At 43.3% G+C, this 72089-nt stretch overlaps 1 protein-coding gene across 5 annotated transcripts; it reads left to right on the top strand.

The window, feature by feature from the left end:
• The first annotated feature begins 14244 nt into the window (after positions 1 to 14244).
• On the top strand, positions 14245 to 67767 carry LOC147905687 (B3 domain-containing protein Os07g0679700-like). Of its 5 annotated transcripts, XM_087374046.1 has the most exons (13): positions 14773 to 15415; positions 15647 to 15868; positions 42695 to 43619; positions 43908 to 44004; positions 44267 to 44441; positions 45103 to 45179; positions 45284 to 45712; positions 49446 to 49495; positions 59536 to 59652; positions 60078 to 60145; positions 60326 to 61191; positions 67045 to 67231; positions 67642 to 67767. In XM_087374046.1, exons 3-12 carry the CDS (start codon positions 42895 to 42897, stop codon positions 67099 to 67101), a joined length of 2661 nt encoding a protein of 886 aa, XP_087230172.1. In that variant the 5' UTR covers positions 14773 to 15415; positions 15647 to 15868; positions 42695 to 42894; the 3' UTR covers positions 67102 to 67231; positions 67642 to 67767. The 5 variants fall into 5 exon arrangements, with proteins under 5 accessions (XP_087230163.1, XP_087230172.1, XP_087230189.1 ...); XM_087374037.1 differs by lacking the exons at positions 14773 to 15415; positions 15647 to 15868 and adding an exon at positions 14245 to 14712; XM_087374063.1 differs by lacking the exon at positions 15647 to 15868.
• Positions 67768 to 72089: the final 4322 nt, after the last annotated feature.

Genomic DNA, 72089 nt, shown 5'->3' with positions numbered 1-72089 from the left:
TCAGATCCACACATGAATGTGATGGTTGTACATCACAAAAAGAATCAGACTGTGTTAATGTCAATGGGAGTGCCTCATGCTAAGGGCTTACCATCAAATGTGCCTCGTGCTATTGAGGGCTTATTGTCAAATGTGCATGATCAAAAATTATAATCCTATCCATGCTAATGTGTGGTACATCTATATCTGATCTCTCAAGACTAATGATGCTCAGTTAGTGTCATAAATCAATACATACCATGTGGTAATGAATGGTCGAAGCAGGTTCTATTTCCACTCATAGATCTCATCCAAAGTCATGACTAGTGTATCCTCCATTGTGTGATGTGAATAACTCCATGCTAGAGACAAGTCTACTGCTCTATGCTAGAGGCTTACCCATGTATCAAGACAAGAGTGTCTACCTAGTAGAACACTATGAGAGCTACCACTAGGATCTTATGCTCGAGAGGCCACTAGGGTCTTAGGCTAAATGGTCATTTGAAACCAATTCATGTGAAAACATGTGTATGCTAAAGATCAAGCTTGTAAGACAAACATGACAACTATGTGTCAAGAGTAGCCAAGAGGCTATACAAGGTTGATGTGTATGCATGTAGGAACCAATGTTTAAAAATAGTTAATAAATATGACTGACTGTACACGGGTGGCATAGTGTATGAATAACAATCCTAAATCCAAGGAGGAGAACTCTACTAAATGTCACACTGAGTGTTGAACTGCCAAATGCCAAGAGACTGAGCTAGAGTTAAATGTGTGAATGTGTATATCAATGATAGATCGAAAGGAATTGATGTTGGTGGGAAAAAATCAAGTGATATGGTAATGTATTACTTGGCTTGGGTGGAGAAATTCAAGCATCCCCTCTATGGCTATGCTAGTCTAAATCTAGACTACACGTCAAAGTGCAAAATGCAACAAATGAATTTTATTCATTTTATGTCCTAGGTATGCTATAATGAAGGTTTCAATGAAGAGGATTCAATGCTCCTAACATGTGGATAAGTTAAAGTACAAATGTAAGATGCTCAATGCATAGAGCATGATCTACCGATCATTTTTTCTTTTGGATGACTGCGAAATTCCCTCTGGATCAAAAGTTATGGGCATTTTACATTTGTGCCAAACTTTGTCCAAGGGAGTGATCAAAATGATGAGGTGGCATGCAATGATGTGGCAATGTCAGGTCATATGCCAACTACAAAATTGTGCCTATGTGCATTGTGTGTTGACATGGCACTGAGGTTCACATGCTACTATAAAAAGATGCATGTGTGGCACTATGTGCTTAGGTGGCATTGATGATGTAGACTGCCACATGTACTACTTACATGGCAATATGTTGATTGTGTAGATGATGTGGCACTACCATAGGGTTAGATGATAGGGCACTTGATATGTGGCCAATGACATGGCATGCTAACGTGGTGGATGACTTGGACCTGATGACAGTTTGCTGATGTAACAAATAAGAAGAGATGGGGTGATGTGTGGTGCCACTTGGTAGCATGTGAACCCTCCTATGTGGTCACCTTGAAGATAAGATGAGTCGTTGGAATCTTTAAAAGATTTGTTGGAATCATCAAAGATAATGTCGTGGGTTCTCTCTCTGGTGTAGGCATTGCATTGTCTATATTGTTTATCAGCTTGAGGAGTCGCTGAAGCCATGAAGGAGTCAATGCTACTAGTGAGCATTGGAACTTACTGTAGACACCATTATTAGAGCATGACATCCCTGCCATTTGGAGCTACGTTGTTGGTGGTGTCGAGTGCGATGGTGATGGCTTACTGGGTCAATCGAGTCACGGGCTAAGCAGCTGTGCAAACTGGTGGAGGCTGCTAGTCAAGCTACTCGTGAGGTCATCTTGTTGGTGCGCTATTTTGCAAGGCGCTTTGGCCATTGGCGCTCGGCTGAAAGTTTGTTTCCCACTTTAGTCATTGATTTCCATTCGCCTTGGAGTAGCTGTTGCGTTGTCGATAGGAGCCATAAGCATGCTTGAAGCATAAGCTTGTGTACCATCACCGTGTTTGTGAGCTTATGTTGAAGCTTCATTATGATGTGCATGGTCGGTTGGAGGCTCGAGGCTCGGTTGTTTCAGTGGTTGGTTGCCTCAAAAGCCCTATTGCTTGTACACTTGAGATCATTTGAGTTGATGTAGTAGTCATCGTCTCCTACTTTGTTTGCATGAGTTCTATTGCATAGGTCGTGTCAACTATTCTAGTGGCTAGCTGAGTAGGGGAAGTCATTGGCTAGGCTCTAGCTATGGCAAGACTGAGATTCATCTGGCATCTTGTCTAGAGTCTTGGCTCATTTGGCATTGTTGTGCACAGTCATTTGCATGGAGCTATAGAGGTATATTGCTCGCTGTTGTGAATTGCTTGTTGTTGGCCAAGGCTATTGATGGCATGTGAGTTGCTAGAGCCGCCTGTTGCATGTGCCTGATTGGCTATTGTTGGGCCGCTTGTGAGAGTCATTGTTGTTGTAGTTAGAATGATTTGTCTAAGTCGCAACTCTCTATGTTGAAGGTTTTGCCGAAGCTATGTAGGTCATTGGCACATAATCGTGACAAGAGCAAAGGAAGAGAATCAAGAAAGCTATCTCAAAAAAACCATACACCATTCACACTGAACCTTATAGGATGAAATCTTGAACTTTAAACTCATGAAATCTCTCAAAGAAACCCATGGACGTTCATAATTCTATAACTTGAGCTCTTGATATCAGATCTGGGAGATTTCTAAAGCAAAACGTAGACAAAAATGAGCTCTACAAGGAGAACAAGTGAAGTGAAGAAGATGCATCAACCAGAGGGCTTATGCCTTGACAGAACAAGGGCTTATACTCTCTCATGGAAACTCACACAAAGAGATAAACCTCACAAATCTCTCATTCGGAGATGGAGGATGCCCCGCAAGGAGGACTTATCACTCACGATGGAGTGTGAGCACCATTGGCTCAGATACCATGATAAAGTGGGGAGTGAGAGAGGGAGAGAGAGGAGTGGACACGATATAGTTACCTGTACATTATGTTGTATTGAATATAATCATGAATATATATATATATATATATATATATTAGAATTAGGGTTAGGGCTAGGGTTAGTAGTCCCTAATGCCCTCTCTAGATGATGCAATTTACACCATCCTTAACAATCATGTGTACTAATGCATGGTGTAAGCTTAGTGTACAGTGGATGTAAATAAGTTTCATGTGGGTTATGTTACATGAGTGCTTCTACCTCTTTTACATGCCCCTCTAGGCTTGTTATTTAAAATATTTTTCTTTGATGTACTTTGTCTTTTCTTTCTATTAGAGATCCTTATATGCTACTCTCTAAATTATAAGGGACAAATGCATTGATTTACAAGTATGTAAATTATTCTAGTCTCTAAATTATATGGGGAAAAATGCATTCATTTACATGTATGTAATCATCCAATTTTATTTTTTTGCATATTCCATTCTATACTTCACCGCCACAACTACACGTCCATACACCATTTTTTTACATGTGCAAAACACAAGATAAATGGTGATAAGTAATTATGTAACATAATATAGTGACACGTGATCCAAGCATCCTTTTAACCCATGCATTCTTTAAATTGGGCTCTCTAACGTGCAAAATTTTTAAACTTTCATAATCCTCTCAAAGAAGGACATCATCTAGTAGTCTCTACCCCTACAAGGGGGCACATCTTGTCCACAAGCTATTTAAGAATATGTTCTTATGCATTAAAGAATCTTATAAAGTAGTCTACCATTTTGCATCATCCCCAAGCTGCACTTTCTATCCTCATCTTGTACACAATGTGTATAAGCACACATTCTTGTATATTGAAGAATATTAGAAGGCAATCCTTTTTATATGATCTACAGAGAAGAAAATGGGTAGATTGCTTCATGGACTCCTTTAGTCAAGTATCCTTGAATGGCTAAGATTAAGATATTGTGTGCTCCCTTATTGAGGTAGCCTTGAATGGCTAAGCGTAAGATATCAAACAAATTTTTAGTCACTATTGAAATGCATGGCCTATATGCATACATATATACAGACACGTATATGTGTGTGTGATAGATATCCTATGCATTATTCCAATCATAACTATTAAGCTCAAATACAAGTTCGACTATATATATGAGACTTTGAACAAAGATTAGTATCTTTAATCATCCATTATATCATTTGAACTCACTTTTTCATATTTGAGAGCTCATTTTTGTGAGAACCCATGGGCCATTATTGCATATGTAATTTTCCACTCATCATTCATCTTCTTGTGGCTAGAAATTTGGTTTTAAATTTGATATCTCAAGGTGTCATCTTGATGCTTCATGTCAACATTATCCAATATGTGGCTCTAGGATGATTTTCCCATGTGCCTTAAAACATGGATAGAATATAGTAGACGATTAATCTTCAAGCCTTTCCAATACCAATCTATAGAAAGTACATTTTATAGGTTTCATTCTTGTTTGAAGATCTAGGCATGGTTCCTACCTCCAATGTAGTCCACTTTCCTCACCATCTATCAAGAATCATTTGCAATACACATTATCTTGCTTAATCCCCCTTGAAAAAGTCACCTATTTTTTGAAAATTTGATAGTTCATCAAATAGGAACAAGTATTTTGGAGACAGTATTATGGCTATACCAAGAATCCAAGATTCACTCCACAAATCAAGCATACCAAATGCCTTTTTATTGTTAGAATAAATTCAACCATCAATAAAATTTAAAATTTATAACAATCTATAAGACAAAGAATAAAAAATTTGGCCAAATGAACATCAATAAATACTTGATCACAACGAGAGACCAAAGTGGTGATGAACCGTTTTAATGTTTCCATAACTTTGCAATATGAAGCCCTACCCATGCAAAATATGAGAAATCTCATACATTTCTAAAATCTTATAATTTCTCTATAAATGTCTCAAAATAAGCATGCATATTTTTCATTGGGTGCTTCCCTAATTCATATTATTAAAATATCAATAGGGAAAGATTATTTTCTTAGTGTACTTAGAACATGGAAAAAGGATTAAGGTCATCATGAGACTCTCATTTTGTATGTACTTTAATGGGAGAATATTTTAATTCACAATCACAATGTTCACATGGACCATTCTAATGATGGTGTGCTAAATAAAGTGTTCCCATCCATACCCCTATCTTCCCATTGTAAGTTTCAGCCTTATGTATTGTCACATTCCTTTAAATATGCTGCAATGCTACTTCATTCAACATTATTCATGCACTTGTAGGATTCCTCTCTACTTAGCAAGTAGCTTTTATCTTCCTTAAAGCACATTCAAATAAGATTTGAGAATTCATGCATGATATCGAGCGTTTTATACTTTATTCCCATGTTCAAGCAACATGTACCTTGATTTTGTCCTTGATGTTACCAAAATCTTTCCAATGGCAACATTGTATTATGTAAATACCAACCATCATGACATGTAATTAAAAGAATGAACTTTGTTAAGTATAAGTGTTGTTGCTCCAACCATAATACACTGGTATGGTCAAAATGAGCAAACTTCAAAATTGCGTAGTGATTCCCTTGTGTTTGAATTGAACTCTTTGCTTTTTATTTGACTTAAATGATAAAATCATTCCTCTTGGTCATTTTCTTCACATCTAGTAAGTGGACATGGTGGTCCAAGGTCATCAAGCTAACCAAAACCATTCTGATAACTCCATCTTCATGTGTATCATCCACCATCATATCAATTTGAGAGGATTGGCATGATACATATTGTAGTCTATTATAAATATGGGTTGAATCATAATATAATACCATGAAATAAAGGTGTAACAAGGATTTTGGATGAGGTGAAGAGAACATGCACAAAGTATTGGATTTGCTCATTGTATTATTCCCATGCATGAAATGTTTTTGGCTCAAAAACTTAATGAACTATAAATTATCTTAAGTGAAATTGTAGAAATAGATTTCCCATATTTTTCCTCAAACTTAGAAAATCCAACACCATATTTAGTCTATAGTCCATGATTTTTTCTTCATGCCACAAAGATGTGCGAGTATACATAACGGGATACTCTCTCTCTCTCTCTCTCTCTCTCTCTCTCTCTCTCTCTCTCCCTTGAATAGTGACCTAGCTAAGCCGAGCTCCATGGCTCAGCCAAGGTGTTAGTTTGCCATGGAGCTCCTTAGTAGTCGAGTCATCTATATCCTATCCTAGAACCCTAACCATCAACAAAAGACACATAGTCCAACTCAAACACAATAGCTTCCAAACCTAATGCTGATGCATAGTACATAATATGCACAAACATGCCACCAAAGATGCATGTGTAAGCTACCATCAAGCTATAGAACACTAACTACAATGGACAAGTTGTCATTGGACAAGCTTATTTCAACTCGTCTTGGTTGAAATGAGTTGTGTGGGTGGATTGCATTATAAATCCCTAAAGGTGGTTGCATTTGAGGTGTTACAGGCTTCTTTTCCTTTGATTTTCCATTTTTACTCCAACAACTGCTACCATTGCTGGCCATTCATGCTCCAACAACTTGTTTGTTTATGATCTAGCCCTTGAGGACCTACTCTAACATACATAGTCCTTCTAGGTGGGGAAAAAAGTCAAGCTTGAGTGAAACAAATACTATGTTTTTTTAAAACCTATAGCATTGAATTCGTCTTTGTGTTTTAAAAAAAAAACTCAATATGACCAAAACAAAGGTGAAGTCTTTCACACAAGTTGTAAGTTCTTCTATAAAGGCGTTTTTTGTCGTACCTCATAAAAGGTAAGATGAACTCAAGCATACTTTTAGTCCACAAGAACAACTCAAGAACCTCCAAAGGGAGGACAGTGAGCTAAGAATGTAGATGGATAGTGTACTCAAGTGCCTAGCCACATTAGAGACCTAGTTAGAGAAGCAATCTAGCTGAGAATGCATTCAAGAAATTGTACATCAATGTGTGAGTGATCCCCCTTTGTATGTTATCTCCAAGAGTGATAATTAGATTTCACATGAGGTCAAATCAAATCTCAATTAACATGTGGGTTTAGCATTTAAGGATGATAAAGATAAGGAGAACTTGCACTTAACGTGGAGATTACAGATTTGTTAAAGCATAAGCAAAGCAAGGATTTATACTATTAAGCACTAGCTTGGTAATATATTGTTAGCCATGCCTATGATCATTTGGGAAATTGTAGTGGTTGAGGCATTCCAATGCAAACCACAATATCATGCGATCATCATACAAAAAGATAGGTTGGCAATCCTTCGCCAAACCAATACCTTGAAGGTACTAAGACATGGGTCATAGAAGATCTTAGCCCTCAACAGCTTAAGAAGAAGGTTAATGAGCTTTAGAGAGTACAAGAAGCCCAAAATAATGGCAAGTGGTTAGTATATAATGAAGGCATTACCCAATTTCAAATTTGCTAGGACACCAACATAGATTTGGAGACACTCGATCCATAATTGAGGTAGTACATCATACATGACGTCCTTGAAACTAACACCTTTCCTACCCTCTCAAATCTGCTTTCCAAGTGTAAATAATTTTCTCAAAATCTTATTGAAGCTAAAGTTTTATGGTACCAATAGTTTCCTTAGTTGTAAAAGTTTACTATTTAAGAGAAGGAACTAAAAGTTTACATTTGGATGAAGAAGTGTTTCAGATGGTATGGGAGTACTTGTTTATTTTTCTTGGAATAACAAAGGTGCATTTTGATCTTTTGAGTAAAATATGATTGCAGATATTAGTAAATTCAATGTTGAATGGATATATGCAACTTCATTACTTTAACTCTAGTAGTCTATGGATATTCTTTGAGCTGCATTGTTTAGAATCTTATGATTGACTCAAGCACACTTGGTTTGTGCTTTGGAATCATGTATCAGCTAATGCTTCGAGGGGTGCTCTACCTGAGCTAACAACCTTAAATAAATGGAATAAAAGCGTGCATGTGAGAGAGAGAGAGAGAGAGTGCAAGCATGTGCATGTGTGCGCGCGTGCGTGTGTGTCTATGTGGTGTGGAGGTACTCTACCTTTTTTACAAGCCTAAAATGAATGTTATAATGAATGTAGGATAGTCAAGATCTCGATGGCACAATCTACTCATACCCACGAGTGTGGAGTTTGAATCTAGGATTTGAGAGTCTTGAGGTCTAAGAGTACATTCCCTAATTTAGAACCAAACGTTGGTAAAATCCTCGTTTAAGTCTAACATATTGATGCCCATGAGTGTCTTCTAGGATGCTAGGATGGATGCTCAATCCTTAACTAATATATTTTTTGGATTGAAACTCATTTTGGTTTCTTTAGTCTTTAGACCTTTCAGTATTTCATTAACTATAATACTCTCTCTCTCTCTCTCATATGACTTATGGCCAAAGATAGTAGATGCGATGGATAGTTATGCTCTAGACATGATTTAGTTATGCTTAAGATACAATGATTGCATGGTTGTAGGTTTATGCCAAATCTCTATCATGCTTGGGTCATACATGATCACTTAACTTCCATAATAGAAAATAAAACTTATGCCCTATTTGTGGGATCTTAGCCAATTGAGTTGAAACTAAGAGTAAATCTTAAGCTTGCTCGATTTTTCCCTAGTTGTTGCAACTTTTTGAACGAGGCTAAGCAACTCTATGTTGAGTCCAACCTTGTCTTTTATTCCAAACTATCAAATATAGTATTTACGCACTCTTTTGTGACTCGCAAAGAGGTTAATCCATCTTGCACACTTAAGGGTGTCTCAGAAACCTAAATACAAGATATAGCTAACAACTTCAAATATATTGAGATAACTGACAACTTCAAATATATTGAGCATATTGAAAAAGAAGTCAAGCTATCAACCCAACCAGGGTTGTTGAGAATTATCAAAGATTGTTTCTAGAGAAAAAGCTTTGTTGGCGGATCAATCTAAGCTAATAATCATGTGTAACCATGATCTATGTATCTAAATGCACCACCCACCAACAATGTTGGTGGTCTCATACCTTGTGCATGCGTGACCTAGAGAAGCTTAATGGGCATGGGCTTATATATGGACTTGGATGAAATTAGATTGTCCCAAATGATATGGCAAGTACAAGAAGGAATCAGATCTCTCTTTGTCATTAGCCTTCAAAAAAGGTCCTTTATTTGCAAGTGAGACTAACAAATTCTTTTTCTAGTATATTAGATTACATTGTCTGCAAAAAACATCACTTCTTACGATGACAATCGTTTTCAAAGTCACATTTGGAAGGAATAATTTGTGACCTTATGTATTAAAAAAAAAGTTTCCACAACTTAGCATCAACAAAATTTGGTCTTAGACTAAGAGAAATTGCAAATGAAGCCAATTTTGAAAGCTTAGAGAGTAATTCCATGCCAACCTAGTCAATGGGATAAATATTTGCATATTCGTTGCCCATAATCTTTTTATTGATTTTTTAACTCGTAAATCTCTGGTTGAAATTATATTTAGAAGAAATTTTGCTAATCCTATCACAGACTTAGGCTAGAGTTTTGATGCTCATAAGTTTGGTTTAAAGATTTGCAATAGGACCTCATACATTTTAAAAATGTATACAAAGAACCCAAACCTCTTAACAAACGAAGTGAAACAAAAGGAACTTGAACAATACAAAGTTTAGATCTAGTACCCTTAAAGATAGCCAATAGGAGGATAGAAAATATCCAATGTATTTCTATTATGTCAATCTAGTTGTCTAGTATTATGAACTTTTCTAAGTAACCAAGGTAATTTATCAAAATGAACATCCTTCATCATATTAGTTATGATTTCCATCTACTCCAAAAAGTTGCAAAACTTATGATGTTAGAAAACTTAAAGACTTTTAATTAAGGGATTCTCCCCACAAAGCATATGGAGGATGATGAATTAAAATTTGAAGGTGGAGTTGAATCAAAATACTTGAATGAATTCCACCTTTTGAATTTTAAAGTATAAATAACATTTAATGAACAATTTACTTGGCAAACATCATTGATTTAATACCATGCATATGGGTATGTTTGATCCCTATCTACACTCATTTCTATTCTTGCAATTGCCAAAATCATAATTCATTGATGGATAAATTTAAAGTACTTTGATATTATATTTAGAGTGCACTAAATGTTAGACTTGTAGATCTTCAAGTGTGAAGGTTGGCTGAAATGGGAAGTTGCAAGTTGGAGGCTAGATCTCTAGGGGCCAAAATGAGGGGACATCTCCCCTTATACATCATGATGCATTTTCCCATTTTCCTCCTTGCATGCATTCATCTTGCCCCCCCCTTCCCCTCTGTCTCTCATTCTTTCATAGTCGCTAATAGCAAAAGATATCTCATGAGCATGCACTCCTTCCTTTGTAAGAGGTCGAGGATCTTGTCACTTTATGCATGCATCTTATTGCCCTTCCCCTATTTTTGTAAATCTTTTACATAATGGCCAATGCCTAAAAGAATTTCATAAGGGTGCACTCTTTCCCCCATTAGAGGGCCAATCATGTATTAATACATTACATATCATGGTTCAAATAGGTATACTCTCTATCACCATATCATGGTTGCATATATCTTGCTATCTCGCTTGACCTTTTAGCGTTTAATATGGTAAGAGATGAATATAAGTTCCTTTTTTCTTTGTGATTAAACCGTTAATGGTGTTTGTAACTTTTACTTTTTTGCTAAAAGGAATGGTAGAGCCTCATGGCATTTTTTAATTTTGTAAAATTCACATGCTTTGTGTATGCTCCATTCCAACATCATCACTTTACTCATCCATCAAAAGTTGTATGAAACCAAGTGTGGTTCCAATCTACTATGGACTTCATACCAAAAAGCTAGGATATCATCATGTGTTGATTAGAACTTCGTATACATCATGTCCTAGAATAGAGTGAGACATATTACGATTGTGTCATAGACGTGTAATTTTCTATGCTAGTCAACTCACCTTAAAGAAAAATTCAAACTTTGGTCTCCATTGCATGTGAGGGAAAGATGTACATGTAATGGCCTATGGAAAAACCTTCACAAATCATATGTTTATTTTCCATGCTTATATTTTGAAATTGTGTACACACATTCAACTATAGTATAATGTAACTATATTCATTATTTTGTACTAGCATATTCAACATTTCAATTTTTAACAAGGCTTGTGGCCTTTCTCGTTATTATCTTTAGCACTAGAAGGAGATATGGACTCAACCATATGATTTTACAATGTTGTTCGTGACCAAATTACCCATGTGTAAAGCATCAGTCACAAAACATCTATAATATTCTAGCTATTAGATTCATGTGAGAGCAAAGTCCACAATAATTGCAAAATTAAACTTGACCAAACATACAAATGATCTATTGTTGTGAGGGGTCTAACATGTCATTAAGGACCAAAAGTAAACTAGACCTCTCTCTCTCTCTCTCTCTCTCTCTCTCTCTCTCTCGTGTGCGTGCATGCGAGTACACACAATATTGTATGCGCTACACAATATCTTACTACAATGGAAGTTGGACTTCCTCAAAAGGCTATCCCATTCTAATGTTCATATACAAATTTCGTGAAGTTTGAATAATTAGAGGGATTCAACTCGATATGGGAGCTTGCTTTTAATGAAGATATAGGAGAAACTCTCCATAACGCAAAAAATGATGCCTCACACATAATAATTTTACATGTCAAGCAAAGCTTAATAGGAGATAGAGAAGCCAATAATAGAAATGTATATTGTTGAATGGATTACAACCATATCATTTGGCATTACGTCTCAAGAAACGTGGAGAGCAATAAATGGGTTGACTCCTACAAACAAGGTAGAATTGCGAAAAGAAGTGGTGAAAGTAGCTCAATTGTCATGTGTGTATTCCACCCATTTCTTAAAATATTATTATAAAGCAATACATCTATGATAATCGTCCAAATAACACATATTATTATAAGATGATTCAGGCACATCATATATGTCATGAGTGCCTAAGCATGTGAATGGATCTTAAAGTAAAAGTCATTTGTTGCCTTTTGTGTGAGAACACGTGAAGAAGATAGGGGTGCTATGAAGGGGGGTGGGGGCAAAGAAAGTTTTGTAGAGATGATGGATATGACAAAGGGGAGGAAAAACATAAAATGAGAAGGAAGAAGTATTTACATGAGTAGGTAGGGAGGAAGATAGATTGGTTAAAGGTGTGGATGGTGAGGAAGGCAAGAAGAAAGGTTGTAGTGCCATCATGCCCTACATAGTGCCTTTAGCAAAATGTTGGGGAAAGCTTTGAGAGGGTGGAAAAATAATATAAGAGAAGATGGGAACCACACAGAATTTCAAAGATGTAGCGATGAATATTTGAATGTTTTATATTACTGTGACAATTGGCTTTGAAGATGTTTTCAAACAAAGGTTGTGACAAAAGTCTACGAACTTGAGCTTGTTGACCCTTAGGTTGATATGGGAACTGTCCATAAGGAGCTATTAAGTCATAGTTCCTTGAGGCTAATAGCAAATGCCAAGACCATGTGAGTGATGCAAAAATTGACAATCTATAGTAACGTATTGTCATTTTATAAGAATTAAAAGGGGTAAAATGATGATACAACTTGATGCTACACATTGAGAACTAGATTCTCAAGAAGAGGCATACATAGTAAGTGCTTTAAAAGGTAAAAAACATTATAAGAATAATAGGGATCCTAAATAAGAGCGATATAATAATAGCTCCCTTAAGCCATTTAAAAAAGTACGAATTAGTAGAGATAGAGGGGAAGTAAGGAGTAAGAGTAAGAGGGATCCTATTTTGCCGGGGCTCACCACACCCTTTAATATAATTAGGTAGTTTATCTAATTTTTTTAAAGGAGTAAGAGGGACCCCAAATAATAATGAAGTAGAGGATTTAGAGTGCACACATTGAGGGGGCACTAAGATACACGTATAGATATTTATTATTCCAAAAAAAGGCAACATACCCTACATAGGCACCTGAAAGAGTAGGTCAAACCAACCATAGGGATAAAAGGAAAGGAAGAGCCACCAAAGAATATAATCGAAATCTCTATCACTTTCTTTCTTTCTTTTTGTTGGGGGGGGGTACTCACTTAAAGCGGGGTAGAGATTGGGTGTGTTTCTGGTACCTATCATCCTCCATGCACCTACTTTACGTGAGTCTAGACTCTTAGAGAGGGCAAACCAACAACTTCAAGTTCATACGGCCCTAAAGGTAGGTTTAAATTTTTTTAAATCATAGACCTTGTCCCTTGGTCCCAATGGGTTATGCACGATGTGGGACATGAGTGCAATGTCCATCAAAGCACGAGTCCCAAGGTCCACTTGTGACATTAGCTTGGTTGGGAGTCTGTTGGCAACCTTCAAAGAGCTTGGTGCATTCTCAATAAAATATCTTATTAAATTGGTGAAGTAGTTAGTCTTTGGATGTTGGAAAACTTTAACAACCTTTGTGGGTGCTTGAGAAAATACCCTGTTAAAATTTTTTGGGATTGCATGTCTGACTGGCATGGCTTATGGGCCACGATCATTATGATGGTTGGTTCGATTGGCGAACCAAGAAGGGTGCTTTCCAAGCGATATAACCTAAAGGACGGGGGGAGATTGCTTCATGGGCATACATGTGATGCATGCATGCGCGACCGGGGGGAGAGAAATGAGGATGTGGTCAGGAGCTCATGTAATGATGATGGTGGCGAGGGAATGAGGGGATTGGGATGCACGTGGAGAATGAGATGCATACATGAATGCATGCATGGAAAATTGAATAGCGTTGGATTTGGGGGAAAAAAAGGGGAACAATTATTATATAATAATAAAAATTAAAGGAATATGTATAAAGAGGGAGTGACCGGGGGGGGCGGTAGGGGGACCGGATGACAGGCACGTCAGAATGGCAGAGGGTAGTCATATGCAGGGGGGGAAGGGGGCCACGGGAGGGGGTGTTGCCGCCTACCGGGCGGTACGCCGCTCGATACGGAGAGCAAGTGAGAGTAAGATTTGCGTGGATATTCTACCACAGTTTGCCTTCTTTTTGCTCGCAGTCCACATCCCGTTGTGGGAATCGCGGACCGTTTTGTGTCATTCCCTGAACAATTCGGTGTTACTCTTCGTAATCTAGCTTGTAGAATCGGCTTAGCAGAAGCCCTTTCTCCCTCGGGAATCGCGATCCCGCTGGCTTTCGCTGTAGAATTCGGTGGTAAAGTTTGTAATCTAGCTGGGAGAATCTGCTTCTCAGCGGGGGGCTTTTCTTCGTGTGGTTTGAAGCTTTTGCGCTTGATTGACCAGAGTGGCGAGGGCAGATCGTGCAGGAGACGACTTGGGTCTTTGAATTAAGTGTACGTCGGGGTCGCGATGCTCAACCGGGACTGGTGAGCGCGAGGCTGTCGGAAGAAGACAAAATTGAGCAGTTTTGGGGAGAGAGAGAGAGAGCGCGCGCGCGCGCGCGCATTTAACCCTGGCACGACAGGAAGCAAAGCAAGAGGTTTTTACTGAGGGATTCCGCAACGAGAGAAGGTAAGAAAGGTGCGAGGGAGGAGAGAGAGGGGAGTTGCAGAGAGAGAGAGAGAGAGAGAGAAACGTAACGACGTTCGCGGTGATGCTGAGCATGCACACGCCGATTGCGTGCGTGCGCGGCTGGCCATGAGACGCATGCATGCATCGACATCGACAACAGCTCTGGAGACGCTGGTTTAGTAGTGCGCCTCCAGCTGAATCAAATCGTAAGTTCTCATTTTGTTCTGCGAGAGAAGGAGAAAGTATGCGAAAAGTGTGTTCGCGCGCGAGAGAGAGACAGAGAGAGAGAGAGTTTTGCCGAGATCGATCGGTTAGCTAGGAGCTGAACTGGCGATTGAGTAGGGAAATAGCCCATGAGCTCCTGATAGACGGCTTGGAGTGCGTGTGTGTGTGTGAGAGAGAGAGAGAGAGAGAGAGAGAGAGAGAGAGGCGGGAGGGGGGGAGCGAAGGAGGCAGGGGTGGTGTGATCGCCAGAGAGGGTACACGCCAGAATGGGCACTCTCCCTGCTCGCAACGTGCATACTCTCACAGCAGTGCGCTGACATCGCACGGCGTCCTTCCCAGTGGCGATCGGCGTAGCAAAGCTGCTCGCCATTCCTGCCCCTACCCACCATCATTTCCGCCATCTTCCCCTGTCAATCTCCCCCCCCCGCCCCTCCAATTTGCTGCCTTGATTTTCGTTGCCCACATGCTCGAATCCCGCTCTGTTGCTCGTACCCCATGCACGGTTCTGCAGCTCGTTGTCGAAAGCAGCAGACAATAGAGCAAACTTAAGAGTGTTTAAGAGTTCACTCGAAGCAGTCTTCGGGGGGGTGGTACCCATGATCAGACGCAGCAGTCGCTCGTCAAATTGGAGCCCACATGAATTTTGCGTTTCGGTTGAATTGCGGATCTGCGTAAATCCCATAGGTGCGTTCAACAGACTGTCGCAAGGAAGAATGAGGCCTTTGATTATGTTACTTGCTCAATTGATCTCCTCAAATTTCAACTCTCAAGGCTTGGAATTCATGATCGCGGGGAAGTTTAGTAGAGCATAGTAGCCTGTTTGAAGATGCGTCTTTGTTTATGATGCCGGATACGGCAAGGCTGAGTGTCACCTCCAGCATTCGTTATACTGTCCAGACCGTCTTATTTCTGTAGTTCCACTATTGCTTCTATGAACCGACGAATTCGGGCTTCTGGCTCACATATCACATCCGCAAGTCAGTCTGTGGCAGCCCAAAAATGTGTCGAGCTTCCACCATATGGCGGAATCCATTCATCAAAGTTTCTCAGCAATGTCAGAAAAACTGAGCATCCGAATTTGAATTTTCTTCATCGTGGCTTTGAAGGTTTTTTGCTAAGTCGACAACGAGTGATATGGTAAATCCATGTTTTCAATTCCTTGCTTTATTGAAGCAGCCTTGCTAATCGAACCTGTGACCATCTTTATCTAATTTGCATCTCTGAAATTGTTCCATAGAATTGAGTTCATCTTGTTCTTGGAATGGTTAGCTGTTATAGGACTCATAAAGGACGACCACCCAACTAGGATCACACGTAGCACCGATGCATATGACAGCGGGTCCTAAATGTCAACGCTGTGGGCAATGCCTAGGTTATTGAGCTTGCAAGCGCTGGCTAGCTGCAAGAAGGCAGCTTCGGGGGCAGCTTTGCTCAACCATGAACCCATAAAAAAAGGATGACTGGAAGGGGCGTCTGCACATTCCCGTCGCTTTCTCGTCTAAGCTTAATGACAAAAGTGCCTATCCTAACAGGAACTGAGAATAATGCATCTTGCCACTTAGGCAGTGCCACTGGCCAAATTACCACCGAGAAGCAGTACTTCTGAATCCACTGCTGCAGTCTGGGGTCCACCTCAATCCAAGTAGCCTTTTCTTTCTCCTCGCTGTTTCTTAGACTTCCAGTCAGAAGCATATTCAGCGTAACTTTTTAGTCCAATGGAAACAGTTGATTAGCGGCAAATAATTGAGAAAGTAGCTGCCCCCCAGCCTAAAGTGAGACCCTCAACTGGGCCACGAGCAAATAACCATGCCAAAGCACTCCAGCAGCGAACAGAAGAGGTGCAATGATGAACAGATTGTCATAAGGTTGAAGAACCAACAATATCAATATTGATTGAGACAGCTCCATTACTATCATCATCTGCAAAAATCTAGGGCCAAGCCTGATCTTCCAAAACATCTCAAGAACGAAGTCCCAACTAAGGAGGTCATAAGCCTTGTCAAGATTAAGGCTGAGCAAACCTATAGCTTTTTGAAATTTCTGCAGCAAATTTAGTCCCACAAAATGAATCCCCATATGCAGGACGAAACAGAGACGGCAGAACAAACTTCATATGGACTGCTTAGTGCTTTTGCCAAAAAAGAAAGAAAGTGAGAGGTCACCATTCACCAAGCTTCAGTTGACTACCTTCCATGGGTATAATTCTCATGAATCCATGTCGGCAGAAGCCCCCATGCCATCAATCATTTCATTGAGTAATTAGATTGAAGGCAGTGTTAGGAACTGTATGGTCTCATCAGGAGATATGTAAGCCAGTACGAGGAGTTTGACAAAAAACTTGTTCCGATAACCTTGTCTTCATGGAAGTTTTAAGGAGATTCCAGCTACCTGAACTGTATTAAAAACGTCCCAAGATTGGTTTTGAGCGTTCGCATTCTTGAAGGTGGCAGGCATTGAAGACAATAAATCCTGTCAGATTAATCTTTATGTCAGGGAACCCCCTCATGGCCTTTCAAATTTTATCCACTTTATAAAATGGAGATTCTTAAAAGATTTCTATATGTTCTTAGATCGTTGCTTATAGGCTATCAGAAGTCCATCAATCTGTTTCTGCATTGCAGCACTTTTCTTCTGTATGACTATAATGTAGTTGAAAATGGGAACTACCTATACAACCAATGAACTGTTTGATTCTCACATGTAAGTCATGTCAAGTAGGATGATCAACAGTTGTCTTGCACTTTCTGAGGACAGGATGGCCAGTCAATGTATGGTAGGTCTTGCACAATGTCATATGAAAACTCTATTATACAATATGTTCTTTCTTGATTTTTAATTTGATCCATTTCTCTACTACCAGTCTTCTCATATATATAACTGGAGGGATTTTACAAGTCTACGTAGACATTGAAAAGAGAGGGATCAAAACGTTTATGGTAGGGGGGCTTGCTACACATGAAACATGAAAAATGCTAAAATAGAGGAAATCCCTATAATCAATAGTAGTTACTGAAGCGAATCCAATTTGAAGATTCAGGTGTTGGAGCCAACCAATCTTGAGGAATGTGTATATAATGCCCTCACGGTACGAGGAGGGGCCAATGCCTAGTCTAGTTGTCAGAGCCTCTATTAAGGCTTTATGGTCTTCTTGTATAGCTGTGTGCAGCACGTATGAAGGTCGTAACATATAACCACGAGCAAGACATTGTTTCACATGATAGCAGGGTATTGAAGATGACACAATTTTTTCTTTCAGTTCCTAGCTAGGGTTGTTTGTTATGTGATTTTTTTCATCATCTCTATCAGTGATTCTTGAGAGTGGTGGAGCTGGGCATACAGGGGATTTGTGCACTGGGAAATCCAAGTCCTTTAGATGGACTTGTCACCTGAATGCATTAAATTATGTAGACATGGAAGAGGTATCATGGGTGTGTCAACTGAAGGCTTATTTTGCACGGAGGCCCACTGGATGTTCCTTTGTTTACCTAATGAAGGGTAAGTTCATACAACTGCTGCTCCTGTTCATGTTGCTGCTACATGTTTTTGCTTTCTGTTTCTAGCCAGGATTCCGACTTTGTTCTTTATGCATGTTTTTTAGATGGTTGAAGGTGGCCATATAGGGCATTTGTGCACAGGGAAATCCCAGTCCTTTAGCTGGACTCGTCACCTGGAAAATCCAATGCCGTAAAAAAATGTAGACATGGGCATGGCATTATGACTGTGTTGTAAAAGGTGTTTGTCAGCTCAAGGCTTTTTTGTGTACACGACATCATTTCCTGCCTTGTTAGGCGAGTTGAATAGAGGTAGACAGGGTGAGCCAAATAAATCAACAGGTAAAAGAGAACCCAGAGGTCGACTGGAAATTTTGCCTAAACCCTTTTGGTATTACAACGAATGGTGTGAGACGACCTTTTTTTTTGGGTGTTCATGAAAGCAGGGGTGAAGGAGAGCATAGGTGATCGAAAACCAGAAAGCCAACGCCATTCTTTTTTATTTCACTCCACGGAAGAGCTTCCTTGCTTTTTGAAAAACAGATCCTCACCCTTTAGGCATAGCTCATCAAATTCCGAGTATAGAAACTCCTTATCTCCAACTCTCTGGATTTCTCAAAGTTGACCAGAAGTCAACACTGACACATCGCCCCTATATTTGTGCTAATCACTCTACCCCCCCATACATGGGTGTTTGGCCCAACATAGTTCCTTTTAATTGCATATCTCCACGACCCTTTACCTGATTTGCATGGGAACAGTTGCATTTGAAAGCTCTTTCTACACCCCACCTCCTCTGGACTCCGTAGTGGAGGGGGTTACATGAGCTACCTATTTTCAGACTTTTGCAAAAGACAAAGTTTTCATATAACATTTCTCCCTCTTGGCTGCCAAGAATATACACAGATTTGGCAGCCAAGAACAAAACCAGCAACTCACAAGACTGCATAAGTCCTCCAAAGTTAGCTGAAGACTCACATTTCAGCATTGTCAGATATCTTGCCTCACCTTAAATCACTCTTGCAAATCATAAGTACCATTGGCATTACACTTTTGTGACGAAAAAAGGTCATTCCCATCTTACCAAAAACTTTTTTTCTAACCGATGATCCAACCGGTTATCATATTTAAGACTAAACTCCCTTCTGTAAAAACTTCAGATTTTAACTGATCATCCAACCTGGCCTTCATGGCTCTTTGCTGAGCCTCATCAGAAGCATTGCTTCCTGCCTTTGCTCATCCAACTTCTCCAAAGCAAATAATCTGGCTACATTTGCCCTTGTTTCATCCAAATCATGTCCTGCTACTATGTTCAGAGTAGTCAGTTCCAATTCAATTGGAAGGATTGCTTCTGTCCTGTACACTAAATGAAAAGGAGTAAAACCTGCAGCTACTTTGTGTGTAGTATGGTAAGCCCATAAGGCAAAGGGCAGCCACTTTTCCCTCTCCAATTGAGAGTATTTTGATTAATTTTAGCTATGATATTACACAAAATACCATTGGTCTTTTCCACTCTACCACTGGATTGAGGATAATAAGTAGAAGAGAATCTGTGCTTCACAGATAGCTTAGATAATAAAATTTGCAGTACATTCTTCCTAAAGGCTGGTCCATGATCTGTAAGAATTTCTAGAGGGCATCCAAAGCGAGCACAAATATTATCTATGAGGAAAACAGCTACAGACTTGGCATCACACTTTATGACAGCCTTTGCCTCTGCCCATCTTGTGACATAAGCAGTTGCAACTAAGATATAGTACTTTCCATGGCGAGAATGAGGAAGAGGCCCCAAAAAATCCAGCCCCCATTTTTCAGAAGGCCCCAAAGCTTGGATGGGTGATGTCCTTATGCAAAGTAGGCCAAAAATACCCGGCAGCCAATACTTTCCATGCTGTACTCTCATGAGCAAAGTGACCCCCACAAACATCCTCATGACAATTTCCATTACACGCTGAGATTCTGTGGTTCCAACCACTCTATGCAAGACTCTATCCTTTCCCATTTTATATAAAACATCCCCCAACAAAGTGTATGGTTCAACCTTCCTCAGTAGCTTCTTTTTAGAATCCTTTGACAAGTCTTCGGGAATCGTTCCCTCCTGCAAATAATTCTAAACATCCCGTAGATCTTCTAATCCTGGATCAAGAAGTAAGACACATGCTGATGGCTCCAATGCTTCCTGGGCTAAAGCATCAGCCTGAGCTTTTTGTTGCCTTGTTATGTGCACAAATGACTTCACTTCCAAATCTTTACATAAACCCTTAGCTTCTTTTTGCAGGGGTTTGAGAGCCTCATTATGCACTCGCTCTTGCATTTGAGATATAACCACCATACAATTAACCCTTTGATTGCTCTTTCTTGCCTGCATTTCAAACCGTAAATCAAGGCTGCATATCCAGCCTGATTATTCAATCAAGGCTGCATATCCAGCCTGATTATTCGACTTCCCAATATCTTTGCCATCAGCAACAATTTCTTTTCCTGCAGGATCACACAAACATATCCCAATACTTCCTCTTCCGGTCTTCCTTTGGAAGGCTCCATTAAAATGCAAGGTATACATTGACTCTATTTCTTCTTGGATTGGCTGTGAAAGTTGATCATTTGTTTGTTTGTTGCTATTCTTTTTAAACTTGATCTTCTATTTCCTCTGCTACTTCCCTCCCAGCAGCCAAAGTAGCCCGAGTAGAATGCTCTGTCAAAAAGGTGACGTGAAACTCCTGCAGTTCAGCCAGCCATTTAACAAATCTTCTAGTGGGATTTGACTTCTTCACCAAATAAGCCATGATCACTGAATCCACAAGGAAAACAAAGGGCTTAGGAAGCAAGTATGATCTGAATTTCTGGACTGCATACATCATTGATAACCCTTTTTTCTACTTCTGAATACCTTAAATGCATCCATCAATCGTCGACTGGCATAGAAATTTGGCTGCATAAATCCTTCCTCTCCTTTCTGCAGCAAAATTGTAGCCAATGCATTTTCGGTACAGCTTAGACTAACAAAGAAAATTTTATCCCAATCAGGGGGCACAAGCACCGGCCCTTCCCTGAGCATCATCTTCACTTCATCAAAGGCTTTTTGAGCCTGATCTGTCCATTCAAAAGCAGTCTGCTTCCTTGCCAACTGATGTAAAGGATGGAGCTTTTGTGCTAACTGTAGGAACAAAGTGGAGACAGGTTGTGAACACAAGTGAGCAAGAGTGCACAGACAAGAAAGCTCCAATAGAAATGTTCAAATGAAACAATACAAGTACTTGGTATATATAGTACCCAAGTAGTATTGGTCAGCCATAGGGTTGACTTTATGCCTACAACACCATATCTTTGTAATCTCTTATAAATCCCCCCTCAAAGACATGGCTAAAAGTACCCTGGAAACATCTCAGGTGTACCCTGTAGTACCTCAAGTACCATGGTTGCACAAATTCATCTAGATGGATATGCAACCTATGGGAGTACATGAAAACATTGTCATTGTGAATCACTTCACAACCCCCCTTGACATTGTGAGAATGTCTCTGATCCCCAAGTCATGTCGATGTCGTAAGAAAAGATCTATTGACAAGGCTTTGGTGAAGATATCCGCCACATTGTCCTTAGGTGGACAATAGATGAGATCAATGAAGCCATCAGAAATACAATCCCGTACATAATGATAATGGTTTTCAATGTGTTTCATGCGAGCATGAAAGACAGGATTGTTGGCTATGGCAATGCAACTCTGGCTGTCATAGAAGATAGAGTTTGCTTCGCCATCCTGTGCATGATGCAAGTCATGCAAAAGCTTTCTTAACCGCATTAACTTCGTAGTGGCTGAATTTGCAGCTTTGTACTCTGCTTCACTGGAGGAAAGAGAGACTCGCTCTTGCTTCTTACTGAGCCATGAGATACAGGCTGAACCCAATGAGAAGCAATAGCGAGTAGTGCACCGTCTGTCATCAATGTCCCTTGACGAATATGAGTCGGTAAAACCACTCAGCTTTAGATCACAATCTGAAGCATAATGCAAGCCAACAGAGAGAGTGCCATGGACATATCTGAGAACCCTCTTTGCTGCATTCCAATGTGTGATCATGGGACAATGCATGAACTGTCTCAAAAGCCCTGTGGCGTAGGCAATATCAGGCCGTGTGGAGCATAGATATATCAAACTACCAACCAACTGCCTGTACAAAGTGCCATCAAATTTTTCAGCAGTATCATGCTTACTCAGCTTGAGTCCCTTTTCCAATGGAGTAGCCACAGGCTTACACTTCTCCATTTTAAATTTCTGCAACAACCCCTTCGAATACTTTGTCTGTGACATTGAAATCCCATCATGGGTTTGCCAAAATTCAATGCCAATACAATAGTGCAATAGGCCCAAATCTGTCATGTCAAAGTTGTGACATAAAGCGCACTGCACTGCTGTAATTTGCTGCAAATCACTGCCAATGAGTATGATGTCATCCACATATAGTACCAACATGACCAATTCTGATTTTTGCTGCAAAACATACAGATTTGGCTCTGTATGAGTGTTGACGAAGCCTTGGGACAGCAAAAACTGATGTATCTTCTGATACCACGCACGAGGTGCTTGCTTCAGCCCGTATAGAGCCTTCCTGAGCTTGCATATCTTGTGCTCTTGTCCCTTCACCTCAAAACCTTGGGGTTGATGTACATAGACCTCCTCTTTAAGATCTCCATTGAGGAAAGCGGTCTTGACATCCATTGGTACACTGACTAACCATAAAACGCAGCAAGAGAGATGACAGAACGAATGGTAGTCATCTTGGCCATTGGAGCAAAAGTCTCCTCATAATCTATCCCCTCCTCTTGTGCATACCCCTTGGCAACCAAACGGGCTTTGTATTTCTCAACTGTGCCATCTGAATGGTATTTCACCTTATAAATCGATTTCGTGCCAACCACATTTTTCCCAATGGGCACATTAACCGAGTCCCATGTGGCATTCTTCTCAATGGATTTAATCTCAGCATCCACAGCTTTCTGCCATGCCGGATTATGCTGAGCATCCTTGAAGCTATGAGGCTCATTTTTATATTCCGTCACTGAGGTCATCAAAGCAAAATTGACCTTTTTCTGATTTTTATGAGTGCTGGCTCTGGTTTTCCCCAAAGTAGGCTGATCCTTAGCATCTTGAATGGTCAACCTTGCCAGGGTATCTGTTCTGAATATAAGTGGCTGTCACAACTGCTTCTCCCCAAAAAGCTAATTTCAGCATGCATCTCATCATTTCCATGAGAGTATGTTCTTCCTCTCAGGGAGTGGATTCTGCTGTGGTGTGTAAGGGCATGTCAAGTGATGTTTAATCCCATGCTACTTCGAAAATCCCTGAAATGCATGTGATATGTACTCTCCTCCTCTATCTGAGTTGAGTATTCCAATTCTAGAAGTGGTTTGGTTCTCAGCCATAGCTTTAAACTCCTGAAACCAATAGAACACCTCAGGTTTTTCCTTCGTGACAAAAAGCCATGTGAACCTGGAGAAGTCATCTATAAAGGTCACAAAGTACCTTGCTCCTCTATGCGTGGGAATAGTCATGGAGCCAGATACATCACTGTGCACTATCTGCAACACTCTGGTTTCCTTGACCCAATTCTCGCCTTGTTTACTGAATGGCAAGCGATGCAATTTACCAAGTGCACACCCCTCACACAGTTCATTGGCTAGTTGCTGTAGTTTTGGCATTCCTTGAGTCATATTATTGTTGTACAATGCCCTGTGATGGACATGTCCAAACCTAGCATGCCATAAATCAGCCTGGGAAGTGTTTGCTACAGCGAATACCTTCTGATCAGAAGGCTGAGCATCAAGCTTGTATAAGCTTCTGTCATATGTGCCTGTTGCTACAACCTCATACCCTTTCTTTGGATCCTTGATCCTGCAATGGTTATCTTGAAATTCGACCAACATATGTTGATGATGGGCAATGTTTGAAACTGAAATCAAATTTTGCCTCAAATCTAGAACATACCAAACATCTCGGATATACGTAACTTTCCCATTATCAAGCTGAATGGAAATGTGCTCAACTCCGATGATGTCTTGAGAAGCATCATTGGCACATGTAACCTGTCTGCCATGAACAGGTGTGATGCTCTCAAACCACTCATAGCGAGGAGTCATGTGCTTAGTAGCACCACTGTCGATATACCATGTATCACTTGCAACAAGGGAAGCATCCCCTGATTGATTCTCAGCATTCAAGTCCCCCTAGCATCCATCTTCTCATTAAATGCAGCAAACAAAAAATCTCTATCACCTTGGGCAAGATGAGCTTCACCACGTGCATTTGAAGCACGAGTTTTAGTGGAGGCAACAAAATTACTGCTAGAGCTGTCCGTTTGCCTCTTCTTTTCATTGGCAATTCTTTTCTGACACTTTGCGATGTAATGCCCTAGCTTCTTGCAATAATTGCATTTGCCCTTTTTTTTATTTTTGCTTGAATTGCTTGCATTCCCCTCCTTGGGCTGAGTTGTATGGCTGTGTTTGGGCTCAAACTTTTTCTGAAATTTGCCCTTTCTACCCATGGCAAGCACTTGCTCACCCTGACGAGAGGATTTGGCAAAATTTGAGCATCTCTCCTCTTCCTGCAACAAAAGCCCAACTAACTCATCGAACGAGAGTGGGGTGCCCTGAGAACAATGGTCAATGAAGTGACGAATGTGCCATATGAGGGCGCTAGGCTATTGAGAGGAATAGAGACGAGCTTCTTGTCTTCTATTTCCTCATCAATACTTGCGAGCTGATCATGTAGATCAGTGATCTTGGCATGATCAGTGATGGCCTGGCCTTCCTACATCTTGTGATCCTTGAGCTGATTTGTCAAGGCAATGGCTCTTGCCTCTTTCTTAACCCGATACATGTTTGCCAATCTTTCCCATGCTGCCTTTGCATCCTTGCACGACTTGATAGTCGTCATAATGTGCCTCTTCACATTTGTGGCAATCAAAAACATCGCTTGGGCACTACGACGGTCAAACTTCTTCTGCTCCTCCGTCGATGCTATGGGACTAGCAGGAGGGACTGTAGCAGTCTGCTATCTGCCTGTAGTTTGACCCGAAGAAGCTGTGCTGGATGTAGATGAGCCTGCTGGCCTCACCGCATCCCCATTAACAATATCCCACAAACCCTTACCAACCAAGATGTCCTTAAGCATGAATGACCACAAGGCATAGTTTGGTCCATCTAGCTTGTCACCCTCGGACAAATTGCCAAAACTGTCTGAAAGAGTCGACATGATGCACAATGGGATACCCACAAGCTGCAAATGTACCTGCAAAAAGAACTGCAAGTCCCAAAAGTGCAACTGGTTGCAAATGCAAAGTACGACTGGCTGCTCTGAAATGCCACTGACTACACAATGCAATCACTGCAAAAATGGCATCAACCAATCACTGCACTTTGCTGCAATCCCAAACTGAAAATGCACAACCCAAATCTGAAAGAGTGCACCCACGAGTGCTCAAATGCATCCAATGGAGCTCAAAAGCATCCACAACTGTAAAGTAACTGCAAATGCACCCAACAATGCAAAGTATCTACAAATGCACCTGAGAGTGCAAGAGTATGGGCTGCCAAACAGTCTCGAAGCAAAATACACAGCTCAAAACACTTCCTGGAAGTGCAACTTGGCCCGAACCACTTGCAAAACAGTCCACTGACTGTGTGGGCAAGCCAGAGATGACAAAGGAGCTGAAGTGAGCTGTTTGGAGCTAAATGAAGTTGTCGGGAGTACTTCTGAACACACAACACGTGTAGAGAAGAGCCTGGAGCTGCTGGAACACACCCAAGAGGCTAGAGCTGAAGATTTGAGCAAAAATGCTTAAAAAACAGTCGAAAACTGCTCGAATCGCCTTCTAACAAGTCGTACGGGCTCGAAATCAGGTTCTGACAAGTCGTATGGACTCGCGGCATTGTCACACAATCATACGGACAAATCCGTATGCACTGTACAGACGAAAAAAACCAATTTTTTTTTCGCCTGAAATGGTGCGGGATAGATTGGTTTATATGCATGTTGCTCCAAAATTTCGAAAAACGTCAAAATCGGACCTCAAAAGGTCAAAAAACAGCCGCTGGACTATTGGAGCTACCTCAAGCGAAAGCTGGAGAGCTGAATGTGAGAACCAGGAATGCGCACTGGAGCACCAAGCTTGCAGGAGTCTAGAAGCAAGCACGGGAATGGGCTCTAGAGATGGAAGGGCTCTGATACCAAATGTAGGAACAAAGTGGAGAAAGGTTGTAAACACAAGTGAGCAAGAGTGCACACATGAGAAAGCTCCAATAGAAATGTTCAAATGAAACAATACAAGTACTTGGTATATATAACCCAAGTACTACTAGTTAACCATAGGGTTGACTTTATGCCTACAATACCATATCTTTGTAATCTCTTACACTAACTCCCATAAAAATCTCCCATAATAAGTAGCTTTTTCCACAAATGTTTTCAATTGATGGGCTGTCTTTGGTACAGGCATATCATCAATGGCAGTCACTTTTTCAGAATCCATCTCAAGTCCATTTTGGGAGACCACATATCCCAATAACTTTACTCTATCCTCTGCAATGTGACATTTAGCTGGGTTGAGGTTTCCTTGTGCATCATCTATCCGTTGTAATGCCAGACGCGTCTTTTCCAAATGATCTCTCTTTGAGCTGAAATTCAAAAGTCATCTATATACACCTGTATGAACTCGCCCAAGTATGGTTCAAACACTTCATTATAAACTGCTGGAAAGTAGCAAGAGCATTCACCAATCCAAATATCAAAACTCTATATGCATGAGTACCCCAAAGTGTTATAAAAGTAGTTTTCAATTGGTCCTCCTCCACAATCTCAATCTGAAAATACCCGAAATACCCATCACATATTGTATATCTCTCATGCTCTGCCACTTGGTCTAATATCTCATCTTGAAATGGAAGTGGATAGTAGTTCCTCTTTGTACATGCATTCAGGGGACAAATATTCTCCATTTCTTCCCTTTCTTCGGGGTAACAACCATTGTTGAGGCCCACTTTGACTCCTTCACAGGGTAAATAAAGCCAGCCCTTAGTTACCTTTCAATTTCTGTCTTCAAAGCATCAGCTTGAATGACTCCCAACCTCCTGATCTTTTGTACTACTGGCTTAGCATTTGGCTTCAGCTCAATCTTATGCTGCACCGTAGTAACTCTTCGCATCTGCCAGTAATCTGTAACAAAAAGTTGAAGGAATCCATCTAACATGTCCAAGTATGCCTCTTTTTCTTGGCAGTCCAATTGAGGATTCAGCATCTGTACATTTGCTGCCCTTTTTCCTGATCTGATTACTTCTTTCTCTTCCTCTTGGCAGGCCCTTGGTGCACCCAATGTGATACCAAGTAGTTCCACAGTTCGAGTCTTGGAACCACCTGAAGTTGTCTCCTATGTTCTAGTATCATATTCATCATAGCTTGTATAAGAGGATTCTTTTGACTCCTTACTTCCCATCGCCTCTTTTCTTCCATCTTTCAAGCTCTATCTCACTCTCTTGGCGTCATCTCTGAAAATCAATTCCCTCGTGGCCCACTTTTGCACTGCTCCAACTTGACGCAGCCAAGGCCTTCCCAATATAATCGGATATTCATTTTTATCTGGCTTGGTTGGAAGAACATGAAAGGTGCACAAAGTTGCCACATCATATACATCCACCCTTACATTTGTGATAGCCCCAGAAGCCCTTGCTCGGGAATTGTCTGCTATCTGTACCCTGTATGGAGAAGGAGCATTACTCTTCAGGCCAACTTCATGCGTAGTACGCTTGCTGATCACATTAATGGCAGCACCACCGTCCACATAAACATTTTTGACAGGCATACCATTAACCGTGGCTGCCACTACTGGAATCTGATCTTTCACATCAATACTCACTTCCTTGGGTTCTGCTCCCCCCCTCTTCTTCCTTGGCTTCCGTGTGCTAGCTGCCTTCATGAATTGCTGTCTCAAAGCAGGGCCAACAGCAAGTAACTGGGGAATAGTAATGTTTGCCTTCACTTCTCGTAAATCTGAAATGATATCATAGTCCAGCACCCCCTGGGCCCAATGAGAAGTCTGCTAAACCCATCTTTTTCCTGGAGGGTTTCCTTTCTCCTTCTCCTCTCATATACTTTCTCTCTATGGCCTTCATCAGTGCCACTATTCATCTCATCCTCATGACTACGCTTCTCTGCAAACACTTCTACTTCTTTCCCTTCACTCTCCTGGATTTCCTGTTCTGCATCCAACAAAGTAACCTGCCTATCATTCTTTATTTGCAATCTGGGACAGTCATACTTTACATGTCCTTTTTCATGGCATTCAAAGCAAATGATGCTACTACGATCTCGTGGGATCCTTGGTTCCATCCTATGGATACTCTATGGTGGGACCTGCACAAGATGTAGTTTCAAGTCATTAAACTCAGCCAGCATTCTCTCCATGTTCTTTTCCGACTGGCTGCCACTTGTAGAAGGTATATCAGCTGCTTGATTCACCGCACACTTGATGCTGATGGGTTGATGCAGAACCCCATTGATGGGCTAACGAACTGATGCTGACGGGTCTCTCTCTGACGAATAGGCTGACAAAGCTTCACTGACGGCTGACAGCTTCATGCTTCCCCTTTGTGACCACAGTTGCCTCCATGCTCACCACACCATATGTGAGATGATCTATTTTGTTTGGGTGTTCATGAAAGCAGGGGTGAAGGAGGGGATAGGTGATCGAAAACTTGAAAGCCAATGCCATTCTTTTTTATTTCACTCCACGGAAGAGCTTGCTTGCTTTTTTAAAAACAGATCCTCACCCTTTAGGCATAGCCCACAAAATTCCAAGTATAGAATTCCCTTATCTCCAATTCTCTGGAACTCTCAAAGTTGACCAAAAGTCAACACTGACACATCACCCCTATATTTGTGCTAATCACTCTAACCCCCCCCATACATGGGTGTTTGGCCCAACATATTTCCATTTAATTGCATATCTCCACGACCCTTTATCCGATTTGCATGGGACCAGTTGCATTTAAAAGCTCTTTCTACACCCCACCTCCCTCTGGGCTCCATAGCGGAGGGGGTTACATGAGCTACCTATTTTCAAACTTTTGCAAGAGACAGTTTTCATATAACAATGGTAAGTCTTTGCAAATTTTGCAAGTCTTCATCTTGCCGCTACTGAAGGTTTAGTTGTCTACCTCCTGAGTGTTTCCATGCCTTTGCTGCCCCTTAGAAATCTTCCCTTACCTTGCAGGGTACTATATCTTTGCTGCCCTTTCTTTCTTTAGCCCCCACTTGTGAATACTCTTACACTTACAATCTTCTCAATGGTTACCCTTCAACGTCATGCATCTTCCTTAACTTTGTTTAGACTATTTAATGTGTTTCCCCCTCCCCCCCTCACATATGTGCACAACGAAGGTTGGATATAGGTTGGGGAAAATACTATCAATTTGAAAATGACTGTAGGCACAGTGACACCCGGAACTGAAAGATGTGGAATATGTTGTTTGATGCATATGTGGTTCAAACAGTGCTATACGGAGTAGAAGTATGGGGAGGCAGCATCTTTCTATCCACATGGAATGAGATTGAAAAATTGCAAAAAGCATTCCTACGACAACATCTAGGAGTCAAGGCTACTACTCCTTACTCAATGCTCTTATTGGAAAGGGGCAGGAGGACAATTGCATTTCATGCACTGATCAGAGTGATGCAGTATCTAGTGGACATGCAACAAATGCCAACAGATAGATTACCACACAGAGCATGGACAGCAAGTATGAAACTTCAAAAAAACCATAAAAGCAAGATCATCTGTATAGGATGGGGGACAGACATAAGGAAATGGTTCAGCAGATGGAAAGTGGAATCATACTTAACTATGCCACTTGAAAAAGTCAATCTACAAGAATTCCAGTTGTCCTTACGATGCACCCGACAGGCTCAATGGTTGACAGCAGAAAAGAAGACAAAGTTAGAATACTACCAAGATTAAATAAACCCCCTATGCTGGTCATCATTCATGACATCAGATGCCTCTGCTCAGCCATACATCAGCACTCCCACCCTCTTCTCTATCGCAGTCATCCGTCTTTTTTCGTATTGTCGAAAATTCTTGACCCTTCCACATTGAAGGAGATTTTTGTACTGATGATTAGGTAGGTCCCTGGGTCATTTTTGGCCCCCTGAGGACGATAGTAAATTCTACTTCTACTTCTACATACACCCACCCCTCCCCTCCGCCATGCAACCCCTGTGGTGTAGCAAACCTTTTTCCAGCATGATGCAGTCTTCTCTTTGCAAACATGCAAACCCCCCACCCCCCATTGTGCCACCCCTGTGATGTAGCAATCCATTTTCCAGCAACATAGCCCCCTCCCCCCCAAACCCCACTCACCCCTCTTCCCCTCCTTTCATGTCCGTGAATTCCTTGGTGTATGGCAATTCCCTTTCTAGCATGATGGAGTTTTCTGTCTCGCAAATAGGTTGAGCCCCCCCGCCACACCTTCTCCCTCCCCTTCTCCTTTCCCAAGCCTCCTCAACAATTTGTCTGATATGCCTATTCAATCTTGTCTAAGAATGCCATTGCTGTTGGAGACCACATCTCAGAGATCAGCTAGCGGCTGCTGCTCCCCAACTACCTTGCTGCCCCCTCTCAGCCTCCTCCTGCCTCCCTCCCTGTCCCCCTCTCTCCTCCCTCCTCTCAGCCCCTTCCCCGCCTCACCTCTCCCTCATCCCTCAGCCCCTCTCCCCCGTCCCCTACCTCGCTGCTCAGCCCTCTCTCCCCCGCCCTCTACGCCCGCCCCCTACCCCCGCCTATCAGCCCCTCTCCCCCCATCCCCCTCCCCCGCTTCTCAGCCCCTCTCCCCCGTCCTCTACCCCCTCCCTTGCCCTCTACACCCGTCTTCTACCCTTGCTCCTTAGCCCCCCCTGCCCCGCTCTCTACCCCCGTTCCCCTCCCCTACCCCCTCAGCCCCCTACCCCCGCCTCCCCCCCTTGCCCCTGCAGTCCTCCTTCCCCCACCCCCTCCCCCCGCCTCCCTCACTTCTTCTCCCACCCCTCTCCCCTCCCCTCCTTCATCCTCTCTCCCTTCATCCTCATCCTCACCCTTCTTCCTCCCTCCATCCCTCTTCCTCCCTTCATCCTTACCCTCCCCCTTCATCCCCTCCCTCTACCTTCACCCTCATCTCGGACCCTCCTCTGCCTTCACCCTCTTCCTAAGCAGCTTGTTAGTCGGACAATGCTCAACAATGTTCAAATCAGCCTTTCCGCCCTGATTGATGATGGCTTTTCCTTCAGCCAATCCTCGCCCGCTTCCACCGACCCCACGAAAACCGTCACATTCTCAAAAGATGAGTTGCAATAAAAAAAGATACAAAGCAGGAGAGCTCGACATTGCTCTTTGCTCGCATCCATGGGTCCCACCCTTCCAGATTACAAGCCATTACGGGGGATGACTTGTGTGCTGAACCAAAAAGTCATCACCTAATGAAGGTCTCATGTGCGCTGTAAACAAAGGTCCAAAACGAGAGGCTTTAGCTGATGGTCCTGGGCGAGAGATGGAAGGTCTAAAGCCTCTCGTCCTGGGCGAGAGATGGAAGGTCTAGCAACACGAGAAGTGGTAGGATGTGAGGTAGAACGTGAAGTAGGTCCAGTCGAGGTGGTGTTAGGAGGTGCAACACCCGTGGACTTTTTAGGTCTTTTCCTTTTTTTATTCCTTGGGCAATCTTTGGCAAAGTGCCTAGGGGTCCTGCAAATCCTACACTGATCCTGTCTCCCAGCGATCTTGACTCTATGCTTGAAGGAGGAGCCATCTGAACGCTGGAGCATGATGTGGTCATCCGTAAGGTTAGGGTCAGTGACAATGACCCTAACATGTGGTACCCCGTCCGATCTGACTACCTCTACTGTGGAAGAAGGCATCCTAGGAAAGGGGGGGAGCTCGATGACCATCTCGAGTGGCTCCAATGGAAGATAAGAGTCGATGGTACACATGAGGAAGATCGGGGAATCTGAGGACGTGTTGATGAGGTTGCTCCTATCTCTTCAGATGCTCATGTGAAGGAGCTTTCTCCTAGGGAGCAAGCCTTTGCTAAAGCTCGTGCTATACTTAAGGATAATGCTGCTATTTTGGCCGAGATCCATCAGCAGCAGCAACCCTCCTTTCCTCTTGTTTCTACTTTTTCACCTCTTGACAAAGGCAAGGGGATTATTGATTCTACTTCTTCATCCGCAAGGATTCTCCGCACACCTATGCCAGGAGCATCATTCAGTAATTCTTTTGCAGTTCTGACAGACATGGCAGAGTTTGATTTAGAGGAGTTTGTACCCTCTACCCTTGGGAAGCACTTCATTCAGAGCACCATGGATAGAGATTCCCCCTCTGCAGGTGTGGGAGTACTTTCCCCAGTTGACTTCCCTCCTCTTGATAGGAAGAACTTTTCTCAGGAGAAGGTCGGGTAGAGATTTTCACCCGGCCTCTTCCTCTCGTCGATGAGGATTGTCAGTTGGAACGTTCAGGGCCTTGGAGGTGTACCTGTAGGTAGTTGATTCGTAACCAACTTCATCTAGGTGTTACTGGGGGTCCCATTGATGTCCTCATGATTCAGGAACATAAATTGGATGTCAGGGATTGTGCCAAGTCCGATAAGCTTCTTTCAGGGCATACTTTTTGGTCACCTGTCTTGGGCACCAGGAGAGGCACTTGTATTTCTGTTTCTTCTTCCATGCTACCCTGGGTGATTGGATCATAGTTTCCTCTAGAGCTCAGTGGGTTATTCTTTTGATTGGTAGGCATAAGGTTGGTTTCTTAAACCTTTATGTTCAAGAGGGGACCGTGTTCTTTTCTAGAAGGAGCTGCTTTCTTGGTCTTGCATTGCAGAGTCTTGGATCATTGGGGGTGATTTCAACATGGTTGAAATGCCCACAGACAAAAGAGATGGTAGGGAAGGTGGCCTACATTCCCTGGAGAGAGCAGCCTAGGATGCCTTCCTTTTTCAGTACAGTGGCGGAGATGCTTGGCATGATGATGCTTTTCACACTTAGCCGCATTCGCTCATATTTTCTTGGTCAAAGAGAAGGTTGCAGATGCCTATCCATGCACAGATTGACAAATTTTACGTGGATGACTGGGCTCTAGGCAGGGGTGGGATAGTATGCATTACACCTGGGGTGTCCACTGCAGATCATTTTTCACTTATTCTGTATGTTTCAGATCCTTTGGTGAGGAGTGGCTCTGTCAGTATCAGGATTTCAGATGCATTCTACGTAGAAAAGGACCTCACAAAGGCAGTTCTGCAGAGTTGGATTTCTCACATGCACGATGGGCTGCTTTCCTCGTCAGATATAGCACCAGCCCTCTCAGATATTAGCGACTTTTATCACTCAGTTGCTCGGTTTAGGAGAGGTGAGATCCTCAGGCGAGAGATAGGTATCTGCCAGCAGTTGGCTACTCTTCATAGGGAAGAGCAGAAGAGGCCTATAGATGCTTGGATTTAGGAGCGCCTTGCTGTAGCAAGGGCTCAGTAGCAGTCATTGTTGGATCAGAGAGCGGAGTACGCCTTTCATGCCAGGGAGTCATTTTGGACCCAAACGGGAGGTAGGATCAACAAGCAGTTCTTCTCTACTCTTGGCCCCATACATAGTAGGGAAAGCATTTCACAGCTTGTTGACTCAGAAGGAGTTTTACAGATACATCAAGATACCGTCTTGCAGGTAGCTACAGATTTCTGTGCCTCCCTTCTTACTGTAGATTTCGACACTCAGGCCAGAGATGATGCTCTACGTATTATTTGACAGCATTTACCTATGTTGGTGAGTGGAGATATGATAGTCTCACTGATGCACCATTCACCAACATAGAGTTCAGGATTGCTCTCTCTGCCCTTCACAAGGGCAAGTGCCTTGGTTCAGATGGCCTTACACCCTCTTTCTTTATTTCATTTTGGGATCAGATTGGGGATCACATTACCGCAGCCTTGTAGGGCGTTTGGGACTCGGGTGAGATGCCAGACTCACTTACTGAGGGCCTCATTCATCTTATTCCTAAAGGGGGTTGCAGGAATTTAGTGTCGCATTGGAGATCGATCACTTTGTTGGGCACTTTGTACAAAATCCTAGCAAAAGGAAGCAGCCTACATCTGCAGCCCTTTCTTCCAGATCTTATACATAATCCGCAGATGGGTTTTGTGCATGGTAGGAGCATCTCCGATAATATTTTCTCATTCTGGGACACTTCTGAATGGGCCATACATAATGGCCATAGGCTTGTCATTCTACTCTTGGACTTAAAGTTTATGAGAGTATACTGGGGTTTTCTAGAGGGTACCCTCTCTCGCTTTGGATTCATAGATGCATGGATCAGAGGGGTGGCAGCTCTCTACAGATCAGCCCATAGCAGGTTCTCATTGGTGGAGTCAAGGGAGACAGATTTCAAATTACCAGATCGGTTCGTCAGGGATGCCATTTAGTCCCCTTTCTCTTTTTATTTGTGGCCGAAGCTATGAGCTACTACCTTAGAGCTCAAGCTGATATTATAGGGCCGAGTCTTCTATTGATGAGGGAGGATGAGCTTTTGGATAGTGAGTTGGCAGATGATACGGCTGTTTTTTTGGATGCCACACCACATACACTCACCTCTTTCAGAATAGGCTTGGATTTATTTTGCACTATAGCAGGGGCCCATATTAATTGAAACAAATCCAATGGCTTTTGGATTAGTGATGAGGACACTCCAGAATGGGGGATTGACATAGGATTCACTTGGATTCAGAGGGGTGTTTCCATCAGGTACTTAGGATGCCAGGTTGGGGTGGGCATCTCTCCAGCACAATAGTTTGCTCCTGTGTTGGAGAGCATCAGGAGGAAACTTATTTTTCAGAGTTTTGCCAGACTTGACCTTGCATCCGGAGTAGTGGTTGTGAACCAGGTATTATTGGCTACTTCCTGGTTCGTTTGCTCTTGTTGGTGCAGATCTAGAGGTTGTATATCTCAGCTCATGAGACCTGTCAGGAACTTTCTTTGGAGTGGGTTAGATGGCATCTCAGATGTTGTAGCCAGGGTGGCTTGGGAGACCCTCATTCTCCCCACTAGGGAAGGAGGTCTCAATATTATTGATCTGAATTTGCAGTGTATGGCCTTGCTCTGCAAATTTGTAGTGAGAGGTTTGATGCCTGGACAGGAGCCTTGGAAGGATTTTTTCCTACGTAGCATTCAATCTTGTACACCTTCTCACGGGGGAGATTGGATGGATAGCTCCAGATGGATTTTTGCTTTAGTCCATCTTAGATCTCCCTCTTCTCTCATGGCTTCCTTTCTGAAAGCTTGGGGCAGCTTCAAAGACACTCTTCAGAGAGTTTTACCCTCCTCTCGCTAAGAAATAGACAGGCAGCCAGTTATATGGAATGAATAAGCATGGCATATCACTGGGTGTGTCACATTTTTTGTAGTGGTCTAGATGGAAGAGGGGACCTGCTTTCACTATAGGTGCCTGGAAGGCTTTTAGACAGCTTTCAGAAGATAAGAGACTCTTATCTGTTGGCCACCTCAGAGGGAGTGCAGTCAGGATGCAGCAGATAGAGGCAGCCATACCAGCAGAGTGGATAGATGCAGATGACTTACCGATCACAGAGTCCACTTGGTTGGTAGCCTTTTTGGGGACGGGTGTTTCTTTAGAGGTCATTGCCTTGCAAGATGCACATGAGGAGACCCTTGTCTTTGATGTTCAATCGGGAGGCAGACTTCTTAGATCTTCAGATGATATTCTTTTGGAGGTTGCTTTCCAGCTTGTTAGGATTGCAGGGTACATGGAGTGGGGTACGGATTCACGGTGGTATCTTGATCCTGACCCCGTTCTCCTGGCACTTGGATCTTGGAGACTCTAGTTATATGGTGGTTCTCCCATTAGGTTCTTGTAGTGGGACCCAGGGGAGTGGGAATGGATTGATGAAGGGCACCGAGAGAAGAGCATCTCCTTCTTTCGCTACACAATTAGAAATGTCATGAAATTTCAGCTTAGTAGTAGAGGTTGGAGGCCCACTAGAGCTCCTCATTGGGATAGTTTTCATATTTCTGCAGAGGTGAAGAAAAACTTTTGGAGGAGTCTCTGGAAATCCCTCAGAAATAGAAAGATCACTCTCTTCTTTTGGCTTTCTATTCATGGAGGGATTGCAGTGAACCTGTGGAGATCTAGGTTCGGGGCTGACCCTACTTGTCCTTGATGCCACGCAGTAGTCGAATCAGTTCAGCATTACCTTTGGGAGTGCAGACAGGCGAGGACGATCTGGAAGGGTGTTGCCAAGATTCTTTGGATATTTCAGAGCACCCTTCTTCATGACTTGGGGATCAGTGGCATGGTTATCTCTTACTGGACCTTAGGTGTTTTTCGAGGGACAGGACTCAGACTCATCCTTCATTATACAACGACACTTCGTGGAGTCATGCTCTCTCCAGGATGTTCCTTTCACTCCTTTCAAAGCTGCTCATGCCTCGGTAGACACATCTTGGGAGATTTTGGCCACCATTGCAGCTTGGCATATTTGGAGGGCCAAATGTACGGAGGCGATGGAGGGTTCACAGGTTCACCCGTCCTAGTCTATGGCCAGTATATGGACGGATACTATACACACACTGATGGCCATTTGGGCGAGCATGCAGGGATCCCCCAAAGCAGCTACAGCCAAGAGAGATACCTTTTTCAGAGTTTGGAGAGGATCTCCGTTCTTCTCTGAGACTCTGTCAGCGTTGGGGTGGCATTTTCAGGCTCCACCTTGGATTTTTGTTAGCTGTTTTTTCTTTCATGCATGTCATGATGTACACCTACATTTGAGCTTGCTCTTGCGGCTTTCATTCATACTTAATGAAGTAATTTTTTCGGGGAAAAAAAAAATCTTGTCTAAGAACTATGTAGTTTTTCCTCTTTGGAACCCATTCCTGCCTCCCCAACATGTTAATGTTCTTACTTCCCTTTGGCTTTTACAGCTTTTATATACATCTTTTCTGGATATACTATGCGTCCCCCTCAAACCTTTTACACATCCTTCGAAGAGCTTTGTACATCCTCCCTCATTCATATCCCTTGATGCAGTCTTTGCTCTTCCTCCATTGCCCAGTCCATCAAATTTGGATCTTATGTTGAAAGAAAGAAGCCGCCTTTTGTCTCTTACCCTCGCTTCTCATCCCTGTTCTCTTTATGGTCCACCTTCTCACTCAGGTTCCCTCCACGAGTTTCCACTTTTGACCCCTATACATTGCCTACCTCCTATATTCATCTTGTTCTGATCCCTTTTTTAATCAATCCTTTTGTTTCTCTTTCCCATCCCTTTCAACACAAATTTTTAACTTTCTATTAGGTACAGAACTGTTATTTTTATACTCAAGGGTCAATGAGCTCCAGGGAAATGTCTCTTGTGCTCCTTCTATCGAGCTGCCTACCAAAGATTCGCTGAAGCTCTTGCCATAGAATCAGCCTATGGTTGAACGATCATGGGAGCTGTGTGGCTAATATTTTCATACTTAAGAACCTATACAAAGTAGATATGATTGGGTGGGGAGAAGAGTATCCTTATTGTTCACAAGGTTTGGAAACAAAGCTAGGGGAGGCTCTATGAAGCAATTGACTCTCTAAAGAGTTAGGGTATATTCACCTAGGCATAGTGACTTCTCAAGTGGTCATGCTAGATGGACTTAGTAATCAGTGTATAGAGGCCTATCTTGAGGTGAAGTTGCTTAAATGGCCAATCGCTCTCCTAGTGACAAGCTCTTCCTGTGGCTTAGTCTTAGTTGTAGTTGTGCGATGTGCTTGTTTGTATTACTACATCTATTTTCCATAATCTTTAGAAGACATCGTGAATGAACGGCACACCATTTTTGACCGATGCCAATGGCTTTCATTCAATGAATGTACCGATGAAGTTTGAAGCTTCCTTAATGGCTCAGGTTACTATAGCCATAGTACGAATATCCATAGTTAGCTCGAAGAAAGAAACTGCTTTAAGGAGCAAAGACTCTATAGTACTTATCATTGGAAAAACACATTTGTAATGCAATGGTTCCATATGGTGTTTGTAGTTCAAATATGTACAATCTAGCAGAAGAGTGCAACAATGTTTTGTAAGTGGAATTTCCAATATGCAATGTAAATTAGTCGGATTTCAATTTTATTAGCACTATGTAATTTCTCACTTTAGAAGTACATTGTGAGAATTTGACTTGGTTAATATATATTTTTTGATGCCTATAACTATGTTAAGACCTATGATTTTAATCTATGCTGTCCCCTATCTCCAGTTGTCCATTCCAAAGGGATTGATGTATCTATCTGAGCAATTCTTTTGCCACTCCCTTTGTGGTGACTAACCATTTGACTTTTTTGTTCTTTAGGGAGGTCCTTAAATGCACAATCTAACAAAGAAGTAGAACCTCTCTCCCATTTAGACCATTGCATATAACTTGAACCATCCAGAGGTCTACTATGGTCATCCACAATAGATTCATACGAGATGACTAGCTATCTATTAATCTCATCATGCATAATTTGGAGACTCCTCCACAAAGAACCCCTAAATTTGCAGCCATCCTAAGTAGTAAGATCTGCAGAAGTAAAGACCTAGTGCTGTCCAAATATTCACCACCTAAGGAATACAAGACCCAATGCATTGTAAGGAAAGATCCTTCAACAACTCCTAACTTGAGTCCCTTGACAATAACCTTGCAAAGCAAACCTCTACGCTGCATATCTGGATCAATGATCTTAAGCCCTCCGTCTTGGAAGAATCAAAGTCTCTCAAGCCACTCTGGCTTTAGTATCTATGGACCCATCAAGTCCAAGAAAGTTTTTGATAGGCCTCTTGAGCTATACGATGTTGGTTGAACTCCAAAATAGGAGTTTTAGAGAAGGAAGGTTTCAGATTTCTAGATCAGTCCACCAAGGATTCCCTCTTGCCCCTTTCTTATATCTTTTAGTGGCTGAAGCCATGAGCATCTTTTTGAGATCTTAAGCAAATATCTTTGACCTGAGACTTCACCTTAGGCAAGATAAGGAGCTTCAGGATAGTGAGCTTTCAGATGGCATTTTCGTTTTCTAGATGCCACTCTATTTTGCATTGTAGTAGCAAGTGCACATATTAATTGGAATAAATCCAATGGCTTTTGGATTTGTTGTGAGAGCACTCCAGATTATGGGTTTGATTTTTGTTTCACTTGGGTTCAAAGTTGTCTCAGTTAGTTGTTTGCCCTATGAGGTTGGTGTGGGCATCTCTCCCTCATAGTAGTTCGCTCTTGCGTGGAGAGCACTGGGATGAAAATCCTCTTTTGGAGTTTGGCTAAAATTGACGTTGCTTCTAGAGTGATAGTTGTCAATTGAGCACAACTGGCCACAACTTGATTTGTTTGTTCTTGTTGGCTCCACTCTAGGGACTGTATCCTCAGCTTAAAAGGTTAATCAGAAGTTGTCCTTACATTAGGCTCAATGGTTCAATAGATGCCAGAACGAGGGTGGCTAGTGAGACCTTGATTCTCTCTACATGCTAGGAAGGAGGCCTTAATATAATTGATCGGAATCTATAGTGTAGGACTTTGCTTTGCAAGTTTGTGATCAGGGACTTTTGCCAAGCTAGGAGCCTTGGAAAGATTTCTTTTTTCGATACATTGGATCGTGTATCCCCTTCTCAGATAGTGATTGGATGGACAATACTAGGTGGATCTTTATGTCTGCACACCTTAGGATGCCTTTCTCCCCCCTTATGGCTGCCATCCCGAAAGCTTGGGACACCCGCTATAGTCATAGGTCTCTAGCAAGATACAGATGGGGATATCTGCCTTGGGATTTGATATTCACTCTGGGGATAGGTTTCCAGGTCCATGTGTTAGGAAATGGAGTCAATATGAGTTAGTTTGGTGTGTTCTAGTGTGAGTTCTAGTCTAGTGTGTCCTATGGATGCCACGTGTCACATTCGGAGTTATCCCATATGCATTGGTGTTCATATGTGTGAGTGTGCTCTATATAAGAGTTGTACTTGTCTAGTGTCAAATCAATCAAGTATCAAGCCTTCAAGTTCTTTGGTCTACATGTGAGTACTTTCATTTTGTTCATTGCTCTTAATTTCATTTCCATTTCATTATGTCTCTCTTTGAGTATTATTGTCTCTCTCCCTAGCCTACCCTCTCTCTCTGCCTCTCCACCATGCACCTTCATGTGGTATCAGAGCTCCTTTCCTACCTTTCCCTTCTCCATGCTCAATCTAGAGGATGAGGGAAGCCCGCAAATGGAAACCATCCTCTCCTTCATGATTGAGCTCCTTTCCACTCCTTTCTCCCCATCTTGTTCTCTTCTCCTACCTTAGCCTCACCTTCGGAAGCTATGGAGCTTGGTTTGTTGTCCACGTGAAAAGGAGCAACTCAGTCACCATTCTTGTGGGCATTTGTGGTCGTCCTTGTAGAGGAAAAAGACAGCCCGTTTTTTGCTCAAAAACAGCTCGTTTTTGCCATTTTGGGGGCATTTTTGTAAAGGCAGATGCCTTCTCCATCCCAAAAAGGGCCGGCTGGGATATAGAGAAGGGGTCCCCTATCTTCATATATTCAAGGTCCACTAGAGTGCTCTTTTGTATATGGGATTTCTATCCCTCACTTCCATGTGTCAGCTGTATGTCAAGGGCTTTTTCACCCTTTCCAATTCCGTTAGTCATGTATATTGCCAAACTGCCACTAGGGGGGTTAGGACCATATCAAGGCTCTAAAGGCCCTATTTCCAACACTCCCCTGGTCCAAACACCACCAGAGAACTGACCAGCCAAGCACCAACAGAGAACTGATCACCCACACATGGCCAGATAGGGTCATTGGAGAAGCTATGGTGTCTGCATCTACTTTTGAAGAACTGAGGCCTGCTGAATCTGGGCTAGGCGCTGCTACTGGTCCATGAGCTATTGCTGCCCCTGCAAACGAAGGCTTCTGCTAGAGCTGTGGAGGCTCTTGATACTGTTGTGGTAGGGGGTATTGGGAATCCTGGTACTGCTGCTGTACCTGGTGATTCTGAAATGAGGCCAAATACTGCTTTTTTATAGGACCGGGCTGATTTTTGACGACTAGCCCTGCTACAGACTGACCCAATCTGTGACAGCCACTGTCACAGGCTGAGGACCTTGTTCCTGACCGTTTTGATTGAACAGACAGCCCCGCTCCAGACTTCTTGACTGTTGCACTGTTGCCCTGACTGTGAAGCTGTTCTGCTGCTATTCTGCTGTCCTGCTGCTGGTAATGGGCTGCAGAGCTGCCAGCAGGGATGCCATGGGCTACAGATGCCCCCATGAATGAAATCTGGAAGGGAGCACAAAAAGGAAGGAGAGAAGAGGCAGAGGTGGAGGCAGCATGCAATAAGGTGAATGAAGAGAAGGGTGACTGCAAGAAGCGATGACAGAGGGCAAGCCAGAGATGAAGCGGGAGAAAAGAAGATGGAGAATGGAAAGGGTGCTGTGGGGAGCTAAAAAGGAAAGGAAAATGAGTGCTGCAAAACATGGAAGCTGAGGCTGCAGGAGCTACAAGAACATGAAGGGCAGGGCGTCAAAAATTCCTTCTCTTCTCTCCTTTTAGCCTTTTCCCTCTTTTCTAAAGTGCTAGTTTTGGAGGAGCTTTCCTAGTTTGAGGTGTATGAGTGAAATTCATGCCAGAATAGCTTTTGTTCTTCGGTGTCACTCCCTTTCTTAATACGGCTTAATTCTACCTGGCATGTGGATTTCCATTATTTCTCTCTCTTCGGTGAATATATTTGATGTTCTTCTTCTACCAAGTTGGGAATTTGGCCTCCTATCAACTTGTGATCAGGGGAGGAGATGATAAAACTCCTGGCTATTGGGAACCTTGTGGTAATTATGACGTTCAAGCCTAACATTCTCTTTAAAAGAATAATTTCCATAAACAATATACCTACGATATGAAGGGAGGGATACCTTTTTTTCAAGTTTCAGTTAGCAGAATTCAACAAGCAACATGTATGACCTTTCATGAGAGGTTTTCCTGAAAACCTATCCCAGCTATGGAGATCTATCCTTTTTAAGAATTTGTTTATTTTTCCCTGGGAGTTACTTGGGTAGATGTTGTCAGTGATCTTATGAGACACTCTCTCATTTTTAATAAGCGGATCATTGTGTCATGGTTTAATATGCATCGCTTCCCTGACAGGATACAGAGAATGCAAGCTGCATTGTCTCCTCCATCTTTCGCTAAAACAATGTGTAAAAGCATGGTTGAATTTGTGATGTGTATATGTGGTGTTGCCTTGATTTTTCTATAGATTTTGCAATGTTATCCTATAAACAGTTTTGTGATGTTTACAATAACAAAATATTTGTGGCCTGCTGACATTCAGTTCCATCTTGAAGTTGAATGCTTCAATGAAATCATGGATCTCCTGCTTATGCTTTTAATAATCTAACTTCATGTGTCTGATACATTTTGTCCTTCTTTCAGGGTTAGCTTTAAATTTTCAGGAAAGCTTCAACTGTAGGCACGAAAGGTTGGCATTTACAAAATCCAGGAGGATGGGAAGTGGATTTGTTTCAAGTACCATGTCTTCTGGTGACAATGTGTCTTGCTGTATTGTCTTCACAACAACTACCTGAAGGTGATAGTTATTTGACAGTGACGCTCTTGCTCAGAAAAGTTAAGAAATGGTTTCTGGGGCTGATTCAAATACAGCTGAGGGTAATTCTATGGACAAATTGAAAATTGAGTGCAATGACTTGGACGTGGCTGTTTCTGCTATGCCCATTTGTCTAGAGCTACCAGAAGCAGCAAGGTCACGGGAAGAACATCTTCAGGCAACAGCCATCGAGCAGAATGTTTCTGACTATGCTGCAACAGAGGCTGGTATCGAAGAAGGATATACTACAAGAGAGATGGATGCAGGTAGTAACAGGCTACTTGGGACATTAAAACCCATGCTTGAAATCGACAAGAGTTTAGATGAGCCATGTAACATACCAGATAGCAAAGGCATTGAGTCAGGCGCTGAGGAAATGGAGCCATCCAGCAGTGCTTGCCTGACTATGTCACTGGGATTGTATACAACAAAGGACACTGACAGCAGAAGCAATGGTCTTGGTGGATCGAATGCTTTTGGGAGCATTGCTAGCAATAGTGGTGCTAATGTGGATGTTCGAGAAAATATGAAGATTTCTGGGTTAAGTTCAATACGTCATAGGCAAAGGCAATTACTTCCCAAACAACCTCAAATTCAGCAATCGAACCGTCTGGAAGCTCCAAAAGAGACCTCTCCACAGGCACCAATACGCGTTGCAAGGCCACCAGGAGAGGGGAGAGGCAGGAACCAACTGTTGCCACGCTATTGGCCACGTATAACGGATCAGGAACTTCAACAAATAACTTCTGGAGAGTATCCTCTTGAGGTGACAATAATGTAGAGTTCTTGTTTCCTTCTGTGCCCTATTTCTTCTTTGTATTTCTGATTGCCTGTAGTTGCCATGTCAAGTTGTATGCATGTAATTAGTACAACAGCTCTTTGAGACTCTGCAACCTCATATTGGTAATGGTCAAGACAGTATATAAGATGTTTAATGCAATTGAATTAGCACTTTCTTAAAGAGAGTCGCAGCAGATGGAGTTGGAAGATCACAATAAGCTGCTGTTAATTTCCACATTTGTAGTCTTTGACAATGCACAGCTCCAACTCTAAAATTACGCCACTATTTGAAAAGATGTTGAGTGCAAGTGATGCAGGTCGAATAGGACGGCTTGTACTTCCAAAAGCATGTGCTGAAGTAAGTATATATGCTCCCAACTGAGGATACATCTCCCAAAATGTATCCATTAAAGCGCTGCAGTTGTTACGATGCTTCCTTTTAGTAGTAGACAATCATTTGTGACCGCAAGCTTATATAAATTAACTAGCATGCAATTTTAATCATGTCTCACATGATCTCTTTTCTAGAAGACTGCACATATGCACTTTGTATCAAATTTTTATGGTCATGCCCTTCCTGGCTGTTTTACATGCCTCCTACTTGCGGCTACTTGCAACAGGCTTATTTCCCTCCCATATCACAGCCTGAAGGTTTGCGTTTGACAATTCAAGATGTTTCTGGCAAAGATTGGGTATTTCAATTTCGTTTCTGGCCCAATAACAACAGCCGGATGTATGTTCTAGAGGGTGTCACACCTTGCATCCAATCAATGCAGCTGCAAGCTGGGGACACAGGTATTGAACATTATGCCTTCCATGTGAATCTCTCATCAAACTTGAGTATCCTTTGATAAGAATAGCAGTTCTGTCTGTCCAGCTATTCCCAGGTGAGTCGCACTCAAATAGAAAGCTTTTGGTTTATTAGAGCCATACAAGTTTGAGTAAAGCTGGCTTGGGAAAACTTCTCATGCTTTGTCATTCCGCTTCTTAACATAAAATTCCTGCCTTTGGTTTGTGATTCTTGTACTCTTCTACAAAAAGCACGGGCGACTGGATCGGAGTTTAGGTCACGTCCCTGCGTAGGCAGCATCACATACCTAATCTGCTCGTTTCATATTAGCGTCATGTTCCTCTATTTCTGACAGTATATCATGGCTCGGGATGCTGCAAACACGGCATTCTTTATGTTGTTTTATAAATTTCCCATGTCCTGGGCCAATGCAACTGTCATTTAATGAGCTTATTAAGTAGGGTCACTCTTTTGGGGTTGACATATAAAGGTCTTGATCCCTGATACTTTGCACACAGATGAATTCTACAGACAATTTGGTTCCTTCAATGGATGAGCAATATGGAAAACTTTGGCAAATGAAATTTGGGCTCTGTGAATTGCAGTGGTTATGATCTGAAGGACTTTTTGATAATTTGACGTTGTATGCATGTATTTGTTGTGCAGTAACTTTTAGTAGGTTGGATCCTGAAGGGAAGCTTGTGATGGGTTATCGCCGAGCACCAAATTCATTATGTGCACAGGTTCGAATAACTAAAATATTATAATTTGCAAGAATTTTAAACACCCTGAGTTTTATTGTTTTAAGCAGCCTTGAAGGCGACTGACTTTTACGATTCTCTGTCAGGACACTCAACCCTCAACAATGGCTTCAACCGCAAGTGCACCTGCATCCTTGACTTCTGGAGGAATTGATAATCTTCCAATGATAACAAGTCTTTCTGGGCTTTTGTCACAATCCGTAAAATGTGCTGCTGAGGCTCAGGCAAATGGCATACCTGGACAATTCAATTTGTCAGACACAGGCTATGGATGGTATAAAACCGAGAAGGAAGGATCCATGGTAAAAGAAGGATCTTTATTTCAATCTTTACTTGTTGGTGACAAAAGAAAAGGGAGACAATTCACCTCAAAGAGCAAGCGAGTGCGGGTGGATGTAGAAGACTCTGTTGATTTCAAACTTAGCTGGGAAGAAGCACAAGATCTGCTGCGAGCTCCACCAAACATTACTCCAAGCATTGTTACAATTGAAGGCCATGAGTTTGAGGAATATGAGGTGCTAAGAAGTAGATTCTTTGTTAAACAGCACAAGTTGGAAGCAAGATTGTGTAGTATTTGTTTAGATGAATATCTTCACTTGTTTCCCTATTGCAAACCAGGTTGTCCCCCTTGTATTTCAAAGATTTTATCAGTGTTGGTAGGAATGGAAGGTCATATGGTCATTTTCTTTTGCTGAAGGTTTCTGTAGAGATGTTACTATGCATTAATAAAAAGGAGCAGTTGGCTTTGACAGCAAAGGATTTATATGAACATACGGCATATGTTTTAGTTGATAATAATTTAGACGTTAAGAAATAATGAAAGAAATATTCAGAGTGAGAAGCCTAATTGACTTTAGCCTTTAAGTAGCCCCTTAAGTTGCTCAAGGGAGGATCTGATGCAGCTTGCTCTCCTCATTGCCTAGCTGCTTCTTGTTCATGCTTATGGGCAGTCTCAAGTAAGGGCAGCTTATGTCTGCTCTCTCTCCTCCCTATATCTCCGTCCTCCTCTCTCCCCCTTCGATGTGTGGTTGTAACACTGTCCTTGTTCGCCCGAGTGGGCAAGCATGGGTGCAGAGGGTCAGGCAGGGTTTAGATGGGATCACGCCACTCTAGACCATATCTTCACCCTCATAGTCCCTATTGAGGAGGCCCTGCACCGAAAGTAGAAGCTCACTCCTGCTTCATGGACTTCTGCAAGGCATCTGAATCTGCCTCATGAGCTTGCCTTATCTCACGTCTTTGGACACTTGGGATTGCTGATGGCATCATTGGGTAGTTATGGCACCATATGAGATATTCACAGGCAAAGCACACACTGCAAATGCATTTCAGAGAGGTTAGTAGCACCGTTTATGTGAAGTAGGGATATCTTTTGTCTCCCACACTCTTTGACTTCTAAATTGATGAGCTGGCTTTTTCTGTGGCAGGCAGGGTTAATACTAGTATAGACACTTATCTTCAGGTTAGCTAACCATGTCGTCCTGATTTCAGACACACAAACAGGCCTACAGAGCCACTGGTAGCTTTACATGCAGCCAGGGCATGAAGGTCAACCTTGGGAAGACTAGGATTATGATCTTTGACATTAGTGATGCCTAACTCTAGCACAATTCATAGGTACACTGTGATATCTTCTGTATACTCGGGATGCATCCTCATGGGACAGTGGTTCGTTCAGCATGAAATTGGCTGCTCAAGCCAGATTGACTACATGACATGCTTCATTGGATGGATTCGAGAGACATGGCTTTCAGTCCATTTACTGTATGTGCAAATAAAGGCTGCTTCTTGGATTCCCTGGTTAGATTGGGGGGTGGATCTTATAGAGACGAAGTGGGTTGGATATGAGGCATGGAAAGATGTGCACTCCAACAGAGGTTACAGCTCAAGCCTTCAGTTTGTTCTCATAACTACACGTTTTGGATTTGAGTATTCACGCTTGACAATAGAACCAAGTGAAATTGAGATGTGAGCTATACGAAGGGCTCCAAGGCCTGACTCTACACAAGACAATATACATGGCTTCTCTGCAGGTAAATGTATCTAGGCAAATTTATCTTTCTTTCCTCAATTTTCACAGGTCTTGGAAAATGCATTAACTGTACCGAGATGCGATGGTAATATGTACTATGATGGAAAGCAAGACCTCTTCATTACATTCACATGCATAGCTTCACGTCAAATCATCTTGATGTCATTGATGAAGCTTTTTAGCTTCATTTGGAAGACATGACTCAACAAGGAAAATCTCCGAGAATAGCTTGTAGATGTGCATCCAAAACTTTCAAAGGAATGTTCTAGAACTATGTGACTAGTACTTGGTTGGCTAGTGTGTGTGCCATATCAAAATTTTTGGTGGCCCAAAACCTCCTTCAAATATAATCAAGCTGTTTGGCTGGTTGACTAAAAAGGCCTTATCGGAAATTGTTGACAAACGACTCAATTTGTGAATCTCCCTTTTTGTCGCTGCTATGATACATCTGAAGTGTGAAAGCCCATTTCAATACTTCCCAACCTCATGCTGAATAGATTTGGTTCAGGAAATGGATCTAATGCAAATCAACTAGACTTGTTTTTTCAACCTATATGAAAATCTATCCCCAAATATTTTGTTTTCCACAAGCGTTATCTAAGCACAGATGTAGAATTGCCATCATGTATAATGGCTTTATTGCTGTGAGACAAGGGACACTTCTGGTATGGAATTGACTGACCCGATCTACCAGAGTAGTCCCCTGCTTGTTTGGCATTGACTTCTCAATTCGAGATAAAATTTTCATTATAACAAAATGTGGTATTCTGTGATAGTCCATCCCCTTACCTCCAAAGGAGAAGTTGGCCTCCCTTTTCAGGAGTATTATGGAGATAAGACTACCCAGGGCTACCTTTGTCCAAGTACTGTAGCGAGTTTTCCTTGAAGGCATTCAAGCATGGCCAGAAGAGATGAATACGTTCTCTCTCACTGGAAGAAATTTAATGGTGGCTTTTCCCTTCTAGATCCAACATTAAGAGATCCACTCATTGCTTGTCTTTCATGCTGCAACAAAGACCATTTCGGTTCCCACCTACACAATTCTTAAGAGATGAGCCCATTGCTTTGCTTTCGTGCTTTCGTGTTGCAACAATATGGGATCAGACTATGCTAATTCCCACTTAAGCACATGTCTAAAACTTTCAGACTCTACAGTTCCAAGGTCACGTGTCCATTGACTGGGTGTAGCTGAGGAAACAAAGATAAAGAGGCTTATGAGAAACCAATGACGGTCCAGAAGATTCAAACTGGAACAAAAATTTTGACGAGAACATTTGGTTCTGTTTAGATGCAGCAAGGTAGCCAGCTTAAGTATATTCTTATCCCATCTCTGTGTTTCCAGGAAGTAGATACTCAATAAAACCATTTGCCGTTGCCATGCATAATTTCTCCTTGCTTCTCTACAGAGATAACTAATCCATCCTAATAATGGAGGGAAAAATAAATAAATTAAACACAGTTTCAAACTGCCACCAACGTCGTAATTAACTACACACTATACCACTGCCGTAGTACTAAAACTTGTAGTTAACCCTTGTAGTCTTATGTTAAAATGTCTCTCCCTTTATGGATCTCTATCCTTCTCCTTTCCTTCTCATCATTTCCTATTGAATAATAATGTCAAGTAATGTGCTTGACGACCCACCTCTTCACTACTTCAGCATTTAATACTTGCACGGATGTTGAAAAACATTTTGCAGAGGAGTTGTTTCAGTATTTTCCTGAAGTATATGCATTCTGCTATGATCATCTAGGTACTTTTGACCAAATAATCTAGCACAAACTCTTGTGAAAACCCCATAGAAAATCATGCAGAAAAGGAATGAGGCTGTGGCAATCAATCCAGAGAGTGGAAGTGCCACGTGTGGCAGTATGTGTGAAAAATGAGGCATGGTCCCGCTCTTATGAATCCTTGCAATTAGACAAACTTATCAAGTTGAGTTAGTTGCAATGTGAAATGTATCTAGTACTCTGTAGACCTTGTATAGAATTTTGGGCATGTCACTAGTTAAGATGTCTTGATCTTTTTATTCTTATATGTTATTTTTTCTTTTATAGTCAGGAATACCATGCACATTGGTGGAGACCATACAAAGTGGTAATAGGGTCTTAAGGGAGATTTACATTGAATCCTCATTTGATAACATATCATCGAGAAACACTGCAGTGTTATGGATATGGATTTTAACGCTAATATCATTGCTGGTGTCTTCCAGGAACCCCCTGTTTTTGGGAAAAGGACCATCTTCACGACAATGAGATACGGGTCAGTCAAGAATACCATTAAAAAATTTGTTCTCATGGTATAATTTGAAACGAAGGCAATTTGAATGTAGCTTTCCTTTCCCTTACCTTGCTTTTGGTCAAATTGGTTACAGGTCTGCAAAATGTATTATTTTGAATGTAGACCGCCAGAGTTCTTAACCAGCATTTGCATGCTTTTTGTTCTGATATTTTGAGCCAGTTTTATTGTTTTGTTTATGAGGCTGCTACAAGGTAAGACCTCAGTCAAATACAAGGTTCATAATCAAGCACGAAAACTGCTATTTTCATTAAACATATTCAGGATAATCCTGAATATTGTAAGTATTGTTATCTACCTAGACGCTAATCCTTGGATTAGTGGACTTAATCCAGCAGAGTTACGGGGCCCCGGGATTAAGGGAAGCAGGCTAACATGGGACTAGAAGTCTTGAACACTAGCAAAGGGCCAATCGGCTATTTAGCCAGGATGCTTTCCATAAAGCAGGACACCCTTCTATATAAGATTGGCCAAGGCTATTCTGTTGGTATTCAGTGTGCACACACCTCTGTTTGATGTGGTATTCGTTGTGCACACACTACTGGATCATCTGGTATAAGTGTGGCCAAGGCTATTGTGTTGGTATTCAGTGTGCACACACCACTGGATGATCTGGTCTCGATCTTGACCCTAGACTCTTGCCTTCTATACGGCGGATCATGGGTTCTAGTGTTATGGGATGCCAGAGCTATGGGCATAGGCTGATTAACCTCCTAGCCCCGATCTTAGCAAAGCTCTTTAATGAAGTTATTTGTTTAGGATTTCCACTCACCTGGACCATTAACACTATTTCACCCATCCGTAAGGCAGGGGATCTTCATGATTCCGAAGAATTACAGGACCATTATGATTGGACATGTCATGTCCAAGATTTATGCATCAGTGCTTGATTCTGAGATTAGTCGATTTGCAGAGTGTCGAGGACTTAGAGCAACAGGACATGCGGGATCATGGAACCATGGATCACATTCTCACGCTCAAGTGTATCATCGAGGAGGCGAGGGCACGGAAGCAGAGGGTTTACTGTTGCTTTGTGGATTTTCGAGAGCTCGCTTCCTCCGACGCCTACTACAGGATTTGGGTTTTGACCAGGAGATCATTTGGCCTGTCATGGTCCTTTACGAGAGAGTCTCAAGAAAAGTCTCGGCAAGGTATGGGTGGACAGACAAGATCATGAGCACTATTGGGGTCAAACAAGGGTGTCCTTTATCTCCTACCTTGTTTGGCCTCTACATTGACGAGCTCGAGACAGTGATACAGACACAAGGGAGGGATGGATGCTCTCTTGTCGGCACTCTGATCTAGATACAACTATATGCAAATGACGTGGCACTTTTGTCTTCCTCAGCAGAGGGGCTCAAGAGACACCTTGATGCACTACAGTTTTTTTGTGAGTCTCATGATTTGAAGCTCAATCTTGGTAAAACCAAGGTTATGATCTTCAATACATCTTGAGTCGTCATGCATCAGGAGCGGTTCACGTTTGATGGGTCACCTGTTGAGATAGTTTCATCATACACATATCTTGGGGTTGTCTTCTCCAGACCCATTTTCACTATGAGACCCGCGATGCAGGTCCGCCTGGGCAGGGGATACACTTCATTGGCCAGACTAGAGAGGTAGTTTTTTCGCTCACACTTTTAGGATTGTTGTACTCAAAGTCTCCGGGACTCCCACCAAGAGTCACACCTGGGTCACATCATGGTCACCTCAGCAACATGCCAAGTTGTTAGACCTTGGTCATACCTAGTCGAACCTAGTCGAATCGTGTTCACATATGTTCACGTCTTGGTCACTCTGGAACTGACTTGGACATGACTTGACATGGACATGACTTGGACATGACTTAACATGACTTGGACATGACTTGACTTGGACATGACTTGGGTATGACGGAAGCAATACATGACTGAAGAGTGCCAAACCTCAACCTCGACGCACCATGGTCAAAGTTGATCAGAGGAAGTACTGGCGCAATGGTGCACGAAATACACCTGTTGGTGCACATGGGAAGCAATCCAGCTGGCGCAATGGTGCACGGGTAGACCTGTTGGTACACATGGGAAGTAGTCCAGCAGAGTGCACAGGTGCACAGGCGGTACGCGTTGATGCACAGGGGAAGCAGTCCAACAGTTAAGAGGTATAGGTGGTGCACCAACCCTCGTAACCAACTAGTGTCAGGAGCGCATGGAATAGACAGGAGAACACATGGAGCACGAGATTCACTGACCCAGAACAGGCTGGAGTGTTGTGGAAGCCATCAAGGGCAGAGCGGCCCACAAACGGTGGAATGGCTAAGGATGGCTAAGGATGCAAGAAGACATCCAATAGGAAGAGGGAAAGGAGATTGGTAGCGGGGGGTTGGAGCAGAGGAGGAGAAGGTGAAGAGGGGGAAAGGGGAAAGGGGGAAGGACATTCTGGCAGGGGCGAGAGGCGTGAGTGAAGGAGTGAGAGGCTAGAGTCCAGAGCTCACCTCGTGTGTATCTTCTCCGGGTGTATCAGTCATCTTGCTTTCTAATGAGTTATGCTACTCCCCATCTCTGCTCGCTATTCTAAAATCTCTTTCCGTCGTGTTCTCCTCCCCTCCTCTCCCTTCACCTAGTACAACGGACCTGTGTCATGTGGTTGAAGTTCTTTGCCGTTCATGTCGAGGGTTGGCTTTCATGATGTTGTTTTGCTTTGGTCTTCTTCTTGCTCACATCACTTCAGCACTTGTACCGCTTGCACATAGTTGACACCATCTACTGCTTGCACATAGTTGACACCATTGACTAGCACTCGCCTACGTACCATCAGTGACACTTATGACATGTCTTACTCGCTTCTCGCATCAGTGGCCCTACGCCTCCGGTAATACTCCCCCTCAGACAAGGATCCACGGACTAAGGGGCTGCTTTTTGACTCCTTGGTTCGCCCAGTGGGGATGTACGGCAGCCCTTGCTAAGCGCTACACTTGTCGGATATAGAGTGGGCTCGTGTGGAGCGGCTACAAGTTCTCATGCTATCGCGGATGATTCGCGATAAGCCGTCCGTCCTCACCAGATCATTCAGGCTGAGTTTGGATCATCATCCCCATTACAGTTGGATGCTACATTTTAGGTCATCAAGTATCTATACCGAGTTAGGCAGTACGGGGATTACACTTTGGGCGCAACAAACTACCTTTGCTAGCATTGTGCTCCTCTATGGCACTTTTGGCAAGGGGGGATCAGAGATGCTGGTATGCACACATAGAGAGATGGTTTGAGAGACTAGGGTTCCACATGGATAGACTCCCTCCCTTCCAGTACAGTATGGACGCTCCATTTTCTCCCCTCGTGTAACACGAGGTCAATCAGGTAATCCGTGAGGATCTCTTACAGCTACACACATTCCGGACCTGGTTAGGACCGAGCGAACTCCCAGTAAAGCTCAGCTTCTACAGAGATCACTGCTTACACATCACAGAGGAGGGTTTCATTAACCCACTAGGATACATGCATATCCACTTATCCCACTCACTGAGGAGTTCTATTCGGCAGTTTCGGGTCTCTTCACATAGACTTCGTATTGAGAGCAGCAGAGCAAAGGGCCCACCTAGGGAGTGGCGCATATGCACATTATGTGACATGTAGGAGGTTGAGACGGAGGAGCATTTCATCTTCAGGTGCCTTGTTTACTATGAGATCCGAGGGCGTTTGTACTGCCTCTTCAGAGATAGCTCTGGGGTTTTGTCTCATTTTCTGTCCTACCCAGACTAGAGATGTTTGACGGGCTTCATCCATGAGGTAATCAAGCACCGCGAGAGGATACTTCGATCACAGAGACAGGAGAAGACTTCTTCCTTGGTAGATCCCTCTCAGAGCTCTATTACGGAGTTCTTCCTGCCAGATCACAATCGTGACCCAAAGCCAATGACCCGACAACTCAGACAGATGATTTACGCGCAGATTACACTTGGGGATATCCCCTCTCTGTTCAGAGTCAGAGCCCGGCCGACAAGGGTTACTGGGGTTACTATGGCCCTTGTTAGGCGCAGAGCTATGACCAAGAGACATCACAAGGCCGCACCCGTGATGAGCAGCTGATAGTACTCTATTGCCGATTGCATGCCTCCATTTCCTCATCCACCCTGATGTCTTGATGATGATGATGAGATTGGTATGTAGTCGACCACTGACATGACTATGTTGTACTTAGCACTATCATTTTGCATTTTTTGCATTCTGCATGGGCGTGGATGCTCGTTTAGTAGCTCCACCCTCAGCTCGTTTTGTACCAAGTTTTTCATAGTCACATAGACCCATCGGTCTTCCAAAGACTTTAATAAACTTTCTTTCTTTCTTTCTCCCTCTCCACCATCGGCCTTCGTGTGGTATCAGAGCCTCGTTTCCAATTTTCCCTTCTTCTCACTCTACCTAGAGGATGAGAGAATCTCGCAAATGGAAGCTCCCCTCTCCTCAACGGTAGAGCTCCCTTCCAATCCTTAGCCTCACCTCGGGAGCTGACGGAGCTACATCAAGCCGCCTCATTAGCCTCGCCATAAGCCTCTCCATTAGCCCGGGATGCACTGAATTCGGTTGCTATTGAGCCTGTCGTACAGTCCGTACTGGCTGTACGGACTGTTTCCCCCGTACCAGCCTGCCATACTTCCACTGCTACTGCTGATTCTCCAGCACCATACCAGCCCTGTGCTACTGCCACGTTTCTGTTGCACCACCATACGGATCTGCCATACAATAGCCCATTAATGTGTCGTACTATACCTTGTACCAACGTACTGCTGTTGCACCACCGTACGGATCTATTGTACGATTGTACGACCGGCTCTCTGATTTGTCCGTACTTTCCTACCTTGAAATTCACGTCTAAACCCTCTTGCATTCTCTGCTATCTTTGATCTCTCTGCCGCATCATTTACAATTGCCCCTGCTCATTGCCTCTCCAAGTGTTGATACCATGGAACCTCGTCCTCTTGGAGAAGTCCCTTCATCTCATGAGAAAGCGCTGCCCTCATTGGTGTGAGGTTGAACAACAAATTGCTCCATCACTTTGACCTCACTACTTCTGCCACAGAGATCAAAGCTAAGTTCGAGAATCTTTACACTACATCTACTAGGCATGACTAACAAGCTTTATCTATTGTTTTACATGATCTATCTGAAGTGATAGATATGTTAGGAATATTTGGGTACTCTGCTTAAGGATGTTTTTAAAAAATGAATGCAATAAATAATGTGTGTTGAGTCAATAAAGGTCCTCTGCCTTGAATTAGTCCTCCTAAAATGATGTATTTCTTTTATATTTATGGTGTGTTGCTCCATGTTCCCAGTTAGTTCCTGGTGTCAAGAGGGGGATGTACTGTGGGAGCCATGTATTGGCATTGATAGGGTCTAGTTATCAGGCTTGGCGTATGAGTTTCAGGATGTTGGTGCATTGGTTTTCTAGACCTCTGAGTTGTTCATGCATCCATGCTAAGACATGAGCCTCTGAGTCATGTTTGGTATGTAAAGCAATGTGAGTGCTCAGTCCGACCTCTAAACCATGCTCAGACTTCAGCCTCTAATTTGGCATGGGAGCCATGTCTAGTTCAGACATTGCACAGTTTAGTAGTCCTGTCATTGTCATGTTCTCTCCTTGGTTCCATTCCAGTAGTCTCTCATCTTGCCTTCATGGGGGGGTGTTAGAATATGAAGCCAAGTTGAGTCAGTTTGGTGTGTTCTAGTGTGAGTTCTAGTCTAGTGTGTCCTATGGATGCCATGTGTCACATTGGGAGTTATCCCATATGCATAGGTGTTCATATGTGTTTGTGTCTGTATGCTCTTATATAAGAGCTATACTTGTCTAATGTCAAATCAATCAAATATCAAGGTACAAGCTCTTTGGTCTACATGTGAGTACTCTCATTTTGTTCATTACTCTAGTCATTTCATTTCCATTTCATTATGTCTCTCTTTGCATATCACTTCTGCTCTCCCTAGCCTATCCTCTTCTCTCTCCCTCTCCACCATGTTGCTTCACTTTTTTGTTGACATTGGTTGCACGTTTGATTACCAAACAGATTAGTAAATTGTTGAAGCTTTTTCCGTTCTTGTGTGAGAAGAGGCGAGGGCCATGAAGAGAGTGGGGTGCAAGGTCTTCCTATTGCCCATGGGTCTTTTTTAACCTTTTCCCAGCTTATCTATCCCTAAATCGTCAAAAACAGGGTGGTGGCTGATAGAGAGGCCACGAACTGCAAATTCGAGCTGTTGAATAGTTGGAAAGCGGCTTTACAATAGTTGCCCAGCCTGTAGGAGCTACTTGGAGCTGATTTCCGGTGATGAAGTGCCTCCAAACTTCCTCGAAATGCAAAAAACAGCCCACGCACTTGCAAAGAAAGGGATCTAGAGCAATCGCCCTAGTTGGAACAACAACTTAGAGTGAAGTTTTTGCGACGAAGAGCTCCAACCTTGAATTTGTTGAAGAAGAGCAGTTCATGGAGAGGCCAAGGGTGAGATGAGGACTGTCTTCCAAGAGGAAAAAGGGAGAGTAGCTCCTCTTTCTTGGCCTCCCTCACCTCAATCCCTTGGAAGAGCAAAGAGCAAGAGGGTAAAGGAAGGAGGGAGCTGATACCACATGAAGGAACATAGTGGAGTAGAGAGAGGAGGTAGGGTAGGAAGGGAAGAGAGCTATGGAGGACGGAAGCAAAAGAAACAACTAGAAAGTATGAAAGACATAATGAAAGAGCTTGAACCAAAAAAAAGTACTCACATGTAGACCAAGTGCTTGTAGGCTTGATTAGATTGAATGATTTGACAAGTGACAAGTACAAGCCTTTATAGGATAGGCACACACACTAGAGTGCACAAATGTATATGGGATGGCTCCCAATATGACAGGTGGCACTCACACATAAGACTCTGGTAGAACTCCTAGTAGAACACACTAAAACACACTCAACTTGACTTCATGTTATAACACTTTTTTGCTCTCATCTAACACCCCCAAAAATCTTCAATATTTTTAAAGCCTCTCAGGCATGTTTCATAAGATGAGACTATAATTATCAGTCTTCTATATGATGTCTCTGAGTGTTGAATTGGAGATTTTGTTTATGTGTTCGATTCACATCTTTTTGAAGGCACCAGTGTCATTTTATAGGGATGCCATATGATAGTTAATTGTGTGGTTGATATGATAGCTTAAAGCTTTTCCTGAAATTCCATCTAGACCTCAAACGTGCCTGCCTTTTCCCCCTCAATGGATGTCAGAGTCTTGCTTACATGGAAGCGTGATTTCCAAACGAACAACTTAAGATACTTGGAATTTTAAAACTTTTATAAATTCCACATAAAAATACCACAACTTTAAATGCATTCACACCACATAACAACATGAAAAATAAAAGACAGAGAGACAAGTACACCGGCACTTGACTGGATGAGAATGAGGCCGCTCCCCAGTTGTATTTTTTAATATTCAATGATGCTTAGCCTCACTACAATGGTAGTATAGATCTTTGGACAAAACCCCCTCTGAGAAATCTAGAGTTCTAGACCAAGACTCAAATATAGGAATATTACAATGATCTTTCTTTTCAAAGTGGGACTTAGATGTACAATGATTGAGAATAATCCGAGAAAGTACCCAGTGGCAGCCCCTGGTCCAGTATCATGTGGAGAAAGCCGCATAATTGGTCTTGGTCCCGCTTATCCCTAAAACATAGGAAGCTTAGATTCTACCCATTAGGGTTATTATAGAAACCTTAGACTCTGGAACACATAGCCCACAACAGAAGCGGTTAGCGTTTTTAACCTGAACGAGGTTAGAACCTTTGGAAATTGAAGGGAACATGTTTAGTATAAATAAAATCAGTGTTAGAAAGACCTATGAGTCAAAAACGAAATCTGACTTGGGGCTCAGTCGCATGGCTATCCCTTACTGGGCCCCAGGTGTTTTATGAGGGTGAGCCTTCTTCTTGGGCACTCTCAATCCGCCGACAAGAGATAGAGCCTTGCTCTCTTCAGGATGTACCACATATTCCTTTCAAAGCTTCACATGCTTCAGTGGACACCTCTTGGGAGATTTTGGCTAGCATTTCCTCTTGGCACATTTGAGGAGCCAGATGCACAGAGGCCTTGGATGACACCCAGATACACCCATCACAGGTGTTCACGGGTATTTGGAGTGACACAGTTCACACTTTGATAGCCATATGGGCTAGCATGCAGGGCCCTTCACGGGCAGCCTCTTCTAGGAGGACTGTATTTCTTCGAGTTTGGAGGGGTTCTCCCTTTTTCTCAGAGGTTGCTACCGGATTGAGATGGCACTATCAGCCCCAATCCTTTCTTTTTGGCTCTTGAGCTTTTCATGCATTGCATGGTGTGTCCCGTATTCCCATATAGAGCTTGCTCTAACAGTTTTCTTTAATACTTAATAGAAGTCTCTTTTTTGCAAAAAAAACAAAAACAAAACCTGAAAATCACTTTCTGGTAGCCTAAAAGACAAAAAATGGAATTGAATGCGAGAAAAACAGCACGTAGAAGAAAGTGTAGTGATTGATAACAGTGAAATACGCAAAGAATACTGACCCCGTGACTCGTCTTGGGCACTGGAAAGGAAGAAAGGTAGGCAGCAAATTTGCCCTCTTCTTAGCCATGCTCTTGCTATCCAATTATTGCTGGAATTTCTGCTTCAAAGAGAGCAGCAGGGATAGGGTGCAAATTTGCAGAGAGAGCAATTAGGACTGCCCAAACTTTATATAGCCCTTGGGTGAAAGCAAAAAGCCACAAAAAGCTGAGAAAGCACCGAAAGCAGGCTGAAAAAGCTGTGAAAAAGCTGAAAAAGCGATCTCTAATATTTTATTTTCTAAATATAGTATTTGATTTGTTGTTCTATGTTAGAATAGTTTTTAGGAGTTATTTGAATACTTTAATTAGGTCTCTTAAAAATTTCGCCCCATGGCCTCTCTACCCATGGACACAATTAATTAATCTATTGCCTAGGACTCAGTTAACCCTAGAACTTAAACTGCTTGTATCCAGTTTTAAACAACTCAGAATTCCACCAAATTGGAACCATCTTTTAGCTCTCAAAAAGCCCTAGGAACTCAATACTCATGGACTGGGTTTTGAGATCACTTCCAACTAACAAGACTATGATCTAGATCTGTCCTCATTGACTAAGCATCATAGCCTAACTGATCAAGGCTCACCCCCAAAGCCATTGGAGATGTTTAGGAGTAGAACAATCGGGTGTGGAGAACCCTTGTGGATGTGCAAAGCATCATCAGTCTCGTACGGCATGTTGGTAATTTAATACCCGGTGAAGGGTGATCCGTAAGATAGTCATTCGACTCGAACTTCACTGGTGTGAAGTCCACCCCATGCACTAGCTTCTGACATCCTGTCACTGGATGTGACTATGATGCACACTAAAGATTCATGGCCATGTTGAAGATAGCAAAGAGAGAGACTGTGCTGAAGACAGTAATAAAAGACCATACTAAAGATGATAAGCATAGGCCATGCTGGAGACGGCAAAACAAGACTGTACTGAAGACGGTAGATCACATTGAGGAAAGAGTCACATTGAAGGTGACAAGTGCTATACTGTAGATAGCAATGCATGGTGATCAGCCATGAAAAGAGAGTACTCTGAATTGCTGATGAAGATGTGCACATGCAGAAGATGCTCGGCCGGGATGTGAAGTCCTATCACAAGAACTCACATAGAAGAATATACATGCGTGATCAGTAAAAATGAGTCTCAAGAAAGTAGAAATAATGAAAAAATATATATGGCAGTGAGAAAGAGTCATTGTTACAATAGAACTGTTTATATGCTTGAAGTTTTGAATCTTCTCAAATATCAAACAATGAAATGCACATACACAGCATTCATGTGCCATACTAATGCCTTCATGGGTGTTCATTTCTGGTAGATAGATAAATCCTTAAAGCACTAACCTGGTTTTTAAAGATATTGGTTCTGTTTTTGTTACTTATGTTATGGGCTGTTTTCGTTCTATTGAACTTTGTTTTCAGGCATGGTGAAGATCAGTGGGCACAATGTGATGATTGTGGCCTATGGCGCAGAGTCCCTGCGGATGTTTTCTTACCCACCAGATGGGCATGTGCTGATAATGTTTGGGATTCAAAAAGGTAGAATGATTGATCTCATTCAATTCCATCAACACTTGAAATCAGTACTGTCTTTTTCTGGATATATTGTTTTACATACTGAAATTGTTTTCTTCATTGTCATGTTTTTCAAGATTTGTGGACTGTAAGTCATGTTGTCACTGTATTCTCCTTCGTGATTTGTAAGGAGTCTGCAAAGTATCTTTATTCATGTTGGCTTGATGCATTGTATTCTGATTCTTGTACAATCATTTAACGTTGTTGAAAGCATTTTACATGTATTTTTATTATGTTCCCTAATGGTAAGGGCTGATGAATGGAATTGTGTAGAGAGAATTTGAAATTCTGGTGACTGGTTTGACTTTTTCTCAACAGTCTAGTCAATGGTATGAACTTATCTCTTAAGTAATACCTTCTAAGTGTAATTTTGAATAATTTTGGGGCAGGGACTCTTGTAATGCACCTCAAGAAGTGGATAGTGACGAGATTGGTTTGTTGATGCAGCAATTAAAAGGTAGAGCATTAAGCCTCACTTTAACCTTTGTCTCCAGTTTTTTGAATGCGATATGCATCTTTTTTGAAGTGGTACAGTCATGATATATTCTGGGCTTCTGATTAAGAATACTACAAACATAGCCAAAAAAGTAGAGATCTGCTTCATGTGTTGTTTGGTTTATTATTTCTCTGTTGCCAGATGCTAAGAAACATGAAGTGGTTGAGTCACTCAAGGTAACAGAGCCTTCGTCTGGATTGGAGGTCCTTGTTAATGCAGCAACTCTTGGAGAAAGCAATACTCCATCATCTCTGTCTCCTGCACCAACAACAAAACATCCTCGCCATAGGCCTGGCTGCTCCTGCATTGTGTGCATCCAGCCCCCTAGTGGCAAGGGGCCAAAACACAAACCCACCTGTAATTGCAATGTTTGCATGACTGTTAAGCGAAGATTTAAGACTTTAATGTTGCGTCGCAAGAAGCGACAGACAGAACGTGAGGCTGAAAATGCTGCTCGGAAGAAAAGAGCTTGGACAAAGGAAGATGGGGAAGTAACCAGTGGAGGAAAATGGCAAACTGATGATAATTACAATCAGTCTGAGAATAATTCTCGGCAGGGGAGCTTGGTTGTTGCCTTCACTGGTGGATTGCCAAGGATGAATAGTTTGCCTTCCAATGGAAATAGATTCTCTTCCAACGTGGCATCTGCAGTGTCCTACCCTGTTAGGGGCAGAAGCTCAGAAGATGAGCATGTGGGAAGTAAGGGACAGATTGATCTCAACAGTCAACCAGAAAGAGAGGAGGAAACAGGCAGAGGTGCAAGCAGAGTCAGCATGGTGAGGCTGCTTCAGAATGCAAGCTATCCATTAGACAGATACTTAAAACAACAAGGATTAGCAAGCCTCATTTGCCCACAGCAAGTGCTGATCCCTTCTATGAACTTTTCTAGAAATGTGGGCAGTAGGACAGTTGATGAACATACTGGAAACCACTTGACAGTGGTTAGAACTTCAGACGGGACTCATGATGGAGTATATACCACAATAGGAGCCACAGCTTCATCACAGGTCTTGCTCTCTCTCTCTCTCTCTCTCTCTCTCTCTCTCTCTCTCTCTCTCCCACACACACACATCTAGTTGTCACTCATGTTCTATCTTGGTTTTCAGCCAGTTCTTTTTTAATTCAGGTCCTGAAGCTTCACTGACTTAGGATGACGTTTCACTACATTTTGATTTGTTTGAGGAGCCATGGTCATAGTACTACTATGACTGCGCTCTATGATGGTTTGTTCCCCTTTCACCTAGATCTCAGCTCCATATTGTGAAACTGTTTGGGTGCTTATAAGCATCATCACATATTTTTAAGACAAGATATTCTCATGTTCTTGATCAGGTGTCTCCCTTAGATGTTCATGTGGGCATCTGGCCACCTTTGATTCACTGACTTTGTGGTACTTGGGATCATTGTAAGAAAACTATTGGGCTGCTCAAGATCGTCATGCAGTTTGTTTTTAAACAATAATAAAATTTAAACGGTTTAAATCACATCTTTTCTGCAGCTTATCTTGTAGTAATTTTTTTGCACTTTTAAGTGGGTCTCCCCATTTCTTATTACTCTCATGCTTTTTCATCTTTCCCTAGATGTAATTGATGGAGTTAAACAAGTGTCTCTTGCTCTAAGTCTCTACTAGTGAAGACGGAATTCTTGATTAGGGAGAACACTTAAACATTATGTATATATTATTCTTGGAATAACGTGTGATGGCCTTTAAGACAAAGTAAACACCAAAAAGAAAAGCTATTACATCTATGAGTATCACAGAGTCCGAGAATGCACATGGCATCTCCTCTAGAGTGCATGAAGCAGCTCCAAATTTATTATAAAGCATAGCTACGCTCTAGTCCTATCATAGCTCCAAATTATTATAAAGCGAATTTATTTTATAGTCCTATCATAGGTTGACCTTCATTACAGCAGTTTAAGATTGAGAGTCTTTAGCTTAGATTTGAATTCCCTAATCAATGCTTGTCCATCCGTGTTGACCACCCATTTGCCTTCTTTCTTCGCTTCCCTCACTTTGGTAAGTTCAGTGGCTCTTTGTTTGAGCTAGGTCGGAGTGAGCTCTTCAAATATCCATATCTTTGTGCCCTCAGCTTGTGGGTTTGTTGAAGAATCTTTATCCTTGCCGCCAAGTCCTCAAGAAATAATTGTATCTATGTTCCCTTCTAATTGATATTCCATATATCATCTTGTTTCCATCCAACTTGTGAGACCATTACTAATGTCACCCCCCCCAACTCCTAAATAGGGTACAAAGGATCTATCTTAAGGGCCTTTTATAGAATGAAGGCTCACACACCAAAGACACCAGTACAATATTTTTAGGGGGACTACCCAGGGTAGAGAACCCTTCTTGACTCAACACACACAAGGAAAACATAAATATGTAGAAAAAATAAATGTCTTTGAGTGATAGGTGTTCCCCGTACAGCCGTTGCACTCATGTGTGCATGTTCATGCTCTTCTAGTGATGTGTTGGAGAAGCTCGCGGCATGAATGCACCTGAAAATGATGTCGATGTAGCCCATGGGAACAGCTGCTTAGGGCATTTAGCCTAGACTTTCAAAACTTTAAGTGTGGAGTCTTCAATATGTCGATTTAGGGCCCAAAATGAAAAAGGACCAAATTTAGAAAGGCTTGAATTGACCGATTTTTCAGCATATTTATGAAAAAGCCGTAAATTTTCATAATTGAAGGAGCCTCAATCTGTCCTCAAATTTCTACAACTATTCCGAGATGTTTGATATGTTTCAGATTTAAGGCAAAATTTCAAACATTGCCCATGATCAACATATGTTGGTCGAATTTCAGGATAACCAATGCAAGATCAAGGATCCAAAGAAAGGGTATGAGGTTGTAGCAACAGGTACATATGACAGAGGCTTATACAAGCTTGATGCTCAGCCTTATGATCAAAACACTTCCCAGGCTGATTTATGCCATGCCAGGTTTGCACATGTCCATCATAGGGCATTGTCCTACTTGTACAACAATAATATGACTCAAGGAATGCCAAAACTACAGCAACCAGCAAATGAAGTGTGTGTGGGGTGTGCACTTGGCAAATTGCATCGCTTGCCATTCAATAAACAAGGTAAGAATTGGGTCAAGGCAACCAGAGTGTTGCACATAGTGCACAGTGATGTATGTGGCCCCATGACTATTCCCACACATAGAGGAGCAAGGTACTTTGTGACCTTTATAGATGACTTCTCCAAGTTCACATGGCTTTTTCTCATATGAAGGAAAAATCTGAGGTGTTCTATTGGTTTCAAGAGTTCAAAGATATGGCTGAGAACCAAACCAATTCTAGAATTAGAACATTCAACTCAGATAGAGGGGGGAGAGTACAAGGGATTTTTGAAGCAACATGGGATTAAACATCACTTGACATGCCCTTACACACCACAGCAGAATCCACTCCCTGAGAGGAAGAATCGTACTCTCATGGAAATCGCGAGATGTATGCTGAAATTCAAGAGAGTCTCAAAGGCTTTTAGGGGAGAAGCAGTTGTGACAGCCACTTATATTCAGAATAGATGCCCTACCAAGGCTTTGGTTAATGTGATTGCATTTGAGGCTTTGTATGGCTTTAAGCCAAAGGTTGGTCATTTCAGAATTTTCGGCTGCGTTTTATGGTTGGTCAGTGTACCAGATGGATGTCAAGACCGCATTCCTCAATGGAGATCTTAAAGAGGAGGTCTATGTACATCAGCCCCAAGGTTTTGAGGTGAAGGGACAAGAGCACAAGGTATGTAAGCTCAGGATGACTCTATATGGGCTGAAGCAAGCACCTCGTGCATGGTATCAGAAGATACATCAGTTTTTGCTGTCCCAGAGCTTCGTAAACACTCATACAGAGCCAAATCTGCATGTTTTGCAGCAAAAATCACAATCGGTCATGTTGGTACTATATGTGGATGACATCATACTCACAGGCAGTGATTTGCAGCAAATTACAGTAGTGCAATCCGCTTTATGTCACCACTTTGACATGACAGTGTATCACTTGCAACAAGGGAAGCATCCCCTGATTGATTTTCAGCATTTAAATCCCCCCTGGCATCCATCTTCTCATTAAATGCAGCAAACAAAAAATCTCTATCACCTTGGGCAAGATGAGCCTCACCATGTGCATCTGAAGCACGAGTTTCAGTGGGGGCAACAAAATTATTGCTAGAGCTGTCCCTTTGCCTTTTCTTTTCATTGACAATCCTTTTCTGACACTGTATGATGTAATGCCCTGGCTTCTTGCAATAATTGCATTTGCCCTTTTTTTTATTTTTGCTTGAACTGCTTGCATTCCCCTCCTTGGGCTGAGTTGTATGGCTGTGTTTTGGCTCAAACTTTTTCTGAAATTTGCCTTTTCCACCCATGGCAAGCGCTTGCTTACCCTAACGAGAGGCTTTGGCAAAATTTGAGCATCTCTCCTCTTCCTGCAACAAAAACCCAACTAACTCATCAAACGAGAGTGGGGCTGCCTTGAGAACAATGGTCAATGAAGTGACGAATGTGCCATATGAGGGCGCTAAGCTATTGAGAGTAATAGAGACGAGCTTCTTGTCTTCTATTTTCTCATCAATACTTGCGAGCTGATCACGTAGATCAGTGTTCTTGGCAATATGATCAGTGATGGCTTGGCCTTCCTGCATCTCGAGATCCTTGAGCTGATTTGTCAAGGCAATGGCCCTTGCCTCATTCTTAACGTGATACATGTTTGCCAATCTTTCCCATGCTGCCTTTGCATCCTTGCACGACTTGATAGTCGTCATAATGTGCCTCTACACATTTGTGGCAATCAAAAACATCGCTTGGGCACTGCGGCGGTCAAACTTCTTTTGCTCCTCCGTCGATGCTATGGGACTAGCAGGAGGGACTGTGGCAATCTGCTGTCTGTCTGTAGTCTGACCCGAAGAAGCTGCGTTGGATGTAGATGAGCTTGCTGGCCTCACCTCATCCCCACTAACAATATCCCACAAGCCCTTGCCAACCAAGATGTTCTTAAGCATGAATGACCACAAGGCATACTTTGGTCCATCCAGCTTGTCATCCTCGAACAAATTGCCAAAACTGTTTGAAAGAGTCGACATGATGCAAAATGGGATACCCACAAGCTGCAAATGTACTTGCAAAAAGAACTGCAAGTCCCAAAGGTGCAATTGGTTGCAAATGTGCCTGCAAATCCCAAACTAATACTAGCTGCAAATGCAAAGTACGACTGGCTGCTCTGAAATGCAAGACTGCACAATGCAATCACTGCAAAAATGGCATCAACCAATCATTGCACTCTGCTGCAATCTGAAGTGCAATCCCAAACTGAAAATGCACAACCCAAATCTGAAAGAGCACACCCACGAGTGCTCAAATGCATCCAACAGAGCTCAAAAGCATCCACAATTGTAAAGTAACTACAAATGCGTCCAACAATGCAGAGTATCTGCAAATGCACCTGAGAGTGCAAGAGTATGGGCTCCAAAAACAGTCCCGAAGTGAAATACACAGCTCAAAACACTTATTGAAAGTGCACCTTGGCCCAAAACACCTGCAAAACAGTCCACTGACTGTGTGGGCAAGCTGGAGATGACAAAGGAGCTGAAGTGAGCTGTTTGGAGCTGAATGAAGCTGTCGGGAGTACTTTTGAACACAATACACATGTAGAGAAGAGCCTGGAGAAGTATGGAGATGCCTGGAGCTGCTGGAACACACCCAGGAGAGGCTGGAGCTGAAAAGAGTCCAGATCTGAGCAAAAACACCGAAAAACAATCGAAAACTGCTTGAATCGCCTTCTAACAAGTCATACGGACTTGAAATCAGGTTCCGGCAAGTCGAACGGACTCGCGGCACTGTCGTGCAACTGTACGGACAGATCAGTATGGACTGTACGGACGAAAAAAAAAACAAAAAAATCCCCCCCCCCGCGTGAAATGGTGCGGGACAGATTTGTTTATATGTGATCAGCTCCAAAATTTCAAAAAACATCGAAATCGGACCTCAAAAGGTCAAAAAGCAGCCACTGGACTGTTGGAGCTACCTTAAACAAAAGCTGGAGAGCTGAATGTGAGAACCAGGAACACGCACTGGAGCACCAAGCTTGCGGGTGTTTGGAAGCAAGCGCGGGAATGGGCTGTAGAGACAGAAGTCCTCTGATACCAAATGTAGGAACAAAGTGGAGACAGGTTGTGAACACAAGTGAGCAAGAGTGCACACACAAGAAAGTTGGGTTGATTTTATGCCTACAACACCATATCTTTGTAATCTCTTACAGCCACCACGTGAGATTCAGTTGCTGACATTGCATGTCGTCTTACCTAGGACAGGTGGTGTTGGTCCTACTCTCCATATCTAAATTACATTTGAGTCTGTAAACCATCCATCACGTGGACGACCACAAGGAAAGGCTAGTGGACCTAGTGGCTACTTAAAGAGTTTGCTGTAGTTTATTAAGACCAATTTGAGTCCTGAGTTTACTGCTTCCACTTTTGTGCATATGTCCATGGTGGCTCTAGCAAAGTCGGCACATGTTTAATTCCATATGCAAAAGACTGCACGGTAAAATGTACGGCTTTGGATGGATTACAATATACAAAACAAGGGGATGTGAATTTGGCAGCACTTTGTTTTACTTATTATACTTTGACATTACAGAATGGAAATCAGCATTTCAGGTTCCAAGCCAGATCTCATGAAGTGCCTACAATGTATATTTTGTTTGTGTTGTCCCTTCGTCTGACACCATTCTATCTATGCTATGCAAAGATTGCATTGTATAATGTACAGATTTTGATGGATAAAAATTATACAACGTAAAGGATATTTATTTGGCAGCACTTTGTTTTGCTTATTATACTTTGTCATTGCAGAACTTCGACATTATGGAATGGAAATCAGCACTTCAGGTTCCCAGCCAGATCTCATGAAGTGCCTACAATATATATTTTGCTTGTGCTGTCCCTTCGTGTGACACCATTCTATCTATGCTATATGCTAGTGCTAGAAGTCTGCTGACGACAAGGCTGTTTCACTGGATCTGTTGAGTTGTATCATATGGTAAGTTCCATAAACCCGTCTTTTGTACAACTAACTACAAACAAAAAAGCACAGACAATTAAACAAACTGTATGTTTTTTGGAAGCAGAGTGATTGTATCATTCTTTGTATGAGTTTCTGACTTCTTTCAGTACTTCAATCATGAATATGATTTATATTGGCCATGGAAACTTTTTTTGCTGATGTTCTCATGTTGGTGCCTAGGGTTATGATGAACTATTTTTCTTGTAGTGTAGATTTAAAGAGCTCCAATGAAAATATATCTTATGCAGAACACGTGTTACAAGGGGAAGGCATGCGAACTAGTCATTCAAATAGGCTTAGCACTTTCGATTTCTGGATTTTCATGACTGGTCCTGGCAACAAAAGAAGAGTTACGATTAGTTACTGACTGATGAAAATGGTTGCAGCTTAGGAAGGAGCACTACTCACACGATGCCAAGATAATTTAAGAACCCACAGTACCTTTTTTGAGATTCTTAGAGTGTACAGTAATCAATGCTTCAACAGGATGCCAATCTTCCATGGTAGGGGATCTGAAAACCTGCAAAATCATAGAGCTGCTCTGTTACTTCTCACTAGTTTGACTTCTCACTAGTTTGGAATGCTAAATCTTTATACAAGAGGCACACATGCCTCTCTACTGCCATAATTGGATTTCAATCTCTTATAGCTTCTTTCATTCGGCATTGTAGAAGAAAATTCCATAGGACTAAATTTGTACTCGTTCATTTCGTATTGCAATGCGAAAAAGATCAGACAATATTTTTGTCATATTTTTGTTTTGAAGATTAGACAATCTTCTGCTTGGTTGGATCATGCTAGTTTCATAAATTGGTTCCAAAGTCAATTCTATGATTTGAGTGTGCGAAATTTTAGTCTGTTCTTGATAATCTGGTATCTGTAAGTGAGGTATGCAAATTTCAAGATAAACTTGAAAGTGCTAGTAAGTGAAAATTTGGTCCATATCTCTTGTAGCAGAAGTAATAAATCTCTTTGGATTCTTCAGTGTTTGTGGCATCTTATTCTTTATAATCTCTCTCTCTCTCTCTCTCTCTCATGTGCGTTGCACATGCCACACACTCACTCGCACGCACATGCACTTTATGCGGTGATAAATCTCTTTGGATTCAGTAGATCCAAACCCATAGCCTCCGTCGGGGTCACTTGGAGCTTTAGCTTATTATTTAAAATCTTGCATGCACACAAACACACACATTCACTCACATGCGCATGCATGTCTGTGTGCACGCATGTTGACTGATTGAAATGGTTGATAAATTTATGCTAGTGAGGGCTGGTGAATGAGGGGCTAACACATTTGGACAAATTGTCTGGTCGATACTGCAATTAGTTATATATGGATGCAATCTACAAGTGAGTTTTTCAAGTTATTGAGCACTTGAGCTCCTGCGAGCTTCCCCTCCCCCCTCGCCGTTAGCCCCTACCTCCCCTTCGCTCCCCCCCCCCCCCCCCTCTCGCCGCGGCCACCTCCACCCCTCCCGTCCGCCCTCGACCCCCGTCCCCTCTCCTCCCCCCCCGCCGGCACCCCGCTACCCCTCGCCTCACCTCCGCCCCTCGCTCCATCCCGCCCCTCGCCTCACCTCCGCCCCTCGCCTCACCTCCGCCCCTCGCTCCAGCCGCCCCTCGCTCCATCCCGCCCCCTCGCTCCATCCCCGCCCCTTACCTCCGCTCCATCCCACCCCCTCGCTCCAACCCGCCCCTCGCCCCCGCTCCAACCCCCCCCCCCCTTGCCGCCGCTCCAGCCCCCCCCTCCGCTCCATCCCGCCTCGCCTCGCCCGCCTCCGCTCCAGCCCGCCTCGCCTCGCCTCGCCCGCCTCCGCTCCATCCCGCCTCACCTCGCCCGCCTCCGCTCCATCCTCGCCCGCCTCCGATCCATCCCGCCTCGCCTCGCCCCCTCCGCTCCATCCCGCCTCGCCTCGCCTCGCCCGCCTCCGCTCCATCCCGCCTCGCCTCGCCCGCCTCCGCTCCATCCTCGCCTCGCCGCCGCTCCAGCCGCCCCCTCCGCTCCAGCCGCCCCCTCCGCTCCATCCCGCCTCGCCGCCTCACCCCCAGGCTCCACCGCCGCTTCATCTCTTCTTGGGTGGCAGCCTGTTTTTCTTCATCGGAAGCTTGCAGTTAGTCTTGGCGGTATGGCGGCCCCCAGCCCGGATCCGGAGGCCCAGTCGGACCCTCCCTCTCCAGATGCCTACCGCGTTATCCTGACAGAGCAACAATCATCTCGTGTTCAGGAGGTAGCCAGTGACTTTGCTCGTACCTCTGTTTACGGTAGAGTCATTGGACACTCCCCCTCCAGGTCTACCATCAGGGACTGGCTCCAGTCCACTCTCTTGCTAGAGGATGGCCATATCGAGGAGGTGGCCCTTATGGGAAGGGGCATCTTTTGGCTCAAACTCTCCAGTGAGAAAGCTACGAGCAATCTGATTGCCGGTTCCCCCACATCGGTGGATGGGAAGATCATCATGATAGTCCCGTGGTACCGTGGTTTCAGCGCAGCGGATTTCGACACTCGGTTCCGTATACCTCGCCACCCAGTGACACTCGTTTTTCCAGGGCTTGCTACTGAGCTGCGGCCGATTGTCAGGGACTTGGGCTCCCATTTTGGCTGGGTTATGCACGACACCTTTGCCGACGCGGTGACCACGGCAGGAGCTCCCCGAGTCCGTGTGGCTGTGGCGGATCCTGCGACTCTCCCTGCAGTGATCGAGATCGTTACAGGTGCCGGCAGTATCACCCAGAGCATGATAGTCACCGGACAGCCAAGTCAGTGCCTGCGGTGCCATGGCTTTGGGCACTTGGCGGCTACTTGTCCACGCTTTGCCAGCTCGTCTCGACCCTCCCCGCCCCCGCCCCCTCCGCCCCCACCTCCCCCCCCCGGACAGCCACGTCAGGAGGAGCCGAGGCAGTCGGAGCCTGGGCCAGAGGTAGTGGGCGGTTGGACCGAGGTTCGAAGGAAAAGAGGAAAGAATAAGAAGATTTCGGATAAAGGCAAGGAGGCAGAGGTCACCATTCCTGCAGCAGCACTCCACAGGCCTGACAGGCAGATGCCCCAGGGACCTGGGAGAGCCTCTTCTTCGACGGCAGCCCGCCCTCCACAGCCTCAGATCCTCCTCTCTCCCACCCCCCCGCCTTCTCCCCGGTTTCCCCAGTTTCCCCCCCCTTCGCCCGCCCCGCAGTTTCAGCCCCCGCCTCCTTTTCCTCAGTCCCCTCCCCCTCCCCCTCCCCCTCCCTCTCAGCCCCAGTTCCAGATGCATCCCCATCCCCCTCCCCCCCCTGCTCCCCTCGCCCCTCCTACAGAGTTAGCTGCACCGTCGCCTTCCCAGCCGAGTGCAGCCTCCGCTCCACCTCCTCCACCTTCTCCGCCAGTCGCCTCCGTGGAGCCCGAGTCGCCTATCCCGTAGCCTCCTCCCCCTCCTCCCCCGCTTGCAGGACACCCGGTGTCTGTACCACCAGTGGAGCAGGTTCCCCTTCCCGCTAGCCCCCCAGTGGCAGACTCAGCTGGGTCTCAGCTCCAGGAGAGAGAGCTCCCTCGAGACTTTTACAGATCTGGCCCCTGGGACTACCTGGATGTGGCCGACCTTGGGACCTTCCCGGCTTGTCTCGACATTAGTATCTTCATGCTCCGCAAAGGGGCGGATGGGAGGATTGGTGCCTTGGCTCCCAGGGATGGCCCTAGCTTCGCCTTCACGTTCCTCAGCGATGGCACCGAGACCTGGACAGACGACTCGGTGTGGGAGGCTCTCAGAGAGCAGACACACGCCCAGATTTGCTCCTGGATAGGCCCGTCCGGTGGGCAGCTCCTCGAGACTCAGTGGTCCGAGGGCGATGTGCGCTTGCGGTGGCGTTGCGCTGCCAAACGTTTCCGATTGATTGTGATCCTCAGACCCCCCCTGGCATGGCCTCTTCCCCAGGATGTCAGAGCCTGGTCCCAACAGAAACTCCGAACCTTCTACGGGATGACTGCTTCAGAGATCTCGAGCTGGCTCGAGAAAGCATTTGTTCATGGCACTAGAGGCCTCTCGCCTTTGCTGAAGGTGTTGAAGAACGGGCAGGACGACCCCGTCTCCCCCTCCAAACCTTCTCACAAGCGGCAGCGCCTCCACTCCGATCTGTCTGATTCTTCTTCGACTTCTTCTGCGAGCAGACAGCTGTTCGCAGCCCCCCATCCCTCTCCATGAGCCTACACCTCGTATCCTGGAATGTGAACGGGTTTCACTCTTCGAGTACCCGTGGTCCCAGGAAGCTCATTTTGCGTCAGGAACTTCAGCCTGCAGTGATTGGTCGATTGGATGTACTGCTGCTCCAGGAGCACAAGCTTTCTGCGGCTCATGCCCGTAGCTGCGGGAAGGTTCTCCCCGGACGCTCCTACACTTATTGGGAGCCTTCGATCGGCGCACAGGGGAGGAGCGGGGGGGTCTGTACCTCCGTGTGCGAGCAGTTAGCTCAGTCAGTTTTCGGTCACGGCACGTTGATCCCAGGCCGAGCCCTTTGGGTAGGCCTGAATTTGGAGGGATCCAAGATAGGAATCCTCAACATTTATGCTCCCACAGACCTCAGATGCAGAGCCACCTTCTGGAGGACACTTACAGGGATTCTTCCAGACATGGATTCCTGGATTGTTGGAGGAGACTTCAACAACCTGGAGACCTTGGAGGACCAGCAGGGTAGAGATCCGGAGTTCACAGGTATGGCTCAGGCAGAGCAGTCAGCTTGGGATTCTTTCATCTTCGCGACAGGAGGGAGGGACAGTTGGAGAGACCCGTCCTTCCGGCGTTGGCACGGGAGCCTGGACTTCTCTTGGGGCTTCCGCAGGGAAGGAGGCAGACTCCTGGAGCGG

This window comes from Dipteris shenzhenensis, chromosome 1, assembly GCF_047967505.1.
Source record: "Dipteris shenzhenensis isolate YYH24624 ecotype China chromosome 1, Dip_SZ_1.0, whole genome shotgun sequence".
Taxonomy (NCBI): domain Eukaryota; kingdom Viridiplantae; phylum Streptophyta; class Polypodiopsida; order Gleicheniales; family Dipteridaceae; genus Dipteris; species Dipteris shenzhenensis.
This window is presented reverse-complemented; position numbering and strand designations above follow the sequence as displayed.

What these genes read in the sequence shown, in the direction of transcription:
- LOC147905687 (XM_087374037.1), top strand. Translation starts at nt 42,895, where the DNA reads ATGGTTTCTGGGGCTGATTCAAATACAGCTGAGGGTAATTCTATGGAC. An exon ending in ATGAGTTTGAGGAATATGAG is followed by an intron (nt 45,713 to 49,445) that starts GTGCTAAGAAGT and finishes GGTGTCTTCCAG; the next exon opens with GAACCCCCTGTTTTTGGGAA. An exon ending in AATGTTTGGGATTCAAAAAG is followed by an intron (nt 59,653 to 60,077) that starts GTAGAATGATTG and finishes ATTTTGGGGCAG; the next exon opens with GGACTCTTGTAATGCACCTC.